The sequence below is a fragment of the Temnothorax longispinosus genome, chromosome 12, assembly GCF_030848805.1.
Source record: "Temnothorax longispinosus isolate EJ_2023e chromosome 12, Tlon_JGU_v1, whole genome shotgun sequence".
NCBI classification, from domain to species: Eukaryota; Metazoa; Arthropoda; class Insecta; order Hymenoptera; family Formicidae; genus Temnothorax; species Temnothorax longispinosus.
The window spans coordinates 4,784,869-4,855,443 of record NC_092369.1 but is presented as its reverse complement, the minus strand read 5'-3'; the positions used below and the strand labels follow the sequence as shown (position 1 = coordinate 4,855,443).

At 46.2% G+C, this 70,575-nt stretch overlaps 8 protein-coding genes, 1 long non-coding RNA gene and 1 pseudogene across 9 annotated transcripts; 4 read left to right on the top strand and 6 right to left on the bottom strand.

Annotated features, from left to right (window-relative positions):
* The first annotated feature begins 596 nt into the window (after positions 1–596).
* Positions 597–5,762, top strand: LOC139822712 (uncharacterized; annotated as a pseudogene).
* A 13,834-nt stretch (positions 5,763–19,596) lies between these two features.
* Positions 19,597–20,112, bottom strand: LOC139822711 (uncharacterized). Its single transcript, XM_071794664.1, has one exon. The coding sequence runs from the start codon at positions 20,110–20,112 to the stop codon at positions 19,597–19,599; it is 516 nt and encodes a 171-aa protein (XP_071650765.1).
* Positions 20,113–24,791: 4,679 nt separating this feature from the next.
* LOC139822710 (uncharacterized) lies at positions 24,792–25,622 on the top strand. The gene has a single exon (XM_071794663.1). It carries the CDS (start codon positions 24,792–24,794, stop codon positions 25,620–25,622), a length of 831 nt encoding a protein of 276 aa, XP_071650764.1.
* Positions 25,623–37,848: 12,226 nt separating this feature from the next.
* Positions 37,849–38,544, top strand: LOC139822891 (uncharacterized). The gene is made up of 3 exons (XR_011734634.1): positions 37,849–38,007; positions 38,290–38,394; positions 38,483–38,544. It is a non-coding gene; the product is annotated as an uncharacterized lncRNA (long non-coding RNA).
* A 2,009-nt stretch (positions 38,545–40,553) lies between these two features.
* LOC139822881 (putative nuclease HARBI1) lies at positions 40,554–42,918 on the bottom strand. The gene is made up of 3 exons (XM_071795049.1): positions 42,234–42,918; positions 41,561–41,828; positions 40,554–41,457 (listed from the first exon to the last, which is right to left on the bottom strand). The coding sequence occupies exons 1-3, from the start codon at positions 42,371–42,373 to the stop codon at positions 40,921–40,923; spliced, it is 945 nt and encodes a 314-aa protein (XP_071651150.1). The 5' UTR covers positions 42,374–42,918; the 3' UTR covers positions 40,554–40,920.
* Positions 42,919–47,559: 4,641 nt separating this feature from the next.
* Positions 47,560–49,191, bottom strand: LOC139822709 (stromelysin-1-like). Its single transcript, XM_071794662.1, has one exon. It carries the CDS (start codon positions 49,189–49,191, stop codon positions 47,560–47,562), a length of 1,632 nt encoding a protein of 543 aa, XP_071650763.1.
* Positions 49,192–51,951: 2,760 nt separating this feature from the next.
* LOC139822708 (uncharacterized) lies at positions 51,952–53,193 on the bottom strand. Its single transcript, XM_071794661.1, has one exon. It carries the CDS (start codon positions 53,191–53,193, stop codon positions 51,952–51,954), a length of 1,242 nt encoding a protein of 413 aa, XP_071650762.1.
* Positions 53,194–57,735: 4,542 nt separating this feature from the next.
* Positions 57,736–59,664, bottom strand: LOC139822707 (uncharacterized). The gene has a single exon (XM_071794659.1). It carries the CDS (start codon positions 59,662–59,664, stop codon positions 57,736–57,738), a length of 1,929 nt encoding a protein of 642 aa, XP_071650760.1.
* Positions 59,665–59,762: 98 nt separating this feature from the next.
* Positions 59,763–61,211, top strand: LOC139822706 (stromelysin-1-like). The gene has a single exon (XM_071794658.1). It carries the CDS (start codon positions 59,763–59,765, stop codon positions 61,209–61,211), a length of 1,449 nt encoding a protein of 482 aa, XP_071650759.1.
* Positions 61,212–64,518: 3,307 nt separating this feature from the next.
* LOC139822705 (uncharacterized) lies at positions 64,519–69,274 on the bottom strand. Its single transcript, XM_071794656.1, has 6 exons — positions 69,137–69,274; positions 68,942–69,052; positions 68,792–68,869; positions 66,470–66,701; positions 66,151–66,358; positions 64,519–65,553 (listed from the first exon to the last, which is right to left on the bottom strand). Exons 1-6 carry the CDS (start codon positions 69,272–69,274, stop codon positions 65,130–65,132), a joined length of 1,191 nt encoding a protein of 396 aa, XP_071650757.1. The 3' UTR covers positions 64,519–65,129.
* Positions 69,275–70,575: the final 1,301 nt, after the last annotated feature.

The window sequence follows — 70,575 nt, the reverse complement described above, 5'->3', positions numbered from 1 at the left end:
GCTTCTCGCCCAAACATGCGAAAAATATGCGCTGAGTAAACTTATACTAAGAAAGCTGAAATTTGGGGAAGTTATAGTCGACTTTAACAGTTTCACAAAAATAATTGTCCGCTGAGCTTTTCGCGGTGGAAAAGTGCTCAGCTGACGACTGAAAGATACGGGGCGCGTAGGCGTGGCATCCTTTACTGCATCAGCTGAGCACTTTTCCACTGAGAAAACCTCAGCGGACAATTATTTTCGTGTAACTGTTACAGATAACTATAAGTTTACCTTGGTTTCAGATAACTTGATTTTTATTAATAAAACGGTGCGTATATGCGCGCGGGCGCGTTGCGCCTATCGCACTCAGCTGCTTATCTCTGACGCTCAATTATACCCTTAAATATGTCTACATGACAATATAAACAGTAAATACGTATATATAATATTATAAATAATAAACATTTCACATGCAAATGCCAGAAGTAAATATTTATGGATACAGAGATGTATTTCCTCGTCTCGGCTACACGCTCATAAACACCGGAGTTTTATGATCGAATACAATTGTAGCCAGTGTGTCCGTTATACTTGAGTAGAGTACATGTACAACAAAAATGTCCAATGTTCTGAGTTTCTGTGTATTTTGCCACAAAAAAAGTGGCAAATTAAAGTGTTTCAATGAAGATACGTTGAGCAAGTGTTTAACTGTATTAAAGATTCGGCAGGAACATCGTTTGCATTCGGCGGACGTTGTATTGCCTGCAAAAGTTGATAATTATCAGAAATACCACAGTAACTGCTACGCCCGCTTCACAGCTTTGCCGCCGAAGCAGAGAGGATACGATCCAAATAAGCAAGCATCCTCATCTTCAGAAAGAGAGTAAGTATTTTCAGTGCCCTTGAAAACGAAGTAACTTTCGAACGTAGCTACTATTCAAACGTGATGATTTTTATATCGTGTATAACTGTAATTATTTTTTAGTCAAAACGACAGTGCTATTCAAAAGGAGGTTGCTGTTCAAGGTGAGGATGTAGATCGAGGCGAGTTTTCTGCCGAAAGCAAGGATGCAGTTCAAGGCATGGTTTCTGACAAAGGCGAGGGCATCGATCAAGGCGAGGATAACGTTCGAAGCGAGTATCATGCTCCAGGCGATGATGTTAGTAAAAGTGAGGATTGTGACGACGTAGGTGCTGCTGGAAGCGCGGATGCCAATGTTGACAAAAACAAGGATTCCGTAAGTGAGAACGTACCTAAAGAACCTGTCTGTATTTTTTGCAACAAAAATCGCAAAAAACACCAAGGTCGGGAACAACCATTACATCGTGTAGAAAATGAAAAATCTTTAATACGCATAGGGCAACTTGCGTTAGATTTAGACGACATAGCACTTATTGATAAATTACACGATTTGCAGTCACAGAATATAAGTTGATGTTTTACCATAATTTTTGTAGAAACACATATGAGAATTCACGTACATCAAAGAAAATTAAAGAAAAAGAAAGGACAGAATGGCATAGAACTCGAAATGTACGTTCTGCAGCATACGAAGAAGTTTGTAAATTTATATCGGAAAAAATAGTCAAATTGAATCAATCGTTTTTTCTCTCGTCTCTGAACACAATATTTGTTGATTATTTAGAAGAACATAAAGAAGATACGGATACATATAGTACAAAGCCGTATCACTTAAAAAATAGAATTTTATTAACGTTTCGAGGAAAAATATCTATTATCACACACAACAACCAAAAACTTGTGAAACCGTACAAGTTATTGTAAAGCGACAATTTAAGGAAATTGAAAAAAACGAAATTTTAATGCGTGCAGCATTAATTTTGCGGCAAGAAATACAGAATATAAAGCGTAATAAACTGCCGGATCAGATAAATTCCGCAGATTTAATTAAAGGAGAATGTGAAATTCCAGATAGTTTGATGTTTTTTTATTTAAATTTAATCGGCGGGCCGAGGTATCGTCGCAAGCTCGGTGGGAATCGATTAGCGAAATCTTTTTCTGAGGACGTCATATACGCAGTGTCTAATGGAAAAATAAAACCATCAAAGCATATTTGTCTTGGTATGACTTTAAAAAGCTTAACCAACAGCAAAAAGATAGTAAATATTATAAATCAATATGGGCATTGCTGCAGTTACACAAGCCTTGAAGGCATTGAGACAGAAGCCACATTTACTTCTAGCATGCGTTCTGACGTTTGTCCTGAAGGTATAAATTGTTTGCCAAACCTAATCACTGGTGTCGCATATAATAATTTTGATCGATACGTCGATACGTCATCCGGGCACGGCACTTTGCACGATACCGTCGGAATTATTTTTCAAAATATTATAGATACTTCTATTGAGAGTGACAATGAGGATGATAGTACCGATACAAATACAGCCGGTCCTTCTGAGAGCGGTAAAAGACGAAGGCGGTCTTTCGAGGTAGTTACTCACGAATTACAACCGTACACAAAAAAACCAAGACTTTATGAACATTTACAGCCAGCAAATGTATCATTAAATTTATTGAATCCGGATTTAGAATTGTTGCGGCAAATAAATTTCGTTTTTATGCTTTCTCACCACCTTCAAATACCTAAGACACCAATGTGGGTTGGCTTTAATAGTTTAATTTACGACGACAGAGCTCCAACGCAAACCCTTAGTTATTTAACAACAATCAACGCTTCGCCAACAGACAAATCAGTTGTTGTAGAAACTATGAAGCAGAGTCAACAGATCGCTAGGGAATGCGGCGAAAAGTACATGCAAGTCACGTATGATCTCGCTATCGCTAAAATTGCACTTCAAATACAGTGCACCGATAAACCGGTTTATGATGATTTATTTATTCACCTTGGGGCTTTTCACATCATGATGGTGTACTTTAAGGCTGTTGGTAATTGACAACTGCGGTCTTACGAATGTAATGGTGAATTCGCAAATGCTGGCGAACGGATCTGTAAACAGTTACATTGCAGGAAAACACTTCAACAGATGCAAAAGATTACATCCAAACGTATCATTGGCTTTGCAAATTTTGCATTTTGAACAATATTTAAACCTGCATAATACTGTATGTAGTGAAGAAATGAAAATGTATTTAGTTGAATATCAAAAAACAAGATCTGATAAACCATGTATACAAGAACGCGATTTACTAGATTTATTCAATAACTATGAAGAATTCAAGCAGCAAACACTGAACGGAGATCATGGCAAAACTCCGCAGTTTTATATGATGTATATTACCTTTATAGAATATTATTTAACACTGAGTGCAAGCATACGAACTGGAAATTTTGAACTATTTACATCTATTTTGCCAAAAATAGCAAACCTATTTTTTGCTTTCAATCAACAAAACTACGCACGTTATCTAGTAAAATATTATGATAATTTGATAAAAGTCGATCAAACTCATCCAGGATTAAGAGAACAATTCGAAAAGGGATCATTCGGTGTGAAGAGAACTAACAAACCAAGTTCAAGACAACCGATTGATTTAACCCTGGAACAGACGATAAACGCTGATGCTGCCAATAAGCTCACAGGTATAAGTCACACAACAAACTCTATTTCTGCAAGACAACGGTGGTGCAAAAGCCACACCTTAAGATCAACAATCATTAGTTTTATAATGAGTGAGACAGGACTGAGAAAAGGTCAAGACATAACGGCCGACCTGCAAAAGAGCAGGATTGAAAAAAGTTCGCAACAGCTTCAAGATTTTCTTTCTCACATTAAACAAAATATTAATCCGTTTTCAGCCGAATTGGATAAAAATTATTTATTCAATATTTCGACAGGACAAACAGCTAAAGAAGAAATTGAGAGTTTTTTATTAAATGTTGAAACAATGGGTAATAAACAGAGACTTAAATTTATTACGGAATGTGTAGAAAATGAAAAAAGGTTTGAAAATTCTATCAAGAAAAACAAAATTCTTAACTTTACTGACAACATTCAAAAAAAGAAAATGTCAGTTTCAGGAAAAGTCGTCGAACTCCGTATGCAACGTGATTTGTTTGGGCAATTTCTATGCATATCTCTCAAAAAAACTTTAGATATAGATAAAGTTTTATTGTATCCTCTAACGCCGGTGCCATTGTCAATGTGCCACATAGATGGTTCTATTTGCAAAACAAATAAAGCAATATTATTGAAAGTTCTCGAGCAGCACATTATTGAAACACATACTCCATAGCGCACTGACGTTAAAGTTTTCGATGGCTTTTTATGCTCCATCTAATGAGGGACATTCCAGCAAAGTACGAAAATATATCGATCAAAATCCTTCAAATGTTTTGCTCGAATGAAGCTAAAGTTGTAATAATCGCCTTTGATCGATACCTTTTTCCATCAATAAAAGATAACGAGCACTCTTTGAGAGGAATGGAAGTCGCACAGTTTCACATCGAGGGACCCGAGCAAATACGCAACACCGATTTTAATAATGATTTGAAAAATATAAATTTCAAACGAGCTCTGGTTGAATTTCTTTTAGTGCACTGGACACTCGATCACGTAGCACCTTTCATTGTTGATAAACTATTTATGTTAACTACGATTAGTGCTACAAATACGTTGTACGCAATGGCGTTGTAGAGAAAACAATCGATCAATCTGTAAGCTGCCCGGTGCACGAAGAAGCCGACACAAAAATCGTTTATCACGTCTGTCACATCGATTACGACGCGCATGTAACAATTAGATGCTCTGACACTGATGTGGCCGTCATAATGCTCGGCAACATAAGCGTTATAAGTAATCGTAAGATTGAAATATCTATGGAAGTCGGTGTCGGCAATAAACAACGCTTTATAAATATCAGCGAATTATATAAAAAATTAGGCCCTCAACTGAGCGGAGCACTGCCGGCTTTCCATGCCTTCACTGGCTGCGATTATAATCCTTCCTTTTTCAAGAAAGGGAAAAGCCGTCCCTACAAATTATTACATAACTCTGCAGTATACATTGATAGTTTCATTAAACTAAGTAACGCATCTGACGGAAACTTGGAGAGCACGTTTACAACAATTGAAGAATATGTTTGCCGACTATACAATTTTAAAAAAATTAACAGTGTAAACGAAGCAAGAGCTGCTATGTTTTTCAAAACGTACAACATCTTGGACAACGATGACATATTTCGTCTGCCAGCAAAAAATATAGACGGGTCAGCTCTACCGCCTTGCAAAATCGAACTACACCAACATTTGCTTCGGACGACGTACATCGCTAATATTTGGGCCCATGCACATCTTGCTGTTCCAACTGAATTGCACCCGACTGATTACGGCTGGAGAGAAGAGGACAACAAATTTTTATTCAAATGGTTCGACGGCGATCAGCTACCCCCTTCTCTTGGCGATATTACCATCGAGGAAGAAAAAGAAAGTACTGCAGGTCAGAATTATACTTCACTATTTCTTTATTCAAGTGTAATTTTTAGATTAGTTTTGTTTTTAATTTAAAAATACAGTTTAGAAATAATTAAAACAATTTTTTATTATAACGTGAACACTTTTTATAAATAATATTCTAATTAATTTCAAAATTTTGCTCTTGCGTTATTATATTATTATATTATATATGTATTAAAATTATAAAACGAAATTAAAAAACTTTTTTATGCGATTATTTTTTATGTAACAATATATTATTTATTATATTTGCTTACAGATGATGAGGATCGGACGCCGATGATCGATATGGATTACAGCGACCACGAAAGCGAGCAAGAGTTTGAGGGCGATGATGAGGAAGACTGAAGAGTAAATGTCATACCTCATACGTATTTAAAAAAAAAAACGTAAATTAAAAATTATTTTTGTCAATAAATGCGTTAAATATAATTACATATTTGAATATAATTAATAGCATAATTTAGCGTGAGAGAGAAGCAGCTGATGCCGTGAGATAGGCGCAACGCGCCCGCGCGCATATACGCACCGTTTTATTAATAAAAATCAAGTTATCTGAAACCAAGAAAGCTAAAACTTTGTAAACTTATAGTTATCTGTAACAGTTACACGAAAATAATTGTCCGCTGAGGTTTTTGCAGTGGAAAAGTGCTCAGCTGATGCAGTAGAGAATGCCACGCGCCCGCGCCCCGTATCTTTCAGTCGTCAGCTGAGCACTTTTCCACCGCGAAAAGCTCAGCGGACAATTATTTTCGTGAAACTGTTAAAGTCGACTATAACTTCCCCAAATTTCAGCTTTCTTAGTATAAGTTTACTTAGCGCATATTTTTCGCATGTTTGGGCAAGAAGCTGACGTACAACCCCCCACCATGAAGTCAGCTGACTATTATTTTCCGTTTATTTAGATCATAATAAACGTACAAACAAAATCTCAGCTTTCTTTATGTCGGTTTATTTTTATTATAATTATACGTGTGTGGGTGGCTGCCGCGGCAACACCCACCGCTACCATGGAAGCTGACGTTCACTTCGTTTATTAGCAGACCGAATTGAACACTAGCCGAAAATCTCAAATTTTTTTAAATGATTCACTTAAAATGGCAGCTGGCTCCCGGACTATTATGTGTGCTGTGAGAAATACTTATATTTACAATGATGAATTTGTTCGTTTATTTTTATATTAGTCTAGATAAGAATGATCTCTCTATTCTTTCTTCTTTAAGTTCTCTTAGAACTGTACTTAAAAAGGAGACAAAAATAAGGTTTTTTCCATTATTTTTTTATGATATGCGTGATATATTTGAAGACAAAGTATATGTTTAATATACATATATATGTAATAAAAATATATATATGTTGGGGCATAGATAAGAGCAAAAGTAAGTTTTGTGTGATTTTATCGTGCAATGTTTTATTTTATAAAAAAGTTTATTAAACACAATGTAGCACCATAATTTAAATAAACTATGTTTTCAATGATATTCCATTATTAATGTTAACTCTAATGTTGTTTCCATTATTTATGTTTCAATAAATGCGTTTTATAAGTACCAATTAGTCTCCAAATTAACAAATTACTTGTATGGACTATGTAGCATGTATTGAAACAAATAGAAGACATGTAATATAAATGTTTTCTTATCTCTAAATATATCCAATATACCTAAAAAATTACCTTAAACCTACATATATTTTATACTTAAATATATATATATATTGTTACGCCCGTGCTGGACACTGTGTAGAGAAGTCGCGGAAAGCTGTGAAGCGCGCTCCTTGACAACGGGAGTTTGTTGATGGATTTATTGATTTTTGGTCTGGCGGATTTTTGGAATCCGCACGCGTTCTGTTTTACGAGCTTGAAATAAACGTATTTCTTAAGTTCTTTTGAGTTCTCTTTCCTTTCGCGAGTTCTGCGAAATACGTGCGCGAGTGTGGAGTGCTCGATAGTGTTACGGCGACGAGCTTACTCGACGAGCGTAACATTTTGGGGGCTCGTCCGGGATACGAGGCGACGAACACAGTATCCCGAACAGGATGACGACCACGCACACCCCGCCGAGGACCCGTTTGCAGGCCGCGGCGTCGGCAACAACGGAGGCGGGCGCGATCCATCCGCAGGATGCGGGGGCGACGGAGGCAGAGGCGGGCGCTTTCGAAGCTGTCTACTTGGAGCTTCAAAAGCTGCGCCAGGAGCGACGGCTGGAGCAGCAGGAGCAACAGCTTTTCCGCAGCAAGTTGGAGGCTCGCCTGAAGGAACGCGACGCTGCGGTGGCACGTCTTCAGGAGCAACTTGCCGTACATCAGCTAAGTCCCTCCAATAATGTTTCTCGCGGCGAAATTCCGAATGAAGAGACGCGTGAGATAGGTGCGGGTGAGGGCGCGTGTGCGGGGCGCGCCGCGTGCGGAAATTCGGTCGAGCCGCTGCGTGTGATGGGCACGGGCGAGGGCTCGTGTGCGGGGCGCACCGCGTGTGGAGGTTCGAGTGAGACGTCGCTCGGTTATAAATTAAAGCCCGACACGTTCGACGGGAGTGTTCCTCTGCGCGAATATTTAGCACAGTTTAATTTAATTGCGCAAGCGAATGGCTGGGAGGAATCTTCGAGAACCGTGGCTTTAGCCTCGAGCTTAAGAGGGAAAGCGCGTGCCGTATTGGATGGGGTAACCGAATTCGGGAGCCTTCGCTATTCTGAATTAGAGGCTAGGTTAGAGTTGCGTTTTGGCGAAGCGCATATGTCTCAAACGTTTTACACCCAGTTCACTAATCGGAGACAAAAACCCGGAGAAGATCTGCCCGTTTTGGAGCGGATTTAGAACGTTTAGCGCGTTTGGCCTATTCGGAATGCTCGGCCGAGGTGCGGGATAAGATTGCGTGCGCCCAGTTCGTTGCGGCGCTTTCTGACGGTTTCGTAAAACGAACTCTTCAGTTAGAGGGATTAACTTCCTTGAGAGCCGCCATAGAGAGGGCCATGGCAATAAAAGTCATCCAAGCGAATAGTTTTTCGCGGAAATTTGAAAGTAGAGATCTCGGAAAAGGCAGAGCTGGGAACGAAATTAAATCGGCGCGGAATGAGAAAGATGAAAAGAGTTCTGTAAATTTTAAGAAGAATTCGGGTTTTAGGACGAGATTCGGGCGTGAGGAAAAGGAGTGCTGGCAGTGCGGTGCCAAAGGGCACTTTCGGTCGGAGTGCCCTTCTCTAACTACGGAAGAGAAGGGAAACTCGGAATAGCCGAGCTCAGCGGGGCATGTTTGGCTCAGGGGTGCAAAGGCCCTGCGAAATTAAGTAGGATAAGTAGCGGGTTAAGTGATTTTTGTTTTCGCGGCCGAGTTAATGGCCGGACTTGCGTCTTTAGAATAGATACGGGCTCCGATGTGTCGGTACTTAGGGAAGATTTGTTAGGTCCTTTGAAATCACCCACTCCTGTAAAGAGATATTTCTTGACCTATCCAACGGGAGAAACGGTTCCTGTAAAACATAGAGTGGTGGTTGGAATCGAAATAGGGAAATTTTCTTTGGATTTTCCGGTAATCATAGCGGCCATAAAAGACGAGTGTATTCTAGGAGCGGACTTTCTTTCAAAAATAGGGGTAGGAAGCGTTTTCTCTTCGGTTTTTGAGGAAACGGTGTCAGAGAGTCAAGAAAACTTTTTCTGTTCCCGAATTTATAGTTTTGATAGGGGGATTCCTTTTTTTTCTTAAAGAATTCTTTGAGAAAAATTCCGAAACTTTCAACGCTTCTCAAAAGGAGCAGTTTGCTGAATTGGTGATCGAGTTTCAAGATGTCTTTTCGGAAGATGTGGTTGCAGGAAATTGCTCCGTCGTTGAGCATGCTATTAGGGTGAAAAATTCTTCTCCGATTAAACAGGCTCCTAGGCGAATTCTACTGCATATGCGAGAAGAGGTGGAAAAGATTTTAAACGAAATGAAACAACGTGGTGTCATCGAAGAATCTCATAGCGCCTGGGTTTCTCCAGCTGTTTTAGTTAAAAAGAAAGATGGAACGATTAGATTCTGTATCGATTTCAGGAAGCTCAATGCCATTACAGAAAAAGATTCTTATCCTATTCCCAGGATAGATGATCTTTTTGATCGTTTATCCGGAAATTCCTGGTTCACCACCTTAAATTTAAAAAGCGGCTATTGGTAGGTGAAGCTTCGTCCTCAGGATAGGGAGAAAACGGCCTTCTCTATAGGAAATGGCTTATGGCAGTTTACTGTAATGCCATTTGGATTATGTAATGCTCCTGCTACTTTTGAGCGATTGATGGAGCAGGTTCTTCGTGAGATATTGAATAAGATCTGTATGGTTTATTTGGATGATGTCATCATCTATAGTAAAACTTTCGAGGGAATGCTGGCAAATTTAAGGGAAGTATTTCTTCGTTTACGGGGTGCAAATTTAAAACTCAATAAAAAAAATGTACTTTCTTCGGGAGAGAAGTAAAATACTTAGGCCATGTCGTTTCAGAAAGAGGAATCTCCACTGATTCGGAGAAAATTAAGACCGTTCAAGAGTGGCCTATTCCTCAAAATAAGAAGCAAGTGCGAAGCTTCTTGGGACTCTGCTCTTATTATAGGAAATTTGTGAAGGGTTTTTCTCTTATCGCTAAGCCATTATTTTCTTTAACTGAAAATCTTAAAAAATTTGTGTGGGATGGGCGTTGTCAGGAAGCTTTTGAGAAGCTTAAACAAAACTTAATTTCTCCTCCTATTTTAGCTTTCCCAATAGAAAAAGGGGAATTTATTCTTGATACTGACGCTTCAAATCACGGCTTGGGCGCGGTACTTTCTCAGATTCAGGATGGTAGGGAGAGGGTCTTAGCTTATTATAGTCGGGTTTTGAGCAAGTCTGAAAAGAACTATTGCGTAACTCGTCGGGAGCTGTTAGCTTTGGTGGAGGCTTTGAAGACCTTCCATCACTATTTATATGGACGTGAATTCTCGGTAAGAACGGATCATATTTCGTTACGCTGGTTAATGTCTTTTAAGAATCTAGAAGGGCAGTTAGCACGTTGGATGGAACGCCTACAACAATTTAATTTCGTAGTCAAGCACCGAGCAGAAAAGGTGCACGCAAACGCTGACGCGTTGTCTAGGCGTCCATGTGCGGAAGGAAACTGTAGATATTGTGATAAAGTGGAGATGGGGGAAGAAAGTATTGTAAGGGGAGATGTTAGAAGAATAATCTTCAAAGAAATTGAATCTGCGGACTGGAAAAGAATGCAATTGGAGGACCCTTCAATTGTAGGAATTTATCGTGGAAAAGAGGAGAATAGGCGACCTCTTCGTCAAGAAATAGCTCAGAGAGATTCGACTGCTAAGGACTATTGGCTCCAATGGGATTCCCTGGTGATTAAAGACGGGATTTTGTGTAGGAAATGGGAGTCTCCAAATTTATGTTCCGTTGTTTTTCAAACTATAGTTCCTCGAGGAATGATTTCGCGAATTTTAGAAGAAGCTCATGATTCTTCCACAGGTGGCCATTTTAGTGTCAATAAGACCTTAGAGAAGATCCGGAAACATTTTTATTGGGCTTTCTGTAAGCAGGATGTCGAACATTGGTGTAGGACTTGTAAAGTTTGCGTTTCAAAGAGAGGGCCATCTGATAAAGAAAAGTCTTCTTTGCAAATTTACAATGTCAGTGCGCCTTTCGAAAGAATTCAAATGGATGTTCTTGGTCCCCTTCCAACTTCTTGTTCGGGAAATAAATATCTGTTGGTGGTTACGGACTGTTTCACGAAATGGGTGGAAGCTTTTCCGCTTGGAAATATTAGGGCTAAAACGATTGCGGAAGTTTTCTTGAGTCAAGTGGTTTCTAGATACGGCATTCCTTCGGAATTACATACTGACCAAGGAAGAAATTTTGAATCTCGATTATTCTTGGAACTAACTCAGTTATTGGGAATTAAAAAAACAAGAACTACTTCATTTCACCCTCAATCCAATGGTCAGGTGGAACGTCAACATCAGACGTTGTTAAATTATCTGGCAAAGTTTGTTGCTGAAAATCAACGAGATTGGGATCGTTGGATTCCATTAGGATTGTTGGCGTATAGGTCTTCTAAACATGAAACTACTGGTTTCACTCCTTCTGAATTGCATTTAGGTCGGGAGTTAAGATTACCCTTGGATCTACTTCGCGGACATCCTCCTGGTTCTGAGACTATTCCTTCGGAAAGAGAATATTTCCGTCACTTGAAAGGAAAAATGGATCTCATTCATAACATTGTATGTCAACGTATGGAAATTAAGTCTCAAAAAGCCAAGGCGTTTTATGATCAGAAGGATAGACAATTATGCTATGAGCCTGGGCAAAAAGTCTGGTTATTTAATCCTCGAAGAAAAATAGGAATAACTCCTAAGTTACAAAGTAATTGGGAAGGTCCTTTTGAAGTCGTTAAAAGAATAAATGATGTAGTTTATTGCATTCGTAGGTCTAAACGGCATAAGAACAAAGTCGTTCATTTAGATAGATTAGCTACTTTTTATGAGAGGTAATTCCTTTCGAATCAATTTTCGTCCGGAGCGCAAAGCACGAAAAATTTCAATTTATTTAATTAGTTTTTAGGTTTTTAAGAAAAAGATATTTTTCTTTTGTTGTTACTTTCAGCTACTTTTCCGGGAAGATGGTGCCGAACAACATCAGGCGAAGATATTAGCTGAAAGAAGACCGCCTTGCCCACGGTTTTTTATCGTGGTTTTTCCGTGGGACTTAGGGCAAATGCCAAGGCGGGGACTGGGGAGTCTTGCGAGACGCAGGGTCCACGAAAGCTTCCCCCTCCAGTCCGAAGACTCAAGAGGACAGCGCTGGTAGCAGAAGAAAAGCCGACGTTGAAAAGGTTCACACGTGGAAAAAAGCGTTTTTGGATTGAGGGAAGAAACGAAGCTCGTTAACTCGCAGCTTAGCTCGAGGTAGAGCAGGAAGCGTTTCAAGTTCCCGGAAATCTAAGAGAAAGAAACTGCTTGCAACTTTCCTCTAGTTGTCGGGACGACAACTTAAGAAGAGGGGGACAATGTTACGCCCGTGCTGGACACTGTGTAGAGAAGTCGCGGAAAGCTGTGAAGCGCGCTCCTTGACAACGGGAGTTTGTTGATGGAATTATTGATTTTCGGTCTGGCGGATTTTTGGAATCCGCACGCGTTCTGTTTTACGAGCTTGGAATAAACGTATTTCTTAAGTTCTTTTGAGTTCTCTTTCCTTTCGCGAGTTCTGCGAAATACGTGCGCGAGTGTAGAGTGCGCGATAGTGTTACGGCGGCGAGCTTACTCGACGAGCGTAACAATATATATATATATAGGGTGGACCATTTTAATCCATCCAGTCGAATATCTCAAAAACCAAGCCCGGGAGAGAAAAATGTTTCAGACAAAAGTTGTTTGGTTCAAAGGGAGACATAAGATGGTGTCATTGGTTTGACCATGGATGGTCGTTTAAAGCTCACGTGAACAACACCTTTAATTTCTTAAATGGAAATCCCTATTTTTCAATGCATATTTTTGTAACTAATCTCGAGAGCTTTTCAAAACATTATAATAATGTATTTTTTCGTTAAGAACTTTTAGAATTATAAGGCTTGAAAGTTCTAGTATTTTGACATAAAATACAAAATATCTTGTAAAACATTAAGTTTTCGGTAATGTTACCTTAATATTTTTATGCACAGAATAATGAGACGAATAAATTCGTATGAAAAAAAGACAGTTGCTTTTAAGAAAAAGTATGCAGATGCGTGTTGCAAATTACATATTTTGTGCAAGTACATGTGGCAAAAGCACCGACATGCAAAGTACATATAGGTATATATACTTTTTTCAAAAATTTTATTTTTGCAGCTTATACACACACACACACACACATACACAACAGGATAAACTTACCTGAAAACTTGCTGTTGCGTAGAACCTAAAGCATATCAATAATTGTAAAACAGGACTTATTGGCAAACCGCGATTATGTATTTTGGCTAGTCCATCCTCTACTAATGGTAAAATACCAAACATAATGGAATTCTTTGAAAATCGAAATCTTTTTTTTAATTCTCTTTCATTATAAAATTCAAATAGATTTTGTTTATCACGAATGTACCGTTTCGGTGCACGTAACTGTATTTCTTCGTCTTCTTTTTTTTCTCCATTAAAAAAATCAATATCTCGAATTTCAAAATTTGCTAAATCCATTATTAGTAAAAATAAAATATAAATGTATGTTTCACTTTTTTTCAAGCACTTGAGTTTTCTCTGATTATAGCTGTAAGAATTTTTCAAGTTAATAGTTAAGATTATATTAGATTGCAATCAAACATGCATTACATGTACGTGCGTGATTATCAACTTACGTGAACAACAGGTAGGAGGTGTCAATCCTGTGGAATATACAAAATCAAGAGCGTGTGCAACAGGCCGTGTTCAGAATGATTTTCACCGAAATCCTCGGTCCTTCGTATTACGATGTGCAAAAGAATGAGGATGTCGAGCGGTAGTCGAGATTCTCGATCCTTCTGCTGAAAAATAGATAAATAGAGTAATATAAGATTAATATGATTATTGCTGTAAGAGTATCACTATAACCTCACGGACATTGTTCAGGATCGATCTCGACGAGATCGCCTGGGATGCCGGGTCGCTCAGACTTGAGCTCGGAGCGGGTGTGACTCGGAGGATTCCCGTGGGTACTCGGGAGCATGAGAAAATAATGCGAGAGTAACGACACAAACTTTAATGATCAATGTAACAGTGCAGTGAGGGGAGAGCGACGATGACCCTCGGCTTCTCAGAGTCTGGAGACGTCTTGACGCTTCGCTGTTGTTGAAAGCGTTAACGGAATCTTGCACCGCTGAGAGGGCTGTTTGTCGTTGGTCGCGCTCTCTCCCACAATCACAAAATTTAGTTTAGATCGAAACGTTCGATTCTCCTTCACAATCACGAGAATTCGGATAAAGAAGTCAGCGAGCGAGCGAGTAACGGAGCGAGCGAGGGATGAGTTTGACTGCTCTCTCGGTCTCGTTACGAGCGACTGCCTTGAGATGCAATCGCGAGGTACGATTGTAACCGAACGATACGTAATCGGGCTACGGGGTACGCGATTTTGTCCTCTAAGTCATCGGTCGCCACTCGGTTTAACCTTAAACTACCGAGAAGGTAGGTATTCGTAATGCAAACGACACAAAAGTTGAACAATTTGTTTAAACAATTTTATTTTTTTATCCCGCCACGGCTGCCTTGTCAGTGTCGCCTGTGCTCAAGATACTGCTAGGTATGACCTTGGTCGGCCAGCCAGGGACACCGGTTGTTACGACAACCGCTTGTTCAGGTATATATGTACGTCTATCTCCTTAACCCTTTAATTTTTAGATTCCCGCCACGGATGCCTCCTCTGTGTTGCTCTGCCCAACGCTTCCGCCATCTATCAATCGCCTGCCTCGTTCGTGGAACCAAGATGGCCGGACAACCGCTTGATCGGGTAAGTCCCCGCATTAAGGTAAGTCAACGCAACTAATTCTCTTTTATTTTCAGGTTTCGTCTACGGATTCCTCAACACCATCGCCGATGTCATGGATCACCGCTGCTCACCGATGTCCAGGATCACCACGTATGGGAGATGTCGCGACACGAGGTAAGTATGAGAACTGTCGCGATAATTATGATTAATGCCGTTTCTTTTCAGGTTTCCGCCACGGATTCCTCATCCATGGCCTCCTCTGATGCAGAATCGATGATGACCTTGAAGCTTGGACACCGCTAACACACAAGATGGACGACAGCCGTTTGTTCAGGTAAGTTGAAGGTAAGTAAATGATATTTTTATATATATTTTTGCAAATAATTATTGCTTTTATTGTTAACTATTGTTTCACAATGGTGGTGGTTCACAATTACTGATGCCGCTCAAGATGGCGGTCGCACGTCTCGCAAAGTGCGATTTCACGATTCCGGTACGCGAAAAAACCGTACGCCTTTCGTATCGGCGTCATGTAACGCTATATGCGGGCGTTCCCGTTTGTTTCGGACACTGTGGTAGGCTTACAATCGTAATCCGTTACGTTTTCGCGATAGTTACCGCGACACGCCGAGATATACGCGCGAGAAGATAGCTACCATTCGAGCGCCCGCGAGAGACTGCCTCGAGGAATATTCCTCTCTTGGGCTCCCTACCTCCGAAGTTTTACCCCCACCATGGGGTCTCGGCCGCTTTCTCCTCGCGGTAACTTTCCATTCTACGCAGATACAATAGCTGTTTACGAGTTTCGGCTCGCCAGGTGTGCGCCAGATGTTCTCGATGAAAATTTCCGCCGCCAGTACACTATTTGCGACATGCTTAATCGGCTCCCGGGTAGTGGTTTTCCACCTCTTCGAAAAATTGACTTTTGAGGGCGCCGACCCGTGCGCACGGCCTCCTACGTCCCTAATGCCGATTCCGGGTCGACTTCCTGGAGACGACGTCCAGGTCGCTTTCTACGTGTCCGCCGATGGCGGCGACCCTGATGCCTATTCTCGCAGTCCCTACTAACCGTATTCCGGCCTAACTTCTCGTAGCCGATGTCTAGGTCTATCGGTTTACACGACTGTCGTGGCAACCCACCGTCCGGATGGTCGGATCTCGACCGCGATTCGTTCCTCGGGTATACTAGGTATCCCCGAGGACGCATCTCTGGCCTTTTTCCGCTACGACTTCCGGTTTGCAAATTCGCGGATTGTCGTGCGAACTGCTCGTCTGGGTGCTCGGATTTCGCTCGCGATCGACTCCTAGGGTCTATCTAACCTCCCCTAGTACGCATCTTCGGCCTCTTTCCGCTACGACGTCCGGTTCAGAAATTCACGGATTGTCGTGTGAACTGCACGTCCGGGTGCTCGGATTTTGCTCGCTCGGATTATCGACTCCTAGGGCCTATCTAACCTTCCCCAGTACGCATCTTCGGCCCTTTTCCGCTCCGACGTCCGGTCCGCGAATTCGCTGATTGTCGTGCGGACTGCACTTTCGGGTGCTCGGATTTCGCTCGCGATCAATTCCAGGGGTCGGTTGTGCCTCCCTCTGGATGCATCTTCAGCCGTTTTGAGCTATGGCTTCCCGTTCGCGTTTTCGTGGGTTGTCCTCCAAACCCTATGTCCGCGTGTTCGGATCGCGCTGTTTTTGCGTAGGCCCCCTCTTGGGGACCCCGTGAGTTGGCATCCTGACTGCTACTCGCGTAGCGCGCGCGGTACGTGCACTCAGTGCCCGCGCTATGAAGATTGTGTGTGACTCGACCATTTAACTTACCGGTGCGTTACCGCAATCCACGCACCTGTTCAAATCAAAATAAAATCCCTTCGCTCCTGGTCGGGCCGGGCATCGTCGTGCCGAAGAGAAGCTAAAATTGTGGATTGAAAAGGAACGTCTTACTAACTATACGAGCCGCTGCTCGGCGACCGCTGTCGCATAATTTAATATTAATGGCGCCGGACGGGTAAAATCGATGACTCTAAGGAATGATAAAGAAATGAATATGCAATGAACTAATAAAAGAAAAAGAAAAAGAAATATGTCTCGACTCCGTCCTCGGAGCGCTCGCGCAACTTAAACTCTATCGGGGATGTCCCCCTCGTCTCCGGAGGTCTCCTCCCCGGTGGATGGGCTCCGGAACTCGTTGCTGGGCTCGTCCCGCTCGTCCTGCGTCGCTCCACACGGCATCATCGTCCACGTCGGCGTCGGTTGGTCGACACGACGCGTGCGGTTGCACGATCGCGTAGTTTCGGGGGTATTTATTTGCTCGCGTTGTTGCTCGCTCGCTCGATGGATGTGCACGCAGCGGGCGCGTGATCTTAGAGACGCTCGAATTTGCGCGTGAACTTCGAACAATAAGTGAGGTACGACCGTATGAAAATACAATGAAATTAAGGAAAACGCTTTTAACGGTTTGGAACTTAGCTTGCTAATGACATTATTCGTATGAACCTTACGTACAATTCTTCAACTTCAAACAGACATTAATATCAAATAAATGATACATTATAATAATAAAGATATCATTTGCATTATACATGATAAAGATATCATTTATATTACAAATGATATTATTTATATCACTGATAAAAATATATTACACTTTCTCTTCACTTTACTAATAATAATCTTGCATTTACTTTTGCTTAAGTCGTCTATGACCACGACTTGACAAAGATTGTCTTATTTAACAAAATATATGTCAAATAAGATAATCTTAAACGACTAAGAATTTTATAACTAATAAGATAATCTTCAGTCCCTACTTACAACGAATGAGATAAGTTTATGAATCATAATAAGATGCTTTGGAAAAAGATCGTCTTTAACAAGCTACGCTGAAATTTTTCTCAAGTATAGACTTGCTTTATGACTGTGAATCAAAGCGCCATCTTAAGACTGTACTTAAGAAGATCTTGAAAATAAGCTTTGACTATGAATACGGGCCTTAGATCCTTTTAATCTATTAAAATTTATATATATTTCAGTTTCCACAATCAAGATCAAATAACCTCAATCATGGCATGAAACAATTAATTACGGTAAATCTGAAGAATAGTGGCCTCACCGATTTCGTTGAACTTGGGCTTAATCGACGCGTTTTTGCGTGAAACGAAAGAATCTGGCAGAAAAAAGTGTCGCTCTATCCCGCGAAGCGAGATATTAACAGTTAAAGTTGACGACTATCAGGTTATGAGACCTGTCATACCGACGAGATGTAGCGATTACGAACATGCCCTGCGGCCATATGCACATGCTCAGTGGCCGCACGCGCATGCAAAAGGTCACGTGACAACTGTTTGGTTGGTAAGTCAGAAGAGTAACATAATTCGAAATGATATTCTTTTGGCGTATAGATTAGTGACGCTTTAAAAGTATTTAAGTGTTTAAAGCGCGTCAACTATCCTATGTAGGTTAGTGACGCGCTTGAAAAGTATGTAAGTGTTTAAAGCGCGTCACTAACCTAAGCAGGGCACACATGTGTGTGCCCTGCTTTAACGAAAATCACAACTTTTATAAAGCAGAGCATACACACGTGTGTGTGCCTTTTTTTTACGTGGTGGAAATTTACTGCCGGGACTAAGTCCCAGCAGCCCCCTAGTTGGAGGGAAGATCCCCCTCCTGGAAAAGACGGGGGAGTGTCGGATTTTTACCGACTAAAAAAACACCACGAGTTCCTTCCTGACGTACTACGAGGGGGTCCCGGGAAACGCAATAATACCATACGGGGCCCCCTTACGCAATGCCTTTAGGCATATCCTTCTAAGGGGGACGAGGAGCCGGATCGGGGAGCGCCCACAGACCCGGTTTGCCCAGATAGCTGGGATCCCGCGTGTCCGCAGGCAACCAGTCACCGGTCCCCCGTCCCCCTAATAATTTGTGGCGGCCTGGGGGGAAACTAACCCCAGTCCTCCACCCCCTTTCTGGGGTTGCTGCCCCCCCTTTTACAGAGGGGGGCCAGCAGCGGGCGCGTGGTTTTCAGCCCAGTACGCCCGCCCCCCAGGCGAGTGAGGGAAGGAGGACCCCCGCTATGCGGCAGACCCCTTCCCCCGTGCCCTCCGAAGAGGGCAGGGGGCCCGAACTACAGAACTAAGTTCCGGGTCCCGACCCCCCTGGCGGGCCGAGGAGAGCGCTCGTGGCAAGAATCCCTTAGGAAACCTACCCAAGCTTCCCCGATCCACCACGCCCGGCTATCGTCCGGCGAGGGAGCGGGCGGCCGGGGAGTCGAGGGCTCCCAGACCGCCGCGCCCCTCGCCCCCTTTTCGGAGGCCGGGATCTTCTCGGAGATCGGGGCCTCCGCGGGGGGCGCGGTCCCCACTTTTGAGGTGCGCGCCCCCCTTCTCCCTGCTTGGTGTGGGCACACCCAACCCCTCCAGCCGGTGCCCAACCGGCAACCTTTTACAGGGTCTCTTGGGGGGCACGTGCCTCCAAACACACATCCCCCAGACACACAGTCCGGGGGGGTACTACGCGTTAAAGTTGGTGAAGGAGGAGCCGCCTCTGCGCGGCCAGCGCCAGTTGCTCGCTTTGGCGTGACGGTTCTGGCACCATTTGTCGCTCCCGCAGCCTCTTCTCCCCAACATTCCTTTTTTCTCGCTATCCTGAGAGGGCAGGGGGGAGGGCGGAGCAACCTCTCCTCTTCTGACCTTCTCGTCCGCCTCCTTCTGCGACATTACAGTGCCGTAGAAAGAGACGAACGCTCTTCATTTGGCCTCTCCCTCCTTTGGCTCCACCGCTGCAGCGATGATAGCCGGGAGGGAGAGGTCCTGCCCCACATTCTCCCGGAGAGTACGGCGTTGTTCGTCCCAAGCTGGGCAGAACTCCAGCGTATGTTGCGCCGTATCCGCCCCCTCCGGACAATGGTGGCACTCCGTGGTACGCTTCTTTCCTATGCGACACAGGTACTCCCCGAAGCAACCATCCCCCGTGAGCACCTGTGCCGCATGATATGTAATCCCGCGTCCCCACCGGTCCGCCCACTCACGAAGGACGGGCTGGATGGCTTCGCGGACCCTCCTCCCTGACTCGAGCTGGGGGTCGTCCAAATATTCCTCCCAGCTCTCGAGGAGGGTCTCTTTGGCCTGTTGCCTCAGCATGGTCCTCTGTCGCAGGGTTAACACAGGAGTTTTCCCCCTTCTGACCATCTCGTCTTTGATGTTCCTGACCCGGCGGTACATGTCCGCCTGAGACAGGGCGACGAGATCTCCCTCTCGTGGCATGCCACCTTGGCGTGGTGAGAGGGCTCCTTGTACCAACGATCCACTGAGACCGTACCTTCGGTCTTACCGAAGGGAGGGCTCGGTGGGGAGGAGGTACAGGGTTTAAGAGCATGCCGTACCCTTCTCTCGACTTTGTCGGGATTGAGGGGTACAATAGGGTCCAGCGCCCCTGTCAGGAAACTCGTTCCCTGGCTCTCAAGCGTCGGTAGGGGAAGGCGACCCCGACTTCAGACGCCCGGTCGGCTGGGACCGATAGGGGGAAAGGTTAATTCCCCACTAGCCCAGAGGAAGGAAAACCTCGATAAAAAACCATGGGGTGGTATGGACTTAGGTCCGGGGGGATAGGGCCCTTTCACCCATTGCACGCCGGTGCTCCGGCAGGGTGGGAGGTGTCCCTAAGGGGTTGGGGCTTGGGGAGGGTTTTTGATCTCCCCGTTCCCGAGGTGAGCAGGGATGCCGTTTCACCGAGGGACGGGAAGACCCCCTCTCATTATCCCCATTGCACGCCGGTGCTCCGGCAGGGGGAGAGGGGGTAACCCTCTTTCAGGCAGTCCCGGTACGTGGTGCCGGGACGCTGGAGGAGAGACCCATGTCGGCGGCTTGCACATCAGGGTCGTGGACCCACGGTGCCGCCGGCGTGGAGGGCTTTTCTGAGTCGCTCGGACGTATTCCGAGGTCGGGGTCGGGAAGCTTGGGTGGGAGACCCGTCGGGCCGCTCGGACGTATTCCGAGGTCGGGGCCGGCGGGTCTAACTTCCGGACGTAAGGGCCGGAAGTGCGAGTGTAGGCTCGCCAGCGAACGACTGCGACACTTGGGGGGCGCCCTAAGCCCTGGCCTCTCGCGGGCGGCTGGCGGGGGTGGGGACTGGAATCGAGATTCTCGGCCGGATCCGCCCCCCGTCTAGCTTAGCGCGCGTGAAATGTACGGTGGGTGTTCCCCCCTACCCTAAGTTCGCTGACGAGCAATATGGGGCGTCGGTGCGGATGGTGCCTCGGCTCTACGCCCGGAACAACAGGGGGTCATGTCTCCCGCGCGTGGCGGCGCCCCCTGCGGTGCCCCTGTTGTCGGAGCAGGGGACCCCGGAAAGCCCATTGGCGTTTGTCCCTTGATGGACTGCGGCAGTGGGGGAGTAAGGGGCAGGGACTCTTCCCAGTTGAAAACTCTTGGGATGTGGGTGTAGCCTTCTCCCCGGGGGAACTCGGGGCTCTTCCGATCTCCACATTAGGGGTCGGGGGAGAAGGCATGCCCTGGAAGGCGAGCCGCGGGGGGTCTAGGGAGACTATATACTCATGGATAATATTATTTTGGCTAACGGAAAAAGGAAGGAAGAAGTTACGGGTGACGGGGTCGGTCCCCAAACCGTCTTTACTGCGGTAAGGGATAAGTCCACCCCCGTAAATGAAGAGAAGGGGAGAAACATTTCGATGAACGTCGGAATCTCTTCTCCAGTACATGGCGACAAAGGGAAGGAAAAGAACACTTCAGGTAAGCCGCCTGGGAAGCTGGGTGGTTCGAGAAGTGTTAGAGAGAGAGCAGCCAAGATCCTCCGAGAGGGAGGAGCTCTGGCTGCAGGAGAGGGAGGGATTTCCACCGTTCCCATCACAGAGAGAGAGGGCCCCAATTCAAGGAAATCATAAAGCAGGCTGTCTCTATTTTGGATAGCAATGTGGCCGACTCAGATGCGGATGCTAACGCCACACTGAATGATGTTGACTCACTCGAACAAGATGAAATAATAGAGATTTCGGATGCCTCTGATACCCCATTGGTCAGGGGTAAGGGCGCCTCAAACACCCGAAGGAAGGAAAAAGGGAGTAGGGGTGATTATGAGAAAAGGAAGGACTTCGTCGCCAGGAGGGAGTGAGAAAGGGAGGAACGCAGGATTCAAGACCTGGAAAATCCTGCTGTTCCGGCCGAACTATCTAGGAATAGGAAGGTCATAGAGAAACGGAAAATGGAGGAATTAAAGATGGCCCCCACAGTGGACCTCCCAAATAGAATTATCGAAGCTGTCCGCGGTGTGGACAAGGTCTGCACAACGGCTAAAAAGCTTAGGGGCCAGGATCAAAAGGTCTTGAACACTTCGGCCGCCACGATATCAGCGGCTGTGGCGCTCTTAGCCGGACGTATGGGACAAAATAGCCAATGGGAGAGAGATATGGAGTTGGAAGAGCTCCGAGCCCAAATGGCTATAATGCGGGAGGAAAATGCCAAGTTGAGGGAACTAGTGGAAAGGTCACTACCCCCCAGACAGGACGTACCTATGGAAGTGACGAACGAGCCAAGGCTCGCACCTCTCCCGGACTCACCCGTTCGCGGAAGTCGAAGGAGAAATAAGACGAATGTGATCCCCGACTCCAATGCATCCGAGGAAGAAAGGGATGCGACAAACGCGGAGAATATGATAGAGACGGAGAACGAGGAGGCCGCGAAGGCGAGGGTTGGAGAGGAAGGAGGCTGAAGCTAACCGCCTTCGTTTACTTGCCAAGGTAGAGGCAATGGGAGCGCCGGAGCTGCGTCAAACAGCTGGGTGGCAAATCTGCGGTTTTGGAAAAGGCTAAAGGTGAAATTTCATGGGCAGTGAAAAGCAGCAGCAAATCGTACTGATTGGCTGCAAAATAGAGAAGTTCTCGAGTTCCTAGAACTTCTCTATTTTGTAGCCAATCAGTACGATCTGCTGTTACTTTTCACTGCCCATGAAATTTCACCTTAAGCCTCCCAAGCGACAACAGTCGCAGCAGCAGCCGCCACTACAAATGCAACCGAGCCCACAACCATCCGACAAGACAATTGGAAGAGAGACTCCTCTCTACCCTCACGTCGAGACTGGAGGGGATGATCTCGCGCATTATGACGGGAATGGGGGTTAATCCGAACCCGACTCCAGAGAAGGTCCCCACCCTGACTAACAACCTCGTGCAATCAGGGAAAGGGAAAGGACAGACTCCTGCTGTAAAAAGTAAGGGGACTACGAAGGCGGGCGGCAAGAAAGGCCCAGCCGCCAACAACATTGGCAGTGGCAATAGATCCACACAAAAGCCAACGTTTGCCGAGGTAACGAAGAACACCAACGCCAACAGGGGTTCTGGTGCAGGCAGCATAGCGACGCCGGCTACTGGAAACAAAAGAACTGCTGGCAAAGGTGCGCAAACACCCCAAACCCAGACCTTGCCCAAGAACGCCACCGAAATCCTGGGCCAACCAGCCTGGACCACAGTGACAAGGAAGGGGGGGAAAGGAAAAAAGGACGGGAGACAGGTTAAGGATAACGGAAAGGGTGGAGGCAAACCCCAGAGTGCGGGGAATTTACCAAAACCCAACGCAAACCGAGCGGCAACCGCTAAGTCCACCAGGGCAACTGAACAAGCCAAGAGCGCGGGTACGGCTGATGACAAAGTAAAGCCCGGCAAGAGGAAACTGCCAAGATGTGCGGCGGTGACTCTGACAAGCATCGAAGGAGGCTACGATGACCTAATCAGAGAGGCCAGGACTAAAATAGACCTGTCTGATCTGGGACTTACCGCCGGTTTGAAGCCCAAGAGGGCGCAAACTGGGGCACTGATCATAGAGGTCCCTGGTAGGGATAACGCCAACAAGGCAGACCTTTTGGCCGATAGGCTGAGCAAACTGTATGAAGGGAGACCCGGAATCAAGGTCACTCGTCCCTTCAAATCAGGAGAGTTCCGAGTTCTTGATCTTGAGGACTCGACGACTCAAGAAGAGGTGGCAGTTGCGGTAGCTCAGATGGGAGGCTGCCCAACGAACCAGGTCCAGGTCGGTCCTCTCCGAAAAGGGAATAATGGGCTGAACACGGCCTGGGTAAAATGCCCACTGGCGGCGTTCAATGCCGCCAAGAGCAATAAATTACAAGTGGGCTGGTTTACAGCCCGCGTGCAGTTCCTGGACTCTCGCCCCCTCCAGTGCTTCCGTTGCCTGGAGGCCAGTGCACGAGCGAAGTAGACAGAAGCTCCCGGTGCTACCGGTGTGGCGATGCAGGACACCAAGCCCGAGGGTGTCGTGCTGTCCCCAAGTGCCCGGTTTGTGCCGATCTCGGTAGGCCGGCCGGACATAGGTCAGGTAGTAATGCGTGCTCCTCAGCAAAGAGCAAAAAGAAACCTCGCTCTGCGCTGGGAGCAACCAGACCTAGGCCTCCCTCCACATTAGGAGAAGAGGCAATGGAGATCGACGCTGTCCCATCCAATGCACCGCAACCCAGGATAAAAAGTATGGAAGTCGCTAACTTCCCTGGGCTGAGTAGGCAACCGATGAAAAGGACTGCATCGGTTTCTAATGCCAACGGCGAGCTGGAGGAGAGACCGCTCGGGCAGAGAAAAAAGAAGGAGACTAGGTCAGCACAAGTGACGTCAATATTGTCGTCACAAATGCTGGCCATAATGCCAGCGCCGACCAGCGACCTGGGAAGAGAAGAAACAATGGGCGAACCAGCGGTGGCGAACCAGATGCCCCAACTGCCGTCACCTACCCCACCTGAACCTCCAGATAACAAGGGAGAAGCGACGGAAATCCCGGAACGGGTAGGAAATCCCATTGAGGATCCAAAGGAGGGAGAGGAGTCGGAGGCCTCCGGGGGAACGGAGCTTTAATGACCCCCCCCCCAGAAAATTCTGCAGGCGAACCTCAACCACTGCCGTGCTTCGCAGGACGTATTCGTGCAGACTATGGCGGAGCACGGCTGCGGCTTGGGGGTGATCGCCGAACCATACAGAGTTCCACAGAATCACCCTTTGTGGGCGGTCAGTGAGTGTGGCAACTCGGCGATCACGTGGAGGCTGACGGACGAGCCCGTTGCCTGCTCCAAAATTGGAGCGGGTAATGGGTTCGTCGTTGTTAGATGGGACCGCGCATATGTCGCTGGAGTATACGTGTCTTCGGCGGTCGATGCGGCCTCATTTGAGAGATCGTTAAATGATCTTAAGATCATCCTAGACAGGGTCCTGCCGGCGCAAGTCATGGTGGCCGGGGATTTCAACGCCAAGTCTGCGTTGTGGGGCTCCCCGGTCACGGATAGGCGTGGCAGGATCCTGGAATGTTGGGCGGCGAGCCTGGGGCTAGTGGTGCTCAATCGCGGGGGTGTCCAGACCTGCGTGAGACACCAGGGGGGCTCAGTCATTGATTTGACTTGGGCTACCCCCGACCTGGCTCGTAGGGTGAGCGAATGGAGGGTGGCCGAGGAGATAGAATCGCTTTCGGATCATCTCTTTATAGAGATGAGTCTCCCGGTCACCCCTCCGGAAGTTCAGGCCCGCCGCAGGGAGGCGAACGCTCGTTTCCCGCGATGGGCGCTCAAGAAGCTAGATGGGGACCTACTAAAAGCCTCCATCAGCACGGCGCTCTGGGTGAACGACCCTAAGGGCCAATCCGAAGACCCGGACGAGGTCGCGGGATGGATCGGGGACATCATGACGCAAGCGTGCGACGCAAGCATGCCCCGGTCCAAACCCTTTGTAAGGAAAACCGTATTGGTGGACGGAGGAAATTGCCATACTTAGGCAAACCTCCGTCCACGCCAGGCGGCGCTGGCTAAGAGCCAGGAGGGACCAGCACCTCTACCCGAGGCTGCTGGAGGAAGCGGGAGTAGAATACCGCTCCGCCAAGCGGGCCTACTCCTGCGCAATAAGGAAGGCCAAGGACCGAGCGTGGCGGGAGCTGATCGGGGACCTTCATAGAGACCCATGGGGGCGCCCTTACCTAATGGTCCTCAATAAGTTGAGGACCGCAGCGGAGGCCATGGACCCCGAGTTCTTAGAAGAGGTGGTGAGCACCCTCTTCCCCGATAATCCCGGGGAGAGGGTGAATGGTGGTCCCGCACCGCCAGAAATAGACTGGGACGAGGAGGAACTCGGGGTCACGATGGAGGAGCTTCGCAAAGCCGCTAAGCGGCTAAAGACTGGAAAGGCTCTGGGTCCCGATGGGGTGCTCGGGAGAACGTGGTCCTTGGCCCCGGGGGAACTGGCCGAGCGCTTGAAGATGCTATACAGCAAGTGTCTCAGGAGTGGCCGGTTCCTCAAAGCCTGGAAGAGGGCGCGAATGGTCCTGCTCCCAAACCGGGGAAACCCGCCGACCAGCCGTCGGCGTATAGGCCAATTTGCTTGCTGGACAAAGTCGGTAAGTTGTTCGAGCGAATAATTGCCGACCGAATCGTCCAACACCTGTCCCGGACTGGTCGAAATCTTTCATCGGACCAGTACGGATTCCGCGAGAGCAGATCGACCGTGGATGCGATCATGCGCATCGAGGCCCTCGTGGGAGCCGCGGCGGAGGCCGGCAGGGTGGTTCTGGGCACATCGTTCGATGTCCAGAACGCTTTCAACTCCCTGCCGTGGCCGGTGATAAGGAAGGCACTGATTCATCACAACGTGCTTCCCTACCTGATAGCCATAATATTTGACTATCTCCGGGACAGGCAGTTGGCCTATACAGATAGAGACGGCATTGTAAGGGTCAGATTGGTCGTGCGGGGGGTTCCACAGGAATCGGTGCTCGGCCCCCTATTGCGGAACCTTGGATATGATTCCGTTCTCCGGACTGCCCTCCTCCCGGGGTGTTGGTTGAACGGCTTTGCCGACGACACCTTCCTGGGAGCTGAGGGCGAAAATTGGGGAGAGGCCATCGCGCTCACCAACGTCGCAGTGAGGCAGGTCGTAGCAGCAATGGAAAGGGTGGGACTCAAGGTGGCCCCCCAGAAGACACAAGTTGTTTTTTTTTATGACAAGAAGAAGAGCGGGGGGCCACCAACGCCGGCCCACATCTCGGTCGACGGTACCCGTGTCTCTGTGGAGGCCCAGATGAAAGTTCTGGGTCTTTGGCTGGACGGCACCTGGAGTTTCGGCGAGCACTTCGCTCGTCTGACTCCCAGGGCGCTTGAAGTGGCAAACAGCCTTGCGAGGCTAATACCTAACCTGGGAGGGGCGAGCGACCACGCTCGCCGGCTATATGCGGCAACCGTGCACGCCGTGGCATTCTACGGCGCCCCCGTCTGGGCGTCGGCTGCGGAACGATCGCGACCGATCCAGGCGCGATTGAAAAGAGTGCAGAGGACCGTACCACTCAGGGTGTCACGAGCGTATTGCACGGTGTCGCACGCCGTGGCGACGGTCCTGGCAGGTCTCCCCCCATTGGTGCTGGCGGCTCGGTCGTGGGCTGAGGTGCACCGGCGCACTAGGGCGCTCCAGGGAGGGGGAGAACATATACTGCCTAGGGCCCGGCTCCAGATAAGGCTCCAGGAGAAGGCTGCCCTCGTCCGGCGTTGGCAAGAGCAACTCGCCGACGCTGAGTTCGGACGGAGGACAGTCGACGCCGTCCGGCCCTGTCTACCCGAGTGGTTGGACAGTCGAAGACACGGACTGTCGTTTCACGCGGTGCAGGTGTTCACCGGACATGGATGTTTCGGTGAGTACCTGTGCCGCATTGGTAAGGAGGCCACGACGAGATGCCATCACTGCGACAAAGAGAGGGACACGGCGCAGCACACGCTGGAGGATTGTCCGGCGTGGGAGGTGCAGCGCCGTGCCCTCAGGGGGGAGGTCGGTAACGATCTTTCCCTCCGGGCCATAGTGGCGGCTATGGTCCGGAACGAGAGGAAGTGGCGGGCATTCCTGGCCTTTTGCGGCCAGGTAATGTCCGCCAAAGAAGAGGCGGAGAGGATCCGCCGCGGGGAGGTAAACCCTCCCGGAGGCGCGGCCGATTCCTCTCAATCGGAATCCGAATAAGCGAGGGGGGGATGGGGAAAATGGTGTGGGGGCTTGGTTCCGTGCCCTGTCCCCATCCCCAGAAATCAGATACTCGTTGGCCGGGGGGAGAGGGGGGTATGGTGGGGGCTCTGTTTTGGGCCCTGTCCTTCCTGCCCCCCCCCTGTAGACACTTGCCGACCACGATCGGCAAGAGAGATCGCTGCCAGAGCGAAAGAGGTGTGCCAGTCCTTCGGACTACTCCACTCGACGGTGGAGGCTCCGGAGGTAGGGAGGCTTGGCGTCGCGGCGGGAAAACGTGGCGTCGAGCATCATCCCATAACAAAGGGAGGAACGGTGGGGGGAGGTGGTGTCCCCCCCACTGCAACAGTAAATGACTTTGCCGAAGTCAGAGCTCACCAGCTCAGAGAGGGAAGCTCATTTCGAGCTGGGCGCTAGGAGGCGTTCCGGATGCAATGTTAACAAGTCCCCGGGCGTCTCCCTTAAGCGCGGCGAAGGACACCCGTGAGGTTTTAGTGAGTAGGCTGCGCGTGGCGAACTTCATCAAATTTGTCACGCGTGGAATCCCACACTCCCCTCGTCCTCTTCCCGGAGGGCGGGGGTCTTTCCCTCCACAACACCCGGAGGGGCCCTGGGCCACAGACCTGACCGACTTTGAGTCGGTCAGGGAACCCAGGGTTAAAGATTTCCTCACGTTAAAAAAAAAAGGGCGACAAGAGATCTATTAAGAGGATCCTTGCGAGGACCGTCGCCGCCACGTGCGAGATGGTCGGATAGGTGCGGGCGGCTCTTTGGGCTATATGGCGCTGGACCGCCACAAGCTCGCGCCTGAGGCGGCCGTCGCCAGCCACCTCCTCCGCCCACACCGGAGCTCTGTACAAAATGACAAAATAACGGAGTAGACCGTCGCGAGGTATAGGCGGCGCACATGCCCGCCCGCTCCCCCAACGTTCGGCAATAGCCTTGCGAGGCTATTTGCCACCATTCCTGCCCTAGGGGCGATGCGGGCAATGTGCTCGTCGAGGCTGACGTCTTCCCTGAGCCACAGTCCCAGATATTTTAGCTGGGACTGTATTGGGACGCGGGCGCCCTCAAGTTCATGCAGAGACCTCTAGAAGGTGCTTCCCGGAGAGCTTGCCTGGCCACGGCAGGCACCATGTTGTGTTCCCTGACGGGTCACCCGGTCTTCCCGTCCGGATTTTACGCGGCCTACCAGGACCACGCCGTGACCGATTGAAAAACCAGCAAGCCTGGGTTTTCTGCGGGGCAACCCTGAGACCCAGCCCCCTCAAGGAGCGCACCACGCTCGCTGCAGCAACGTTGGCTAAACCCAGTGCTGTTTCCCAATCCCTCCCGCCGACCACCAAATACAGGTAATCTGCATATCCCGTTAATTGGCAGCCGGCGGGTAGGGCGATCCCCAGGATTATGTCGTATGCGATGATCCATAGCAGGGGGCCCAACACGGACCCCTGCGGAACACCGAACCCGACCAACTTGACTCTGAGGACCCCATCTCCGTCCACGTACAGGAGGCCCCTGTCCCGGAAATAATCTTCTATGAGCCGGATCATGTAGGGAAGGACTTCGAAATACTCGAGTGTCCTCCTTATCACTGGCCAGGGAAGGGAGTTGAACGCATTCCTGACGTCAAAACTGACGCCAAGCGCAGCCCACCCCTTCTCCGTCATGGCCTCCGTGCGTGAGATGACGCTAAGAATGGCGTCAATAGTAGACCTCCCCGCACGGAAGCCCCACTGGTCGTCGCTTAAATTACGATCATCCCTCCGGGACAGGTGCCGGACGAGGCGCTCCGCTATAATCCTCTCGAGGATTTTACCCGCCTCGTCCAGCAGGCAGATTAGCCTGTACGCAGACGGATCGTCTGCCGGTTTTCCTGCCTTCGGCAGCAGCACCAGGTTTGCCACCTACCAACTCTTGGGGAACTGACCGGTCTTAAAACATTCAGTGAATATTCGTCCCATTCGACCGGTCAGTCCCCCGGCGGCCAAGGTCCAAGCCCTCTCTGGTACTCTGTCAGGGCCAGGCGCTTTGCCCTTCTTGACCCTGCGGAAGGCCCTCGCCAACTCTTCCTCCGAGACCCCCAGCTCTTCGTCCCACTCCACCTCGCGCTGTGGAGGGAACCTTACTTCACTTTCGTCACCGGCGGGGATCAATGTGTCCACCACACTGCTGGCAAACTGGGGGTCCAGAGTTTCCGTAATAGGGGGCGCCCATGGCTTAAGCTTATTCATAACAAGCTTGTAGGGATGCCCCCATGGATCCTCGTCGAGTGTAGCAAGGAGCTCCTTCCAGGAGCACTCCTTGGCCGCTCTAATTGCCCGGGAGAGATCTTGGCGGGCGGAACGCCAGGCCTCCCCCGTCTCTGGCTCTGTGAGGGCCCCACGTCCAGCGCGGGCCCTCAGCCATCGTTTCTTCGCTTGAACCGAGGAGCGCCTAAGAGCGGCAATCTCCTCGGTCCACACGTGTGTGTGCCCTGCTTTAACGAAAATCACAACTTCTATAAAACAGGGCATACACACGTTGTGTGTGTGTGCTCTGCTTTAACAAAAATCACAACTTCTATAAATAAGCAGGGCATACACACGTGTGTGTGTGTGTGTGTGCTCTGCTTTAACAAAAATCACAACTTCTATAAAGCAGGACATACACACGTGTGTGTGTGCCCTGCTTTAACGAAAATCAGAACTTCTATAAAGCAGAACATACACACGTGTGTGTGTGTGCCCTGCTTTAACGAAAATCATTAAACAGTTAAATACTTTTAAAGCGCGTTACTAACCTACATAGGTTAGTTGACGCGCTTTAAACACTTAAATACTTTTAAAGCGTCGCTAATCTATACGCCGAAAAAATATCATTTCGAATTATGTTACACTTCTGACTTACCAACCAAACAGTTGTCACGTGACCTCTTGCATGCGCGTGCGGCCACTGAGCATGCGCATATGGCCACAGGGCATGTTCGTAGTTGCTACATCTCGTCGGTATGACAGGTCTCACCTGATAGTCGTCAACTTTAACTGTTAATATCTCGCTTTGCGGGGCAGAGCGACGCTTTTTTCTGCCAGATTCTTTCGTTTCACGCAAAAACGCGTTGATTAAACCTAAGTTCAACGAAATCGGTGAGGAGGCTACTATTCTTCAAATTTACCTTAATTACTATGTTTACACGAGCGTTACTTCTGTAGTAACTTACGATAATTTCTCTGCGGGGTTGAACAACATATATATATAATAACAAAACGGGGTTTTGTAGTAAACTTATAATTCACTCCGGGTAAATGAGTAAATTACTACAGAAGTAACGCTTTACCTTGCAAACGCGCACTTCCTCGAGCGGCCCAAGCGTGGGCAAACCACGAGCGGAGTTGCCTCGACTCGTGTTGCAGCGCGTGAAGGTGCCTGTAGGAGAGCCGGAGGCCAGCGAGAGTACATCCGAGGAGTCGACATCGGAGGGGAGCCAGTTGTCTGAGGGTTTCCAGAGCCCGAGTACCGATTCAGAGTCCCGGGAGTATTCCCCTATCCGCTTCTAATTGTAAGACGGAGCGGTAGCTTGACGTAGAGAGCGGACAATGCCCCTTGCATTACATTGAGTTTCTCAGAACGATGGGGTTGATAAAGATAGTTTATTTGGCTCTCTTAGGGTGCGTTCGGGGAGACGCTATTAGCGCTACCTAGCGCTACTGGCTGTTCGCGGAGCTCTATGATAGCGCTACCAAACGCTGTCGTGACGTCATTACTGGTAGTATTATACGTCATAAGTGCTCGCTACCGATGCTCTTTCTTCCGAGGTAGTGCATTAATAGCGTTAGCGTTTACAGGCTCTATGAACAGCGCAATAGTGAATGGGTAGTAAATTGCGACGTTTGAAGCAAAATAGTTTGGCGGCGGCAAAGTTCGCCGATAATTTTCTCTTTCAGCGGCGGCGGAATTGGCGGGTGATAATTTATCGGCGACGACGGCGAACGGCAGCGTTAATACATTTTTTTAAATCCTCCTGACTTAAAATAAAGTTCATTTTTAACTTTTCATAAATAATATGAACAAAAATAGCAAACAATAAATACTCAGCACTTGTTTTCAAAATACGATCACTTTATTAGCATTACTAATATCTTTCCTTTCACAAAAGAAAATAAAATTTATCTTAAAATGTTATTCCTGATCATCATACGTAACAAAAATAAAATGTAATTCACTGTATAACCATCAGATATCAGACTTCTTTCTCTCTTACTTATTAAACATTTCTTCACATATTAAGTTGTATAAATAATATGAATAATATAACTTATACTTAATGTAAAACTTATTTTACTGACTTTAAATACATATCTTTTATTAATTTGAAATAATTATCGAGAATAAATAATATTTTATTAGATTTTGATTATTTTAACGAAGAACGTTTTGCTGTGATAAGCAAACCTGCAGAAGAAAATGCGCGTTCAGATGCTGAAGTTGTAATCGGTATGACATAAATGCAGCATACCAATTTGTACAAATTCGGCAGTGACAACTTCATTTTATTCTACCATTGTAGAGGATCTTCGATAATAGATTCTGACATATGTAAATACTTTTTAACTTCGACAAGAATAGGATCTTCAGGAGGAATAATACTTGTATGTTTCGCAGCCAACTCCAATCGTAATTTTTTAACTCCAAGAGAAGCTCACACGACTTATTAAAATAATCTGCTTCTTTATTAGATGCCATATTATGAAAAAGTAAAACTAAACGTGAGAATCTAACTTATTATATATATCATAAAAATAATAATCTTATATTTGGTGATTAATATATATAGAAGCTGTTAATCACAATATTAATTACAATATTATTACAATAGCATTATTTGTATGAGATCAACGATAAAGACAAAGATCTGGTGATGCGAGTAGCGCAGTAACATTGAGATTGACACCGTAAATACGAGCATAACGAAAACTACAATATTAATTACAATAGTGTTGAGACCAGACAAGGCAGGCATTCCCAGAATCTGCCTGTCCGTCCTTATACATGTAGTGCTACGATAGTCTTCCTTAATATTAATGCGTGGGGCCGGGATGGATAAGGAGCGAATAAACTCTCACTTCTTGTAATATGAAAGTAGTATATATATTTGGGTACTTCTGCTTCAGAGAAGCTGTTCGGCTATGTTATGCACTCGCGTACACAACTCGCAAATGATGTTAATCGTAATCGTAAAATTCTCTTACGGATCGCGCAGAGCTCACCGCGTACGTCTTTCTCTCACGGGCTCTGTCACACGACTCCCCACTCCTACCACTATCCAGGGCCTACTCTACTCGCGCCTTCTCCTGCCTACCGTATTTACTACAATAGCTTTAATTAGAATATTAAGCCTAGATTTTGTAAATCTAGATACTGTAGACTAGGTATTGCTTAGATATATATAGTTTATAAAAACTGTAATAAAAGTTATATATAGCTTAATGGACAAAATTCATATACACTAATTTTTTTTATTGTATTAAAAGTATAAATTTATTTTATGTAACATATAATCAAATGGAACCGAATATGGATATATTATTAAAAAATATATTTATTTATATTTCTCTCATTTTATATAAAAACAATGTCACTCAACTGGACAATAAGTTTTACTAAAATAAAAATATTTATTAAGTAATTTAAATCGACCGTGACTGGCAATATATAACGTCTTTTCGATATGAACATTGAAAAACTGTGAGCCAACTTGGTTTGTCGGATTCACACAGCACTTTTTTCCGGATCAATCATCGAGACATTATTAATTTGACCATGGTTTTTGGTCAGTTGATGTAATTTCTAAATTAATAGTTTTTAAATTTTATTGCGAAAAATATTACCCCAGCCGGGGTTTGAACCTGGAACCTCCCGTATACCGTGCGGGCGTCGTGCCAATTCGACCACTGAGGCTGTAGTAATATTCATCGCAATAACAACTATAAGATGGAGCAATAAAAATATTTGTTAAAATATGATCTAATCTAAAACGTCGCTTAATGTTAATAAATAAAATATAAAAATAATCTAACCTGCTCATTTCTAATATTCAAGGGAACCATTTTGTGGATCATATATATTAAAAATTCCTCAGGAGATTGCTGCTTGTCTGCGAGATATTCAGCAACACCTCTAACACTTTAAAGAGTCGGATCCAGAAAGGCTTTGCAAACATGAGTTTCATAAAATAGTTTCTTTAAGTTGTTTTACTACGAATGAATCGTATTCATTTACACATATACTACTCTCAACTTTTGCCCTGAAAATATTAAAGAAGTAATTGATACAGCAGCATCTATTAACTCAGCTTTTCAAATTTGGCGGCGCAGGGGTCTACGAAACGCTACGCTAGTACGCTACTGCTGTTCATGGAGCTCACATTCGCTAGCGCTATCATGGCTCCATGAACGGAGTTAATAGCGTTAGCGTTGGTAGCGTGGTAGCGAGCTCCTCGAACGCACCCTAGGTTTAAGTTGCGTGTATTCTTTTGGTCCATATGGCAGATAATTTTATTAGGTAATGGGTAAATAAGTATAAGCAATAGGTTAAGGTTACCGCGTTAATATAGCGCGGCATACATAGGTTTAGATTATCTTTTGGTCAAGCCGATTCAATTTTCATTTTCACGGTTATCGCATCGGATTTAGTTAATAGTTATTTTCTCGCGTCACACGCGAATCGGCGGAAACAACGTGCGGAACAAGCTAGAACCGCGACAATCTCCAGGAAGCAATCATGCTAAATGAACTAGCGGATCACAAAACATATGCCCGTAAAAGCGGCTTTTACGTATTATTGCGGAACCAGGAGTTCGAGGCACCGAAGTCCTCGCCTGGAATAAACGTTTGAGATACATTGCGCGACACTTAATATATACGCCTATGCGATTGGCGTCATCCTGAGAACTCGGTGCAGAAAGATCGAAGCACCGACGTTATCTTCAGGAACAAGGGCCATAGCCCTGACTAGAATAAGGAACACGCCTACAGGGTCGGCGTCATCCTGGAATCACGGTGCCAGGAGTTCCGGGCACAGGCATAATCTTCGAGAATAAACCCGACTAACGTCTTCAGAGGACTCCCAAGGACACGCCTGTAAGGTCGGCGTCATCCTGGAACCACGGTGCCAGGAGTTCGGGGCACCAGCACCATCCCCTAAAATAAAGTGCATAGACAGCTTCAGAGGGACCCTACAAACATGCCTATAGTTTTGGCGTCATAATAAAGTAATGGTGCCAAAAGTTGGCGGCACCAACATCATCTCCTGGAACAAAATGTATGGAAAGGCTCAGGACCACCTTAGAGACGCATCCATAAGGTCGGCAATGTCGAAAGTCAACGGTGCTAGGAGTTGGCGGCACCAACGTCTTCTCCTGGAACAAGCGTCGTAGACGTGATCAGGGAGACCTAGGGAACACATCCATAAGGTCGGCGTCGAGAAAACTCACTGCGCCAGAAAAGAGAGGCACAGACATCTTCTCCTGGAACAGTCGGCAAAATTAGTGCTAAAGTAATCTAGTGGACACGCTAGAGGGGTCGGCGTCGTCGGCAGACGAGGCAAAGCAAAACCGACCAACTTCGCCAGGAAGCGACATCGGGAACATAACGAGGGGGATCCCAGGGGACGTGCGCAGGAATCCCCGTCAACGCCCGAACAAGTTGGTCAGGTAAAACGTGATCGTACGCGGAAGTACATACGTGCCAAATACAATAGGCGGGAATAACAGGTACGAGAGTGGGAGCGACGCGGCATAGTGGGCAGGTGAAGCGAGCACCATTTCTCGAGGCAGTTTTTCGGATACAGTAGGAGCGTGCGGACGTTCTCCTGACTGTGTATAACAACCGGAAACTCCCGCGTATTTGCGCGTTAAATACTCGTTCAACAATAGCGAGGGGTACAGAGTTACCGTTAACAATAAAATGTTTGTAAAAGCGTAGGGCAGTAGTTCGCCCTTATAGAAATTTAATACTGTAAGTGATTTTTTGGCTAGTGATTAATTATTTAAAAGCACTATTAAAAGCACTATTAACAGTGCTTACAGTATTAAATTTCTATAAGGGCGGATATAACATTAGCGAACGGAAGTGCATATCGAGTATATTACAATCGTGGACATTAGGTCTCACGATTACGAAATATTGTACGGACATCGTTATTAATTGTATATAACAACCGGAAGCTCCCGCGTAATTGTAAACGCGATAATTGTTCGAAATAAGCGAGTGGCACATAGCTGTCACGTGATCAAGGAGTGTTAGCCGTAAAGCGCGGCGCAAACGGATGCGTGATCTGATCAATGTGAACCACCTTTACAATTGTGAAATCTCTTGTAACACCGAAACGACAATCTGAAATAAAAGATTTGTTAAAATTATACAAGAGTATATATTCTTACCTTGGAGTGATACCCGAGCGGCAAATGGCACTCTGACGTGGAAACTTGTGATTTTGAAAAGCATTGTAACATCATAACCAACGACCTGAAATAAAAGGAATCGTTATTTGTGAAAATTTATTCCAAAATTATTTAAACATACTTACCTTCTACTTACTTTGTCCAACGGCGATGATCCATCGTTGTCCAGCGGCCATCCAGTATGCGATGAAGCGAGGATCCGGGGAAGTTCAGCAGCGGCGATGATCCATCCTGGGCAGGAACCTGAAACAGAAAAAAAATATTAAAATATTAAAATAATCGCGGTGAATAGTACTCCGGTATGCGGTAATGCGAGGATCCGGGGAAGCATAGCAGCAGTGATGATCCATCCTGAACATCATACCTGAAATAATGAAATAATGTTGAAGTCTTGTTAAAAACGTTCTCTTGTGATAGTCCCTCTCAAAAGTTCCGCGCGCCGGGTGAAAGAGACTGCTGTACGCAGCGCCTCTCTAGAGAGGGAAACTTTTTACTATGACTGTACGCGCACACATAGCGACGCTCTATCTGTATATACGCCCATACTAGCTTACGTCGGAAAGAGTGAGGATACGGCAACACTGCGCGTGCTGTTATGTATATATATAGTTATAGAGAGTGGGTATAGTGAGCTGAAAGCTTTCTTCGTTACCTTACTTTATGAACTTTCAATGCATCTTATTTTCGAAATTATCTTTACTAATTTCTATAACATATACACATATATATGTATATATATATAACCTCAAAATTAAATAAAATAGTATAAAAATTATATATACATGCATGTGTTAAGGAAAATAAATAAAATGATTTATACATAATTGACCTTCATTTTGTGAATAAAAAATTTATTTATAACTGGAATAGAAAAATAAAAGCTATCTATTACAATATTGGTAATGTGGATTATAATCAGAATATTCAGAATGTAACATTTTATTTTATTTCTATTTATCACAATGTAACACATTTCATTATTTCTATTTATCACAATACATATGTAACATATTTTATTTTATTTCTAAGCGCTTTTATTTTTTGTAATTTTTGGTTTTCTATCACCATTTTAGTTTTCTATCACATTTTATTTTGTTTCTAAACTTATTGTATTAACTTAGTAATAATTTTATTTATAGCTTTTTTATCTTTTGTAATTTTTGGTTTTCCACTTTCACATTTTGCAGTGCAAAAAGTGTACACAGCCTCTTCTCCTCCATTTTTGTACACTTCTTTCAAGTTTTCAAAACTGATATTTTGTTTCGCCATCCTTTTTAATAAATCTCGGGAAACAACATCTTTTAATAAATGTAATTGTTTAAATTTTCCTTAATGGTATTGTAGTGTATCGACTACATATATCGATATAATGACGCGGTTACGCTATACTAAGGCTGCGGTCCACTAAACGCTACAAATACTACGGAGCGTTTGTAGCGCTACGGTTGGTCCACTTAGCGCTACGAAACGCTACAACAGACCTGATGACGTCATGAATTACGTCATTATATTCGCTACCAAGACGCTCCAAATGCCCTTCCTCATGAGGTGGGTTAACTGTAGCGTTGCAGAAATCTGAAATCGGATTGATTCGAATACGGACGGTTGTAGTGTTGTTGTGTAGTATTGAAAATATCAAAATGCGAAAATTGCAATTGCTTGATGAAGAAAGTGGTGATATATATGTATTAAATGTGACAGAAGAAGATTATGTTCGTGCAGACGGTATATATTCCATAAGTATTGCATGCATTTCTGTATATATGTAGGAAAATTAGGTTAGGAAACTATTACTACGTTTACGCGAGTGTTACTTCTGTAGTAACTTATGATAATTCACCCGTTTACGCGGAGTAAATTATCGTAAGTTACTACAAAATCCCGTTTACGCGAAGGAAAATCCCGTTTAAGCGAAGGAATTATCGTAAGTTACTACAGAAGTAACGCTCGCGTAAACGTAGTATATGTGTAATTTGTCGGTACAAAATATCTCTTCCCTTTTCTTAGATTTAACATACCGTACCAAATTGCTGGAAAACGCAAAGAAAAATTTAAGAGAAAGCGATGATACAACAGAAAAAGAAGCTGTCGATGATAGTGAAACTTACAATGGTATGCTGTGTCTCGTATTTATTATTTTAAGTAAAGTTTAAATGAGTTTTTAATATAATATATATGTGTGTAACATTTATTTTTTCAGATGGTTTTAGATGGGTAAACCAAGCAGTCAGGTTATTGTTGGCAGCATACAAGGATCGTGAAGACCTGTTGATCAAAGGAAAAGTATCCGTAAAGAAATTTTGGGAAATAATTTCTCAAATATTAAAGGAAAAGTCCTACAACATTACAGGACCCCAATGTAAAAGCAAATTTCACAGTTTAAAAAAAACATATAAAAACATTAAAGACCACAACGCTAAAAGTGGCAACAACAGGCGCACTTGGCCTTTCTTCGATATGTATGTATCTTCATTATTTATTCACTGTCAGATTAAGAATAGAAATTAAATTATACAGGGTGTCCGAAAAATCGCCTACTCCACTTCGGGAGGTGATTCGGGACCCAAAAACAAGCAAAAAAGTTCCTGCAAACATAGGTCCGGAAATGAGCCGTTTCCGAGTTATAGGCACTTTTATGTTCAAAAATCGTAATTTAGAATCCGCTTGACATCCCTCTTTCTTAATTATTTCTTAAATTAAAAATTTTTATTTTTAAATATCAGCTAATTCATTAAAACTTAAACGATCCATTGATGAATACAGAAAGATTAGATACAACCTAAAAGTAAGGTGTTGTTAAATAATAATTTGAAACTTATTGAAAAGCCGTGATTTACTTACTGATTTTGAATAGGCGTGAAAACAACTGATTTCAAGTAGCCGTGAAAACAACTAATTTTGAATAGCCGTGAAAACAACTGATTTCAAGTAGCCGTGAAAACAACTGATTTTTTTAAAAAATAATGTAATCGTATTTACAAATATTGAAAAATTGAAAAAAAAAAATAAAAAAATTAAAAATATTTAAAAATAAAAATTTTTAATTTAAGAAATAATTAAGAAAGAGGGATGCCAAGCGGATTCTAAATTACAATTTTTGAACATAAAAGTGGCTATAACTCGGAAACGGCTTATTTCCGGACCTATGTTTGTATGAACTTTTTTGCTTGTTTTTGGGTCCCGAATCACCTCCCGAAGTGGAGTAGGCGATTTTTCGGACACCCTGTATAACTAAGAATCCAACTATGTATGTTATTTTACAGATTATGGACGAAATGTTTGGCCATAAACCATGGATGAATCCAATTCTAACTTTGGATTCTGCAAATGACATCCCATCTGGAAGTTCTATTTGCAGCAACAGTGACACCACATCTCCATCTCCAGAGATGTCTCTATCACCATCCTTACTTACTTCTACTAATGAAAGACCTAAAAAACGTAAGTAAAAATTGTTACATGAAGAAAATTTTGCAAATTACTTAATTATTTTATACAATATGGATACATAATGAATGGATTTTTTCATTGTCTTATCTTGGTTTTAGGTAAGAAAGTTGAAGAAACTGCTTTGGAAGATCTGGTTGCAATTGCGAAAGAAAATAAGGAAGAAAGAAAAAATATGTATGAAGAGACTGCGGCAAGACAAGAGCGACTGTTACATATTTTAGAAAGCATTGCCAACAAAATGTAATAAATTTTGTTGGCACAATAAGTGCAATTCTTATACCAATAATTTTTTTTTTAAACCAAAGCAAAGATAGTTTTTATTTTTATATTTTAATTGCAATATTTCACGTTAACATTACATATAACAAACACATATTAATATTAATGTCCGTTTTCACCAACGTTGTTTAACTTAAACCTTAGTTCAATTCACTCTTTGCCTGTTTTTAAGGGAGTCCATTAGAAAGAGACAAAGGGTGAATTGAACTAAGGTTCAAGTTAAACGACGTTGGTAAAAACGAACATAAATATAAGAAATATATAATACTAAACAATACTGAATATAATACTTAATATATAATAAATACTGCAAAGAAATACTAAACTTAAGAAATGAGATATTAATTAATATTAATAGGAAATATATATATATATATTTATATTTTTTTTAAATGTAAAACATGAAATATTGCAACTAAAAATGATATTGTCTTATAATCGAAAAGTATTATTTGTTTTCTTATTTTTGTGATATTAGTCTAAATAGATAAAGTATTAAGAGTTGCTTATAATTTTTTCATTGTATTACAGTGTTACTTGATTCTAAGTATTCTTATTTGTTCGCTTAAAGCAATTTCCATTTCACTCTTTTGTTATTAACATATTTATCAGTATTAGAATATTTTATGTATCAATACATACGATTATCTTGACTATAGAAAATATTATTTAACTCAGATTCGTTTTATATGAGTATTTGAAATTATAGTCAAAAAGCGTTTAATAAAAAGTACAAAAATATTTTGTATGTAATTAATAGAAGAAATAAAAGTCTAAATTGTGATTATATAGCGTAACTTTAATTATTAATTTATAATGTTAAACCATACATATAAATACTCTTGCATTTTGGTCGCAAACATAAAATATCACAATAATATATTATTTAACATATAATATCACTATCCTTCACGCATATCTCATACGAAGTGTTGCACATATGAGATTCCTCTTAGCCTCTGCTTCACCTCTATTATGCTCTGTATTTTGCACTCGCGTTTCAGGAAACACAACTTCAGTATCCAACAATAAGACCATTGCTTCCATTTCATCATTTCTCATCAAACAAATGTTATGTAACACACAGCATGCTAGAATATGATAAGGAATGCGCTCGACACTTTCTATCGCCAAATAATGAAGAAGGCTTCTCCAGCGTCCCTTAAGTAAGCCAATAGCTCTTTCCACAACCATACGAGAAGAGGAAAGACAAAAATTATAATTCTTTTGACGCTGTGTAAGATGGCCATTATCCGTGTATGGTACCATTAATTGTTTTGAAAGGGGATAAGCAGCATCACCTATTAAATGGCTATCATTAGGAAATTTTGATGGGTCTGCAATATAGTCTTGCAAAGTTGATAACCTGAATACACGAGCATCATGTACGGATTCTACGTTTCCAACATTTATATGTGTAAACACACGCATATGATCACAAACAACCTACAACCAAGAGCAATTATACTTAAAACATACAAGAATAAATTTAAAAATACTTATACTTTTTTATTACCAGTAACATAGTACAAACTAAAAAATTGTAAACCTGGGTTTGAATGGAATAATGTCCTTTTCTGTTAATATAAGCCTCTGGATTTTTCTTAAGAGCTGGTATATTAATATGTGTGCCATCTATTGCTCCAATAGTTCCTGGAAAGGCACCAACGTGAGAAAAACCTTGCTTAATTTCTTCAATTTTTTCTTCTGTCGGCCATTGTATAAATATTGAAGCAAGACCACATAATGCTTGAGTAACTCGTCGTACCGCTCTTATAGCTGTAGCTTTTCCTACTCCAAATCTAGTGTGTATTGATCTAAAATATGTTAATTAAATTAACAGAAAAGCATATTATTCCATCCAAGCCCAGGTTCGTAATATTTTACTTTGTACTGTGTTACTGGTAGTAAAAGAAATATAAACATTTTTATATTTATTCCTGTATTTTTAAAAGTATATAATTGGTTTTGTTTATAAGTAGTTTAAGCAATTTTTGGCGATTGTTTGGTATGGTTTGGTACATGTATCAAAGTTGCTATCGGTGGTTGCTATTGGTTCTGGTGCAATTTGGTATCCTTTGGTTGCTTATACCAGAGTCGCCAAAAATCGCCTTTTATGATCATATGTGTCTGCTTACACATGTAAATGTTGGAAACGTAGGATTTGTACATGCTTTTTAAATTTATGATCATTTATTAATATTACAGAGTATGATTCATACCTGTAAGAATCTGGCGTTGCCATACGCCATAAAGCAATTAAAAATTGTTTTTCTGGTGATATCATTTCATTACCATTTGCAGTTCTTTGCAATCGTTCTGCAATCTGTCCTAAGACAAACTCAAATGTCTCTGGCAACATTTTAAAAATAAAGGAATGTTTTTATGAGCGTTTAATACGGAGGATAGGTAATAATAGAAATTGTAATAAAAGAAATATGTAATAAAAGGAAATTATAATAAAAGAAATATATGAGGAATAAATTGTAATAAAAGAAGATAATAGAATTAATTTTACCTAAAATGGCTTTTAAACTCCATTGCACTAAGTGACGGGACAATATTTTCCACGTAACCCTCAATTTTAGGAATACTTTCCCGTTTTGTTTTACCTTTTTCTATTACTGATTTTATACATGCATTATATATTACATCATCTTCATCATCTTCGAATAAAGATGGAATATCAAAAACATCCATACTAGCTATTACAATAGGTATTATCGGTATATTACGTTCCATTCTGATTCACGCTATTGTGCTAATCACATGCTACCACTGCTACAAGTGCTACAGCCTGGTCCACTTGTATAGCGATTGTAGCACTCGAAGCGTTCGTGGACCGCTCCTTTCATAGCACTTGGAGCGTGGCGTTTGGAGCATTTGGTAGCGCTTACTGGACCGCAGCCTAAGTTGGCCCGCCTGTTGTATGCGTGCGGGCCGCTCTCTCTGTGCCGTGGGTTTGCTTTATATACCACGTGTTGATTTACATTCTTCATATATAATAAAGTTAGTTAGAAATCAGAAACGGAGAGCATGAATTTTGGTTACCGACAAAGTCAAATTATATTGTAATTGATCTGATACAGAAGTTTCGTATGGTTTCATGTATTTCAATAAATCATCTTCTTTTTTAAGAAATTTAATTAACTTCTGAAGAACTAAAACATCGAAAGTTGCATTATGAAAGTTTTCCAGAACGTCAGGACCCAAAATGTCTTCAGCTAATGTTGACAATTTAAACAATCCTGGACCTTTCCGTTCTGGAATAGTTATTTGTGTAACAAGTGCGGGAAGTTGAGAATTGGACACGGGTGCGGAGTGGACTCGCCTTCGGCTCGTGCGATCACCCGCACGCGTGTCCAATTCTCAACCCGCACGTGTTACACACCCTATTATTATATTACAAAGTGCATGGAAAGTGGCCCATTATTGCGCGCGCGTCATCTGTGCGACGGATGGCCAATTCCACACACGAGTCGAAACAGTGCGGTAATGTTACATTACCGAACTGTTTTGACTCGTGTATGGAATTGGCTATTTGTCGCACAGATGGCGCGCGCGTAATGGGCCACTTTCCACGCACGTGTAATATAAAAGCTTTTTTGAAAACTGTCAACGTGTCAACAAATCCAACTATATTAGTAAAATCTAAGTAAACATTATTTTTAACCATTGCTCTGAGTAGTCGCGGAACATCGAACTTAGCGTTATGTGCGACGTGTACACTCATTTTCTCTGAACAACTTAAAAATCGATTAAGAGCAATTAAAGCATCTTTTATATGAATTGTGGAAACTATTTCATTATTTAAATGCAAATGTCCTTCTATAATACTTAAACCTGTTATATTCATTACAGCAGGTGAGGTTGCGTCGGGATTACATAAACATTAAATTCGCGATTTTCTGATATTGCAGCTATTTGTAAAATGTCGTCAGTCATACTTAGACCACCAGTTTCAAGATCAAAATAAATTACATTATAAGCAAAAGATACTGATTCGGTAAAAGTTGTTTGTGTAGGTGTTACATTCATACCACAATTCGATACATTCATACTACAATTCGATTTATATGTTACACCTTCTAAACTCTCCATTTTTTTCTTAACTGTTCTCTCTTTATTACTAACTAGCATGCCCCGCGGCTTCGCCAGCGGTCTCACACGCGTGGAAAATCCCTTTTAGATTCCCTTTGTGACACTCCCCGGGAAATCATCGATGTCAAGCAACAAGGTGCCGGTATACTACTTGGATGGGTGACCGGCTGAGAGAGCGGATTGGACAAATGCGCGGCGGCTATACGCACATGGCTTAATATATTTTTTTTGTTCCGGTAACAAAATATTTCATTTTTCACATATCAACAAATAGTTTTTACGTCAGTAACAAAATTTTGTTTTCTAATACAAAACATTTTTCTCAGTGTAAAATGTATTTGAAATATCTCTGAAGTGTTTCTGCAATATTTCGTAGATATATTTCAGAAATATTGCAGTAATATTACCGAAATATTGCCGAAATCTTTCAGCAAAGTTGCATTTGAAATAATTGTGCCGATTGAAACATTGCAGAAATGTTGCAGAAACGGTCGTGAAATATTTCTGAAATATTGATGAAAGGTGTAATATTTCAAATGGAATTTTGCAGAAATGTTTTTGAAATATTACATGCCGAGTGGGATAGTATAGAAACAAATATAAAATGTAAAATTATTAAATTAATTAAAAAAATATTTTAAAGTAACACAATTTGAACTTATTTATTAAATGTGTTAAAATTTATAGAAAAAGAGTGTTGATTTGACTCTTTAACAGAAATGGGAATAAAAATTTACAGAAAAAAAATGTTGATTTTACTCTTTAACACAAATGGAAGTAAAAATTTACAGAAAAGGAGTGTTGATTTTACTCTATAACAGAAGTGGGGTGACTGCGCATATAAATTCAACGTAGTCTCGACGCGTCTCGACGCGTTTCGACGTCGCTCATTGCCGCGCGGCAAGCGTCATATGATTTCGACGTAGTCTCGACGCGTTTCGACGTCGCTCATTGCCGCGCGGCAAGCGTTTCCGCGTTCCAGTAAACGTATGTACAAGAGTCAACAGCGGGCCTTCGTATTCTTCTTATTCAAACCTAATCTTACCTATAATTCTTTTTCTCTTTTTTTCTCTAATTCACTTTCTAATTTCCTTAAATCGCACCTTTTCTCACCCTTTTCTATTTCTTTACCTTTCCTTTTATACGTTTTCTTTTTTCTCGTCTTCCCAAATATTTCTATCTTCTGCCTTTCAATTTTTAACTTATAATTTCTATCCAATTCAAATTTATCATAAGCCTCGTTCAGAAAATTTATCATAAGCCTCGTTCAGAATTTTATCTAAATTATCGTCCAGTACTATAATTAATTATTTTTTAAATTCACCTTAATTATTTATTTAAATTAAAATTTTAAAATTCATACATTTGTATTATAAGCAACTTAAAAATGTATTAAGACAATTCATGTATACCTCTGTTGACGTCACTTCCTTAATTATTTTAACTTTGCCACTCTCTAAATCCACTAATCGACCTCTTTCCTTAATAAGCATTTATAAGCAGTAGGAGGGTAACATATACTCCTGCTTTAGGGATCTTTCTTGCGGTTAGCGGGGTCGGGGGGGGCTTTGCTGCCGCGGGGGGAGCGCCGTAAGCGGTGGGCGAGGGGGTCGAGGGACGGTGTTAAGGGTCACCAGAGGGGGGGCTATGCGGGGGGAAGAGATTACTGGGCGAGAGGGGGAGCGCGACGCGAGGGGAACACATGGGGTAAGGTTGGGTGTGGCAGGGCCGCCAACGGGGGCTCGGCGCGGGGCAGGGCTGCCAACGGGGGCTCGTTGCGGGGACTTGGGCGTTTTCCGAGAGGGCGCTCGGAGCGGCGCTCGTGCCGTTACCGACCGTTTTGGAGAATCGCGGGCCAATATTTTTTTGTTTGTTTTTTTTCTTTGTCGTCGTCGCTCGCGCGCGTTCGAACTCGTTCGAGGTCGCTCCTCTGCGGGGCCGCTGGCGTTTTCCGAGAGGGCGCTCGGAGCGGCGCTCGCGCCGTTACCGACCGTTTTGGAGAATCGCGGGCCAATATTTTTTTGTTTGTTTTTTTTCTTCGTCGTCGTCGCTCGCGCGCGTTCGGGCGCGTCCGAACTCGTTCGAACTCGTTCGAGGTCGCTCCTCTCGACGTGTCGGGGGTGGGGGGAGAACGACGCGTTCGAGGTGGTTCGTTTCGCGGGGGGTCTCGCGCGCCCGTCTTCGTCGTCGTCGTTTTTTTTTTTTTTACTATCGGTCCGAAGGTCGTTTCGATCCGCGTCGCGGACGACGCGATCGCCGCGACCGCGGGGGGTAAGCGCGGTCGCGCGGAGATGGGTATACGGATTTGGGAAAAAGGGGAAACAGAAAGAGAAAGCGCACAGATGAGATACGCATATATTGTTTTTTTTTATTCAAAAATAATACAAGCGCGTTTACATTGTTTCGCTCACGCGAATATATACATTTCGTAGACGCGACATCGTTATAAGGATTGGAAACAGAGCGCGGCTATCTCGCAGTCGACGATGTTGTCAGGATCGAAGAAATCGCTCTTCAGTATCGCAGTCTGAACCGAAGTTTCCATTTTCATCGCGGCGGCGGCTATCTCCCGATAGCGCGAAAACTTTGCGTCGACCTCCTCGGTCGCCGCGCTCAGCGCACGGACGACGCGATCCACGCAAAATTGGAGATCGTACAGCGTGAGCAGGGTTTTGCGCACTATCGCCACGCGAGCCAGGTTGGGTAGCTCCATACGTACGATCGGCCCGTTGTTGATCACTCCGAATCGCAGCGTCATCCCTCCGATCGACATCGGCGAGGGGGGGTGAGTTACGTCGGAGAGAGCGCGTTCCATGCACGACAATACGTCGCGCTTGCGCTCGACCAGTCCTTTCCACATGTCGAGCGTCAAGGAGATTTCCCTGCCTTGTTTGTCTCCCAGGGCGATATCCACGTACGAAGGCGTGGTATGAATACTGTACCACGGCGACTTGATCGTGATACCTATGGCTATGTACTTGTAGCCAGTCGTCGTCAGCAGATAACGCGTCGTCAGGACGCGCACAGAGGGTAATTCGACGGGCTGGTCGGTGGGAGGGCGAAAGTTGAAACAAAACTCCTGATGATGACGACGACGATCGTCCTCGACGGGCGCGTCGGTGGGAGGATGAGAGCTGCGACGCGACTCCTGGCGACGAGGAAGATAATGGCGATCGTCCATCGAACTGATCATCCGCCTTTTATTGCCGTTGTCGTTCGCCTCCGAATCCGTCGTCTCCGTAGGGGAAATACTCCTCGGCGCGGGTCGATCGGCCAACGTCGAGAACATTTCGCGCCGCGGTAACCGTTCGTTTCTGATTTTTTTTCCGACGCGTCGTATTCGGCTGACGACGCGACACTGATGCCTTGGGAGGGACACGTCGGTATAAGTAGGAAAGATCTGACTTATGTCGCGCGTGGCGCGGTGTGGGAAATTTGCGCGGTCCTCTACTTCTTTCGGCGGATGCGGAGATCGGAGAGCCGAACCCCGGTGTCGTCATCGTTCCAATAATCGCTCGCCGCCGACGTTAGCGAGTTATCGTTGAGGCGTACGATTCGATCGAGGAGATCGCGCAACTGCTGCAGCAGTTCGGCCTTAGGGCAGACGATATTCAGCATCCGCAGATCGAATTTACCGGCTGACGAGACGGTCCTCGTAAATTCGTTGAATTTGTAGAACTGCGCCCGAGTGGTGAAGTACAGATTGCCGTCGACGTAGCGGAAGATCGACGTCACGCCGGTCGGTATTCCGGGAAACGTCGCCTCGAGGGGTGTGAATTTGGCGACTCTCTTGTCCTTGTCGCATTCGTCTATCTCGCCCACCGCGTTACCGTTGAACACCACGTAGGAACGTCCTCTGTGGGTGTTCACCGCTCCGTTGATCAACGTGTTTTCGGGAAATCCGAGTTCCTGCAGGGTCTTCGGCCAACCTGGCCGCAGACTAAATTCCGGATATTGAACCAAGTATACCAAATTATCTACGAACACCACGAGATCGCCGGACGGGGATTGATAGGCGGCGATCACGCGCGTGTAATTGTCGTGAAGAAAACTCATGTGACTCGAGAGGGCTAAAGGTCCGTTGTACGTCCTACCGTCCAGATCGATCGACCAAACGTAACGCTTGTACGAGATGTACATTCGATTTTCCAAAATCAATATCCCGTTCACGCGATCGAGGCTGCACAGGTCCGGCGACGGCGGCGGCGGCGGCGGCAGCGGCGCCGGCGTCGGCGTCCGACGCGGCGGGTCGTTCGTAATTGTTTCACCGTACAAACGTTGAATGTCGGCGATGTCGTTTTGGTCGAGCTTCACCGGATACTGCTGGTCCGGCTGTATCGCGAACATCACCGATGTTTTGCGCCCGTTGTGCACCAATCCGAGGGAGTGGCCGATCTCGTGCGTCAGCGTGTAATGCAAGGAAAACTTAACCGCGGGATGTTTGTTGACGTAAATGTGCCACGGCTCGTCCCCGTCGACGTGCACCTCGGAGACGAACCCCGCTTGGTCCGTCGGGAGAGACGCGTGGGCGAGCACGTTGCCGGGGCCGTCGAATTTGTCCGAGCAAAATGCTCCGTTTACCTTGGTGTTCGTGTTATAGTGACGTAGGCGTCGCCAAGATATTATAATGTCGGCATTCGGCGTTTCGGAGTGTTCGAACGTCAATGCCGAATGCTGTGACCACAGGTCGAACGCGGTCCGCGCCGTGTTCAGCTCGGTCCCGTCGGCTAAGTGAAAATGCCACGTCAGGTGCGTCTTCGGCCATTTGGACAGGCTCGCTTTCGTTCCGTGCTTCAGGATATCTAGGAAACCGCATCGCGGTTTTCTCATAAATTGCAGCGTTTCGTTGTTGGGCGTTCCGTCGCCGGGTAAATCGTAGTAATTCTGAAGATCCTCGAAGGCTTTGCGAAGAACGTCGTTTCGTCTCTGAGCCGGAACCGCGTCCACGTCTTTGGACAGATATCCGTATTTCTGCAGGTAATCGAACGTGAGCGCGTAATTTTCGTCCGTAATTGTGGAATTGATGCACCCCGCGGCGATAAAACACGCGGTTAACGTGATTACGCGCGCGAGCCGCATCGTCGAGAGCGAGAGAGAGACGGTGAAACCGCGATGACGGCGCGTTGCGGTTTGAGCGCGATCTCGACGAGCGCTCCGGATGCGAACGTTTACGCGATGACGCTCGTTAGCGACAACGCGGATAAGTGGCGGCGCGGCGGGGGGTCTCGGGCGTGAAAAAAAATGCGTCGAAGATCCCGGCGGATGAGTCGGCCCGATAAGGAAAAAATTGCGTCAACGATTCCGGCGGATGAGTCGGTTTGATAAAAAAAAATGCATTAATTATTTTCCTCGATGCGTATTTTCCCTCGATGCATATTTTCCTCAACGCAATAAAATGCTATTCTTAGTATATTTTTTACCGCAACATCCTCTTTTTTTGTTGCACTTTCTCGGTATATAAAGAGTTCGCGGCTAGACTTGGGTGTAGTTTACCCGAATTTTTTTTTTACGCGAACTATTGCATACCGCCGAGACATATAATGGATAAAGTGCACGAACTTTGCGCGATGTGCGACAAAATGCAGACCCACGTAGCTCACGTAGCTACGGCTACGGACGATTTCCACCGAGCGATCCTGCAGTTGCAGGATCGACTATTCAACATCGTGCAAAGATCGCCGTCTTGTTTCTATTTGACGGTGTGCGTCGACGAGGACGCACATATGCGGGATCGATTGTAAGTGTACTAACGTTAAATTATATATTTTTTTAAATAACGCTGTTTATTTATCGATAATATTTATCAATAATATATTTTTGACGCAGAGGACTCATTGTCTCCCTGTTGCGAAAAGCGCGCAACCACATCCGGTTGTACGCCGCAAGAATCAGAAGCATCGACCGCGATGTCGCGCGCTTCGACCGCGACGATCGCGACGATAAGGACGGCGACGAAAATGACGACGAGGAAGAGAGCGACCGAGGAAATATTGACTTTGATATTATAGATGTTGGCGGTGATGTGGAGGCCCAAGTATGAGCTTCCTTATCTAATAAGTAAAAAGTTGTAACGATAAATGAGTCAAATATATATTAGACCGTCGTGAGACAGGTTAGTTTTACCCTACTGATGACCAGTCATTGCGATAGTAATCCTGCTCAGTACGAGAGGAACCGCAGGTTCGGACATTTGGTTCACGCACTCGGTCGAGCGGCCGGTGGTGCGAAGCTACCATCCGTGGGATTATGCCTGAACGCCTCTAAGGCCGTATCCTCTCTAGTCAAAGGTGGCAATGATATCTCTAGGAGTCTCGTGAGTCGAAAGGCTCAAAACAATGTGACACACTTACTAGGCGGCCGGTCCCCCTCGCGGGGGCCGGTCGTCGCACGAGTCCGGTTTGCCGTACGGCGCCTCTGCCCGTCGTCGAGATCTCACCGCTTACGACGGCACGGCGTCTAACGGTCGAACATGAGTTTCGCGAGTTCGATGTCGAGACTCGGAATCGTCTGTAGACGACTTAGGTACCTGGCGGGGTGTTGTACTCGGTAGAGCAGTTACCACGCTGCGATCTGTCGAAAAATATATAAAATATATATAATTAAAATAAATATTCATTATAAAGCTGTATAACAATACTGAAATAAATATATACTACATAAAGTAGTAAATATAATGTAGTATATAGTATAGTATAGTATAGTAAACATCCGTGACCGGCCATTGTTACGCGCTCGACATTATCGCGCTCCCGCGACCGACCATTTTCGCGCGCTCGGTAGCATATAATGTATACGTATATAAATACGGAGCCGGAGGTGGTATGCGAAAAGAGGAACACTGTTTGTCATAGATTTTACGTCGATTTTTATTCGAAAAAATATAGATAGAAGGATATATATGATACAATGGAGTAAAATAAACGATTAAACACAATATATACAAAATAAAAAAACGAGCAACGCAATAAGATAAAACGATTAATACATTAAAAAATGAAATTATATTAAACCAGTAATATATAACGTTTTTTACACAAATTTATAAAGTAATTAAATTCGCGGAGTCGATGCTGGCGAAACATTTGCGTCGCTCGATCCACCAATCGCGCAACTTCATCACGTTTTCCATGGCGCAGCACCGTTGGTGACGCCGGCAGCGAAACGCGCGATCGGCGCGAAGAGACTCCAACCGATCGACGTCCTCGTACTCCGCGTCGACGGTCACGATCGTCGCGTCGACGTCGCCGAGAATCTCCTGCAGCCATCTCTTCTTCTCGAGACCTTTCACGTAGATTCGCGCGTTGGGCGTCTCCTCCGTCTCACACAACTCGTCCAGGTTGTCGCACACCGCGTTTCGAATGATCGTCTTCGCCTGGCGATAGTCCGTGTCGCCGTCCTCCCAACGAAGGCCGTGATGGTTCGCTATCAACCAACTGGCCCTCGCTTTCTCGGAGCTCGTCAGCAGATTCCAACTCATCGGCGCGCGAAACACGTGATGCGCGAGCACGCGCGTCTCGCTTCGCAGCACGGCTACCTCCTTCGCGACGAATCTGCCGCCCACCGTGAATCCTTGCAGGTCGACGAAGATCGTCGTCGTCGTTGCCGCTGTTGCCATTGCGTCGGCGCGCGTTGGAAAAAAATTAAAGAACAGACGTTCGTTTAAGTTGCTCGTTCCTAACAGAGTCTGAGAAACGATGGAAGGAACCCGCGAATTTATATATTCCTCGTTTCCGGGATAAAACAACCCCACAACCACATTTTTCCGTTTCCCGGATGAGGTATCCTCGCAATCGCATTTTCAGTTTCCCGGATGAGGTATCTCCACAACCTCAATTTCCGTTAGATAATTTTGCGCACCACGTTAGTCAGCGGACTGTACTCGATGACGCGATCGTGAACGATGAGACAAAAAGCTGTGGTTTTCGGCGGAATGTTTTCCTTGTTTTCGAACTCGATGCGCACGTCCACGGTGGCGCTCTTCACCGATTCGTTTTGACGGGAACAATCGATCACCGCGAGCAAAGCTACCCGCGCGAATTCGCGCGGGGAGAGGAGCGCGTCGTCGCGACCGTTCCCGTAGTACGCTCCTCGAAATTTCGCGTACATCTCGTACAGCACGGCGAACTTGTCGCTCTCGAAATCCACGTTCACGTCATCGTAGGGATAGAATTCCGAGTTGAGATACAATTTCACGTTGGCGAGCGCGCAATGATCGAACTTCGAGGCGTCGCCCGCGAATTCGTTTCGCCGTCCGGTCTGCAGCGCGAATATGACGTATCGCGGCTTTTCCAATTGCGGCGCGGCTTTCACGGCCCACGAATGCTTGGTCGTGCTCTGCAGCAGGGGAAATTCGTACAGATCCCAAGAGCGAAAGCCCGCGCTCAGAAATCGTCCGCTCTCCAACGTTCGCAACAGCGATAATTTAGTCACGTCGTTCAGCGCCACGTGAGGCATACGCCATTGCACTTTCAACAACGTAATTTTAGGATCCTTGGCCGGATCTCTCGGCACGGTCTTCTTCGGATCTACGACGCAGTTGTGGTCGCTACGAGAGCGTATCAGGATAAGCTCGTGTCGCGCGTTTATCACCACGCGTCTGTAGTCCTCGCAGAAACCCAAAAGAATATTCAAAGGTACGCAAAAGTTGAATTGATGGGACGCGTTGTTCAGATTCGATTCGCTCGTCGGATAACTCCATCCGGCGTTCTGCAGTTTTCTGGCTCGTTCGACGGTCAGCGACACGTAGTTCTTTATCGTGCTGGTTATGCCGACGTTTCTACACCGGTCGATCTCCACGCCGTCGAGCTCGTATCGAATTTCGTCGAACATAAACGCGACGCAGTTGTTGACTAATTTCGCGTATTGTTCCTCATTCGTCGCGCCGTCGTCGTTGAGTCGTCCCTCGACGTACAGAAAACTGTCGCACGGCAGCGTATACAGATCCTGCTGCTGTATGGGTATTCGTATCTCGTCGTTGTGTCCGAACGTCGTGTTGACGTACGGGTTATACGTGTGAGTCTCGATTCCGACGATGCGCTCGTCGAAGATCGGCTCACCGCCGATACTCAGGATGTCGGCCATGGTTTTTCCTCTCGAGGTAGAAACGACTCGACGGTGACGCGTTTCTCACGGCGAGACCCAGCGATCGTAGGAACCTGACGTTGGCGTTGCTGAGAACGGCTCCCCCTCCTCCGCCTCTTCTCTTTCCTACGCTTCCGATCTCGTCGTAGAACGGGCTAGCTCGCTCGTTCGTACAATTCGCGCTAAATCCGTTCAGAACGAGCATCCCTCCTCTCGCTCTCTCTTTTTTCAGGGATACGCGCACACACACACACTAACCGTGACGACGACGTGCAATCTGATCGTTATCTCCTCGCCGCGAAAGTCGATCAGCCGATCTTTCTGATGCACGACTCGCACCGTGATATCGGTGACGTTTCGCGCGACGATCGGGAGGTAAATGATCTGCGTCGGAGTCGGAGTCTCCGACAGTTTATATCCCGGTGGAACTTTCGGCGCGAATTCGTGTATCGCGTGCACCGAGCGTCCGTTGCTGTACGCTCCCGCGGTGATACTGCACTCGATGCGAATTATGTTCAAGGTCATGACGTCAACGGGTCCGTCGAAAACGTATTATTTGTTCGGTTTTAGGATACGATCGCTCGAGAAACCCAAAAGAGAACCGATGTTGTTCGGTTTTGTAAAATTCACTCGGTAGGCGCACTTTATCTCGCTTCTCATGGTATTCTCGTTGGCGCGAAGATCGAGCACTCTGTCGCCACCGTCGTTGTCCCCGTATACGTCATAACCGTCGCCATCGTCGTCGTCGTCGTCTTCGTCCACGTATACGCGATAAACCTCGTCGTCGGCTTCGTCCTTCTCCGTTCGGTTTTTTTCTTTTACCCGTCCAGCGTCGTCGGTCCGCGGTTTTCCCCCTTTCTCCTTAATTTTGTCTCTCTCGCGGGCGCGACGTTCGCGATGGAGAAGAACGGCGCGCAGATATCTGCTCACGGCTCGTAGCTCGTACGAACCTTCCGGAACGACGATTCTCCGGTCGTCCTCGCCGTAGTAGAAGCGATTGTTCGCGGACGTAACGTTCGGTATCGAATTGTACGTCTCAAAAGTCGCCAAACCCAGCTCGTATTCGCCGTCGCTCAGATCCAAAGCGGGAAAGTGACTCGCCGTGAGAACGCTGCCGGTCCCGGTCAACGTGAGCGTCAGCGACATCGCGGGAGAACGTCGATTGTCCGCCCGCTCCCCCCCAATCGATCTTGCGAAGAAATCGCAGGCACAGCTGTCCGCAGATTCTCTGATCGAATGTCTGGAACGCGCGACGATTGTACGTCACGACCGCGCTCTCGCCGCCACCGTCGCCGAGATACCGCGCGAGATCCCTCGGCGGGCGGAGATTTCCAAACGCGTCGAAGTAGATCGCATCGCCGAGTTCCCTTTTTTCGCGTAAGCGACCCAATGCGTGCCCGGGCCCACCGCGTCGTCAAGATTCACGATGCCGCACTCCGCGCGTCGCACCCTCGTCGGCAGAGCGTCGCGCATAAATACCCCGCGGAAGAACGGCACGCGCAGGCGACGCGCCGTTCGATCGAGCTGCTCGTCAGTCGTGACGCCGTACGGAGGTAGACGCGTTAACCTCGCCTTCTTACGCGAGGTTTTTTTTTTCGCCGACTCTCCTCGCGCCACCTCCGCGCTTCTTATACGGCGCGAGGTACAACCCGCGACCCTCCATCGCGCGATTGTGTCGCTGCAATTCGTCGAGCTGTTTTTGCGCCGCTTTGTTGGCGCTCACCGCTTTGGCCACGCCGGCCGCGCCACCGATTAAGGAACCGAGAGCGCCCAACATCGGTAGAAAGGGCAAGAAGCCGCCGCGTTTCGCCGTCGGAAGTATCCTCCGCTTCTTCCTTCTCGTCTTCGCGCTTCTCCTCAATCCCGTTCCTTTTCTCGTTTTCCTTTTGCGTTCCATACCCATGCCCAGCTTCGTCTTCGTCTTCATAGCCGTCCATACGGCCGCCGCGGCGAGTCTCTCACCGGCCGTGGAATCCCTCGCGGTGACGCGCTCGCGCGCCCTCTCGGCGAGCCGTCGATCGGCGACGTGTCGCTCGGCGAGCTCGCCGCTTCGCGAATACGCGACGTCGTGCTCCCGACACGCCGCGTTCAACGGATTGATGCCTTCTTCGCCGCGCGCTAGTCTCTTCGCTAGACGCGTACCGGGCCCGCAGAACTGATAACCGGGTATGTGCAGTTCGAAGGGAAGAGCGTTTATCGCGCGATTGAGCAGACCGGTGCCGCGCATTCGGTCGCGGTTGCGCGAGGAGGATTCGCTTCTTCTTAGTTCGAACGGGAAGTCGATGATTCACCGTTCACAGGGCGAATGCACTCGTAGCAGTCCTTGATGAGCGGCGGCGGACCGTCTATGTGCGTTCGCTGCCACGGACGATTGTAGTGTCGCATGCACGGGCGATATCTCTGCACCTCGGGATCCGCTTGTATATGTTCCGGCAAACGGTCCCACAACAGGTGCACGTATCTCCCAAATTGACGCAACAGAAGGACCTTCGGAACGTATTGCAACTCTTCCGCCGTTAGATTGAGAATTTCGTAACTGTCCACCAGTATGGGAAACACATTACCGTGAGACATCTCACCGATGCGCGCGAACGATTCGTTGCTTTTAGAAAATAAATTTTTTTCTACGGATACGGCGACACGCTCGCGCTACTTATACCCGCGCGCGAGGCGTTTGCGCACGCGCGACGAAACGAAACGACGTCCGCGCTTCCCTCCCTTTTTTCCGGCGCGGAACTCGGAAAGACTTTGAGCGACGCGATAAAAGAATTTAAAGAGGAGTTCGTTACCGTGAAGAATACCGCGGATAGGCACGAGGTTGAAATCATCGCGATCAAGACCGTTTTGAAGGATCTCAAACAAAATGAGCGTGGAAAAACGTAGACTCGTCGAAGAATTGCACGCGCCGGCGCGAAAAAACTTTCCTCGCCGCCGCGTCGTGGTGCGCGGTTACGACGACCTGTGGCAGGCCGACGTGGTCGAGATGCGCCCCTATTCGCGCGCGAACGCGGGCCACAATTACATTCTGACGGTCATCGATGTGCTGAGCAAGTACGCCTGGGCGATCCCGCTCAAGACCAAGGGCGGAAAGGAGGTCGCGACGGCTCTCCGAAAGATCTTTCGCGAGGACGCGCGACACCCCAGGAATCTGCAAACGGACAAAGGAAAGGAATTCTACAACGCCGACGTGCGCAAAATCCTCGACGAGCGCGAGGTGAATCACTATTCCACGTATTCGGTGATGAAAACGTCGGTGGTGGAGAGATTCAATCGCACGCTGAAAAACGACATGTGGAAGCTCTTCACGCTCCAGGGATCGTACAGATGGATAGACTCGCTGCCGCGCCTCTTGTCGAATTACAATCGTCGCAGACACAGAACGATCCGAATGCGTTCGGCGGACGTGACGCCCACCGTCGCCAAAAAATTGCTGCGCACGGTGTACGGTCGCGCGAAGATAGCCGCGCCAGCGAAATTTCGAGTCGGCGATCCGGTGCGCATGAGCAAATTCAAAACGATCTTCGAAAAAGGCTACACTCCCAATTGGACCACCGAGATCTTTCGCATAGCCAAAGTACAAAGGACCAATCCCGTTACGTATCTGCTGAAAGACGTTCGCGGAGAAGCGATAGCCGGAGGATTTTACGAACACGAGTTGCTGCGCGTCTCCAATCCCGACGTCTATCTCGTGGAAAAAGTCCTGCGCAAGCGCGGCAATCGAGCGTTCGTGAAGTGGCTGGAAATGGACAGTTCGCACAATTCGTGGATAGATAAGGCGTCTGTGTTGTAAAAAGAAAGAAATACTTAGACATTCGTAGACACGCGCAACGCTTACTTTATTGTCAATAAAAGTTTACACATTCGTCGATTTGTTTCTTACGTGTTATTGATTTTTACGATAAAACAATTTTTAAAGCGTACAATATTGTTTCCCCTTTTTTTACAACGGTATTTTGTAATGTCCCCACGGAAGCGTCTCCTCGCCGTTCGACGTCACGTATCGCTTGTCGTCGTGCGGACTGAGGGCTAGTTTTTGCTCCGACACGGTGTTAACCTCGTGCAGCGTCGAGCGTATGCACGACTGGCGCGTTTTCAGCTCGCGCGCGTTCCGCAGGCACGCCACGTAATCCTCGAACGTGATCCTCTTCGCGACTACGTTTCTCTTGACGCCCTTTATTCTCTTGGTGTCGTCGCGTCCGAGTACCTTGTAAGTGTACATCTTCGCTCTGAGGCCCACGAACTCCGTCATGATCGCGCCGTTGTTCTCGTCCTTCATCAAACCGGGCACCTTCTTGTTGACGCGCGGCATACCGTGCGCGTTGTTCTCCGCGTAATCGCTCATGTCGAACCTGTGCACGTCGCGTTTCATACGCTCGTACGCGTCTTCGCACTCCAGCGAATAGATCAGACTGTCCGTATCCGTGTAGGCAATTCGACAACGGTCGCGATAGAGCGGCACCATGTAGTCGTAGTGAAACTCGAAGAGACGCGTCTTGGATATCTCGAGAATAGACATACACACGTAGATCGGCTTGTTGAATTTTACCTCGAGCCTTCGCAGCTCGATCGCCACCACAGATTCTCCGAGAAGACGCTCCTGCTGTGAAAGTTCGGCTTAGCGATCAACGCCTCCGCGCCGTATCTCCCGTCCCATCGCGTCACGAGACGCACGTCCACGTGATCGCGCACGTTCTCCATCGTCTTGCCGAAGACGGCGTTGTTCATCAGTTTGTACAAATTCCGTTCGAACTCGTTGCTCGCGCGCGTCCTAAGCGCGGTGTTCAGCTCGATGTAGACGCGAAGCCACGGCGACTGGGCGAATCGCAGAACGCGACGAACGCGCGTCAGACGCATACCTAGTCGCAGACATTGCTGCAGGTTTCGATAGTGCGTCACGTAGCGCGATTTGTCGTAGAGAGTGGCGAGCAGTTTCTCCTGTCGCTTGCCGGGCGGTTTGTCGCGCGTCGGGCACAACGACAGATCCGTGTGGGCGTCGTGCAGGTCCCGCGGGTACTCGAGATCCACCTCCAAAATGTAACCGACGTCGCTGTCCGTCGGCACGGTCGTCGCGTCGAAATTCTCAGGGTCGTCGAGCCACTGGAAATTCGCGTAGGGCAACGATTCGCTCATAGCCCAGCCGTACAGATTGTTCACGTCGTAATACATGAGATACGTAGTGGGCTGGGACGAGTCGTGCGTCGGTACGTGCCTGTTGTTGGCTCGTGCGTACCTGAGCGAACATTGACTGAGGCCGCCGCTTATTCCGCGTTCCACGAACAGCACCATGTCGATGTCGGTGAGCAGCTCGAAACGCACGCCGGTGTACCTCAGCATGGCGTCCCACGTGTACCCCGGCAACGTGTAGTAATGCGCGGGATCGAGCCCGTAACTCGCCGAACACGCGTCCCAAAAATTTTCAAATATATCCGCCAGAAGAAGCACGTCGGTCTTGAGATACAGATCGCTGTACTCGCCGAGATCTCGCACGCAAAAACGTCGCCAGACCCTCGTCGCGTGCTCGTAGTCGCTCTCGCTCGCGGTCTCGCCGGTCAGGGAGCTGTAAAAGGCCTCGCGCGGCGGAAGCTCCGTATCCCGCAGTTTGTCCGCGCCGTCGACGTACTCGTATAGAAACACTCCCTTGCGAGTGAGCAGATCGAGATCCTCCGCGCTCAAATCCGCGTACTCCGAACGCGTAATTCTCAGCTTGTCCTTGTTCAGATAGGACGCCAGGGTTTCGATACTCGCCGCTAAAAATTTATACGAGTCCACGAATCGAAGCTTCACGTACCGATCCCATTTCCCGTCCGTCTGCGTCTCCTTAACGGTCTTCGAGAAAGATACGTAGCTTTCCTTCGTGAGCGGCAGCAGATCGACCCCGACCTCGAAATCGTTCGCGATTTTCTCGATTACGAAGTGCGCGTCGTAACCCGACAAATTGTGAAAAAACACGGGAATCACGTAAACGTTTCTGTAATTCAGATTGCAACGAGAATGCGCCGGACCTCTGTAACGTCCGGTTAGGTGACAGTGATCCCGCACGCGCTTGTCCTCCGGTTGAAACGGTTTCCCGCACACGTGACAATGAGTCGCGAGCAGAAATTCGCTTTTCTCGTCCTCCGTAAGTTCCACCATCGCTATATTGGTGGAAAATTTATTCTTAACGCGACGCGCGAGAACGCGAAGCTCGTTCACGAACCACGAAACGCAATCCTCGCCGCGACGATATCTGTACGCGGACGCGGTATCGTCGTAGGTGCAGCACAGATAGTAGCCCAGGCTGAACGGTACGTGACGCTGATAAGCGTATCTTTCCGTTCTCGGGCCCCCCTCGACGTTTTCCCTCTCCCGTCGTTCGAGAAGACACTCCAGATCCGCGTACACCACGAAGGGAAATCGCTCCTTTCTGTCGTAATTGTCGAAAGACAGCCACTTGTTGCTCTCGTTCGGGAGAACGACGGCGCAGTCGTTCATTCGGCCGCAGTCGACGCTGTGGGCGGCCAACTTATCGCGCGTATAGAAATAGTGTAGACATCTGCGAAATAACGTGCGAGCGATTACTGTGCGTATGTATGCAGCTCGCGCGCGTAATCGCGTTAACCGCGTGTTTTATCGCCGCGGGGTGCATCAATTCCACAATTACGGACGAAAATTACGCGCTCACGTTCGATTACCTGCAGAAATACGGATATCTGTCCAAAGACGTGGACGCGGTTCCGGCTCAGAGACGAAACGACGTTCTTCGCAAAGCCTTCGAGGATCTTCAGAATTACTACGATTTACCCGGCGACGGAACGCCCAACAACGAAACGCTGCAATTTATGAGAAAACCGCGATGCGGTTTCCTAGATATCCTGAAGCACGGAACGAAAGCGAGCCTGTCCAAATGGCCGAAGACGCACCTGACGTGGCATTTTCACTTAGCCGACGGGACCGAGCTGAACACGGCGCGGGCCGCGTTCGACCTGTGGTCACAGCATTCGGCATTGACGTTCGAACACTCCGAAACGCCGAATGCCGACATTATAATATCTTGGCGACGCCTACGTCACTATAACACGAACACCAAGGTAAACGGAGCATTTTGCTCGGACAAATTCGACGGCCCCGGCAACGTGCTCGCCCACGCGTCTCTCCCGACGGACCAAGCGGGGTTCGTCTCCGAGGTGCACGTCGACGGGGACGAGCCGTGGCACATTTACGTCAACAAACATCCCGCGGTTAAGTTTTCCTTGCATTACACGCTGACGCACGAGATCGGCCACTCCCTCGGATTGGTGCACAACGGGCGCAAAACATCGGTGATGTTCGCGATACAGCCGGACCAGCAGTATCCGGTGAAGCTCGACCAAAACGACATCGCCGACATTCAACGTTTGTACGGTGAAACAATTACGAACGACCCGCCGCGTCGGACGCCGACGCCGGCGCCGCTGCCGCCGCCGCCGCCGCCGTCGCCGGACCTGTGCAGCCTCGATCGCGTGAACGGGATATTGATTTTGAAAAATCGAATGTACATCTCGTACAAGCGTTACGTTTGGTCGATCGATCTGGACGGTAGGACGTACAACGGACCTTTAGCCCTCTCGAGTCACATGAGTTTTCTTCACGACAATTACACGCGCGTGATCGCCGCCTATCAATCCCCGTCCGGCGATCTCGTGGTGTTCGTAGATAATTTGGTATACTTGGTTCAATATCCGGAATTTAGTCTGCGGCCAGGTTGGCCGAAGACCCTGCAGGAACTCGGATTTCCCGAAAACACGTTGATCAACGGAGCGGTGAACACCCACAGAGGACGTTCCTACGTGGTGTTCAACGGTAACGCGGTGGGCGAGATAGACGAATGCGACAAGGACAAGAGAGTCGCCAAATTCACACCCCTCGAGGCGACGTTTCCCGGAATACCGACCGGCGTGACGTCGATCTTCCGCTACGTCGACGGCAATCTGTACTTCACCACTCGGGCGCAGTTCTACAAATTCAAACGAATTTACGAGGACCGTCTCGTCAGCCGGTAAATTCGATCTGCGGATGCTGAATATCGTCTGCCCTAAGGCCGAACTGCTGCAGCAGTTGCGCGATCTCCTCGATCGAATCGTACGCCTCAACGATAACTCGCTAACGTCGGCGGCGAGCGATTATTGGAACGATGACGACACCGGGGTTCGGCTCTCCGATCTCCGCATCCGCCGAAAGAAGTAGAGGACCGCGCAAATTTCCCACACCGCGCCACGCGCGACATAAGTCAGATCTTTCCTACTTATACCGACGTGTCCCTCCCAAGGCATCAGTGTCGCGTCGTCAGCCGAATACGACGCGTCGGAAAAAAAATCAGAAACGAACGGTTACCGCGGCGCGAAATGTTCTCGACGTTGGCCGATCGACCCGCGCCGAGGAGTATTTCCCCTACGGAGACGACGGATTCGGAGGCGAACGACAACGGCAATAAAAGGCGGAGGATCAGTTCGATGGACGATCGCCATTATCTTCCTCGTCGCCAGGAGTCGCGTCGCAGCTCTCATCCTCCCACCGACGCGCCCGTCGAGGACGATCGTCGTCGTCATCATCAGGAGTTTCGTTTCAACTTTCGCCCTCCCACCGACCAGCCCGTCGAATTACCCTCTGTGCGCGTCCTGACGACGCGTTATCTGCTGACGACGACTGGCTACAAGTACATAGCCATAGGTATCACGATCAAGTCGCCGTGGTACAGTATTCATACCACGCCTTCGTACGTGGATATCGCCCTGGGAGACAAACAAGGCAGGGAAATCTCCTTGACGCTCGACATGTGGAAAGGACTGGTCGAGCGCAAGCGCGACGTATTGTCGTGCATGGAACGCGCTCTCTCCGACGTAACTCACCCCCCCTCGCCGATGTCGATCGGAGGGATGACGCTGCGATTCGGAGTGATCAACAACGGGCCGATCGTACGTATGGAGCTACCCAACCTGGCTCGCGTGGCGATGGTGCGCAAAACCCTGCTCACGCTGTACGATCTCCAATTTTGCGTGGATTGCGTCGTCCGTGCGCTGAGCGCGGCGACCGAGGAGGTCGACGCAAAGTTTTCGCGCTATCGGGAGATAGCCGCCGCCGCGATGAAAATGGAAACTTCGGTTCAGACTGCGATACTGAAGAGCGATTTCTTCGATCCTGACAACATCGTCGACTGCGAGATAGCCGCGCTCTGTTTCCAATCTTTATAACGATGTCGCGTCTACGAAATGTATATATTCGCGTGAGCGAAACAATGTAAACGCGTTTGTATTATTTTTGAATAAAAAAAAACAATATATGCGTATCTCATCTGTGCGCTTTCTCTTTCTGTTTCCCCTTTTTCCCAAATCCGTATACCCATCTCCGCGCGACCGCGCTTACCCCCCGCGGTCGCGGCGATCGCGTCGTCCGCGACGCGGATCGAAACGACCTTCGGACCGAGAGTAAAAAAAAAAACGACGACGAAGACAGGCGCGCGAGACCCCCCGCGAAACGAACCACCTCGAACGCGTCGTTCTCCCCCCACCCCCGAAACGTCGAGAGGAGCGACCTCGAACGAGTTCGGACGCGCCCGAACGCGCGCGAGCGACGACGACGAAGAAAAAAAACAAACAAAAAAATATTGGCCCGCGATTCTCGAAAACGGTCGGTAACGGCGCGAGCGCCGCTCCGAGCGCCCTCTCGGAAAACGCCAGCGGCCCCGCAGAGGAGCAACCTCGAACGAGTTCGGACGCGCCCGAACGCGCGCGAGCGACGACGACAAAGAAAAAAAAACAAACAAAAAAATATTGGCCCGCGATTCTCCAAAACGGTCGGTAACGGCGCGAGCGCCGCTCCGAGCGCCCTCTCGGAAAACGCCCAAGTCCCCGCAACGAGCCCCCGTTGGCAGCCCTGTTCCGCGCCGAGCCCCCGTTGGCGGGCCTGCCACACCCAACCTTACCCCATGTGTTCCCCTCGCGTCGCGCTCCCCCTCCCGCACAGTAATCTCTTCCCCCCGCATAGCCCCCCTCCGGTGACCCTTAACACCGTCCCTCGACCCCCTCGCCCACCGCTTACGGCGCTCCCCCCGCGGCAGCGAAGCTCCCCCCGACCCCGTTAACCGCAAGAAAGATCCCTGAGGCAGGAGTATATGTTACCCTCCTACTATAAGCTAACCACAGTTTACTTAAATATAAACATAAAAATGGCAAATAAGTTTAACCATTTATGTGTGAAACAAAGAGCAAAGATTGAATTGAAGTCTGGCGAAGAGCACTGAATGTCAAAATATGCCCATACCAACACACTTCCGCTTACATTCACATATATCCCTCCCTCTTCCCTCTCTTTCTCTTACTCTCACTTTTATACACATACGTACACGCTTACGCTCTATTAATAAATATGTAGGATTTATATAAATCTAATGTATTACATTTATTGTAGTTAAAAAAATTTAAAAAAAACCGGTTTCCAAAAAATTGACATTTTTTATATAAGTATATTATTACGGTATATTATTACTTATTTTTTGAATATTAATTGTTCATATATAATTAGTTTCCTTCTCCCTCTCAATTATTTCCTAAAAAATTGGAAAAATTTCGTAACCGATTTCCAAAAAAATACCGGTTCCCAAAAAGATCGGTAACGAAAAACTATACAGTTTATAGCACTCCCCAGGAAATTCTAGCCCTATTTTATATACAATTTTTTAAAATTCGATCAATTATTTCCCAAAAAATTCGAAAAACTTCTGATACCAGTTTCCAAAAAGATTGATAACAAAAAATTATACACTTTATGGCACTCCCCGGGAAACTCTACCCCTGTTTTATATACAATTCTTTAAAATTCGGTCAATTATTTCTCAAAAAATTAAAAAAATAAAAAAACCTACAGAAAATCGGTAACAAAAAACTATACACATAATTACATTCTCCGGGAAATTCTATACAATTCTTTAAAATTTGATCAATTATTTCCCGAAAAATTCGAAAAACTTCTGATACTAGTTTCCCAAAAGATCGATGACGAAAAATTATACCCTTTATGGCATTCCCCGGGTAAATCTACCCGTTTTATATACAATTCTTTAAAATTTGGTCAATTATTTCTCGAAAAATTAGAGAAATTAAAAAAACCGGTTTCCAGAAAATCGGTAACAAAAAACTATACACAGTGACACTCCTCGGGAAATTCTACCCCTATTTCATATACTTTTGGTAAAAATTCGGTCCATTGGTTTCCGAGATCATCGAACACAAACAATCAAACCGACAAACTCTGTCTCTTTATAATAATAGTATAGATTCAAGTCTCCGTAATTTTTTTTCTTTAGTAGATTCTCTTATTGCTCTTGCCCTTCTTTTCTTATCATATGTAATAGCATATTTAGCTGTGTGAGTGCCCGGTGACAATTGCAATTTTTTTTATATCTAAAATTGAAGCTTCGCCGTCATTTTTTGTGCATACTGCACTCGCAACACGGAAATCTGCTGCAGCGCTTTTACTGTGACATACGTTTTTATGCGCTTTGTGGGCTATAATATTATTTACGCTCTCATTTGCCTGACTAGACGCTGCGACAGAAAACTTTCGAGCGTTATTAGCGTATTTAGAAAACAATGCATATAAGGCTGCATATAATTTTTTATCTTTTAGCTGTATTGTTTGTGCTCCGGAATTATTTCCCCGCCTGCACCAGTTACCGCAATTTTCGTGTTGATTATAAATGTGATCGGGAATACTCTGGATGGCACTTGCAAGCTCTGCAGTTTTGCCTTTGTTCTGCGAGATTGCATAAGCAAAACATTTTTTTAAATGTGGAATTGCACCTTTTTTATTTAATTCTTTATAACTTTTCACTAACTCGTACAATTCTTTTCCGAAATTTTTTACTAAATGATTTTTATCTGCTAATTTGTATATAACTTCGGAATTTTCTTTTCGCACAGCTGCTATTGTGCTACTATCCTCGTCGCCAATAACAACTCGAACTTCAAGCCTACATCTTTTAGTACTTGGCTGTGATTAATCAGTTGCGCTCCAGCATCCGCCTCCATAGCTTTTGCGCTTCCGTGATAATTTTTGCGGCAGTTATGATCTGCTTTATCATGTCCCCGGTCACATAATGCACACTTCCTATTGCGAGTAGCATAATCCAGAATCTTTCCTCTCAAAAATCCGATGATTATTTCATAACCATTAAGGCTATCGTAGCTTCTTCCATTGCCTCTCTTGGTCCATCCCATGTCGTATGAAATTATAATATTTATTATATCTAATAATGCTGCATCCAACTCACAATTTAGATTATTATTGATGGTGGAGGATTCAAAGATTTGTAAATTAGGATAGATGTCATCAACTATTTCTGGCGGCCTATAAAAAAGTAAATAAATAGCAAATTATAAAAACATACAAAATGAAGTAGATCACAATGAAGATTTTATTTATGATTTCGTGTACTTAAAAAGTAGATATAAAAAAATAGTGTAAATTTCAGGATCACACGATAGATGATTTCTTCAAAGTAAAATAAGATTAAAGTCAGTAAAATACATTGTTATACGTACAGTACATTTTTGGTACAAATCAGAGTAATCGAAGAAATCATCTTATAAGAATTTTCTATGCGTATACACATTTTTGACATAAGTCAGTAAAATAGATTGTTATATATACAGTACATTTTTGGTACATATCAGAGTAATCAAAGAAATCATCTATCATACAGTACTATTGATACTTCTAACTTTTTCATTAGAATAATAATCTTATTATTTAATATTTTAAAAAATATAGTAGAATACATTTAAACATCTTTCATTAGCTTAAGGTAACATTCGGCCAAAAAAATTTTTTCCTTTTTTTATGTTACTTTAATCATAAAAAGCTGTAGATTATTTACAATTATGTTCTTGTATGCATGTTGTATAACTACAATTATGTAATTACTGTAAAAAAAGTATCAATTACAATTCTTCACATAATCTCTTGACATTCTGGATGACAAGACGTCTCTCCTCTTCTGCAGCTCGTCTACAACTTTCTTTTGCAGCCTTTTCAATTGCTGGTCCTACTTCTCGTTCGTACCGTTTGTACAAGTCATTTGATATTGTTGGGATATTCATAACAGCCAGTAACTTATTCAATCCAGTACAGCCCATACCAGAATGTACAGCACCTGTCAAAGCATTTGAAGTTATTTTCAGTATATATAATTCAATATTTAAATAATGTATTGAACTTTATAACAGATGAATTATTATGTATCTAAAAGTAACAACGGACATACCAAATACAGCTGCTGAATTGATGTCAGAGTAAATACGTTGTTGAGCTTGACACTCATGCTCTTTATTGGTACGAACTTCATTAATTCTTTTGCATTTATCACAACAGATAATTAAAGTAGAATCAAGTCCTGTATATTTGTCTTTTAAGACTTTATCTAAGTATAGGTATTCATTGCACTTCGAACATCTCAAATTGTTTGCAAGTACTTTGAGGTCTACGATGCGTTTCCCCTGACAGACATTTTCATCGCTCTTACATAAAATATTCTGAATACGTTTTTTTTTACTGCAGACATGGCTGTAAGTTTTTTTTTTACTCTCTTCTGCTTTTTTTCTGGCAAACCTGCCGTTTGAAATGCAAAATTGAATGGAGATTTTTTACACAACACAGAATGATAGAGGTTAGGCTCGGAGCTTGGCGGCTATACATTTGTTGCTTTTACTGCGCGCGCAACTCTGAGGAGCTCTGAGGCGCAGTGCTGCCATATCCTCGCTCTCTCCGACGTATGCTAGTATGGGCGTATATACAGATAGAGCGTCGCTATGTGTGCGCGTACAGTCATAGTAAAAAGTTTCCCTCTCCAGAGAGGCGCTGCGTACAGCAGTCTCTTTCGCCCGGCGCGCGGAACTTTTAAGAGGGACTATCACAAGAGAACGTCCTTAATAGTCGAGATGTTAGCATATACTTACCTTCTCGGTAGTTAGAGGTCAAACCGAGTGGCGACCGTTTGATAGGAAAGCATATAGCGTGATTCGAGCTCACTGGCAGCATCGTCCGGCTACAACCTAACCTTGCAGCCGCACGCTTCGAAGACGCGGCCGAGAGCAGAGGACGGCTCGCGGGAAACGCGCAAGCGGGCGGAGGTAACGACCGAGCGAGCGGAGGTGGACCGAGCTAACAACCGGCGGGTGTAAGGGCCTGGGCAGCGATATGGATTCTGAAATGCCCAGGTTATATTGTAATCGATCTAAGGAAAAAAGACGAATCGCGATAAATAAAGGACGTATCCGTATCAAGATGAAAAGTATCCGCGCTTCCATTTTCTCCGCCCGGGATATTTCCCGTTCACGTTTTATGTAATTGATAAAATACTTGCGTCTAGACAAGTCGAGCTCATAAAACAACCGTTTTCTTATAGCGTTAAACATACCCATTTAGATTGATTACGCTCAAGGGGCGATAATACGAGTTTCTAGGACACGCAGATTTACTGATATGATTCAATTTCATTTGAGTTTTGCGTCAATATTATGGTTATGAGTCTCTCGCGAGCGCACACAAATCGGCATCAACATCAGGTAACGGGGCCAGGAGTTGGCGGCACCGACGTCTTCGCCTGAAATAAACGGTCGAAACGTAACACGCGTCACTCGATGCACACGCCTATGTGGTCGGCGTCAACCACGATCAACGGTGGCAGGAGTTTGGCGACACCGACATCTTCGACAGGAACAGACGATGAAACAGCTACCAGAGCCACCTGGGACACACGCCTATATGGTCGGCGTCAACGTCAGGTAACGGCGCCAGGTGTTGGCGGCACCGACGTCTTCTTCAAAAACAGGAGGCTGGAACATCACCAAGGCCACCCGGGATACACGCCCATAAGGTCGGCGTCAACCGCAATTGACGGTGCCAGGAGTTGACGGCACCGACGTCTTCTCCTGGAATAATCAGCGGGATCGTGACCGGAGTCACCCGAGAGACACGCCTATGAGGTCGGCGTCAACCGTAGTCGACGGTGTCGGGAGTTGGCAGGACCAACGTCTTCTCCTGGAACAGGTGTCGAAATCAGAGTGAGTGGAACCTGGAAAACCACGCAAGGAGGTCGGCGTCGTTGGCGAGCGCATAGAAAAGAAACCAAACGTCTTCTTCGGGGAATTCGAGTGAAGACTAACCCGGGAGCATCCCCGAGGGAGTGCGCAGGAATCGGCCTCGACGGCCATACGAATCGACAAACATTACAGACCTGGGGCCAGGAGTCGGCGCCAGGAGAAAAGCGGAAACACATCGCGGAACACCGAGAAGCTTCCACGGGTCGAATGTTCCAGAATAAATCCACGGGGCGAGCACGTAATCGGGAAGTTGTAAACACTCAGGAATGCGAACAAAAACGAGCAAACACGGTGGCCTATCACAATAGACAGCAGAGTGGGGAGAAGCACGGCGAATCGGGGAGCCAGAAAGAGCAACGTTTCTCAAGGCAGTCTCTCGAGTACAGTGATAGCGTGCGGACGTATCTATCAACCGCACAATAAAATCGGGAATTCCCGCGTATGACGAAAAACTCGCTATACGAGAGCGAGTGGTACCGTGTTACCATCAGAATTAGATTGTTTGCCGTTAGGCGTAGGGCACTCGCATGCGAACTATTCAACTTGTGTAAATCCTCGACAAACTGAAATAAAAAAATCGTAAATTAAAGTGAACTTGTCTCAGAATTAATTAAACATACCTACCTTCTGCGTACCTCGTCCATCGGTATCGATCCATCGTTGTCCAGCGTAGATCCGGTATTCGCCAAGGAGGTGATCCAGGGGAGTTGATTCAACAGCATCGATGATCCATCCGGGGCAGGAACCTGAAACAAAGAAGAGTTATTAGAGTATCGTTAAAATTAGAGACGAAGAGTTCGCGAGACCTTCTCAGTAGATACAGGTCAAACCGAGTGGCGACCAATTGATAGGGTGATATCCAGCGTGAATCGCGTTCTCAAGTAATAGTGTCCGGTTACAACCTTGCAGCCGCACGCTTCCCAGACTGCACCCGCGGCCAACAAGCGGGCACCGGAGCTCCCGCGCATTATCCTGCGGCGAATGGAGGCGCCGAAGAAGGTTCCGGAGGTCACGACCGCGGCGCGACCGGCGGGCGGATGACGCCGCCACGGGACGTCGAACAGTAGTCAGAAGAGTTCTAGAGTCCGAGCAGCGACTCGGAGTCGACGGACGCCTCCTCCGTGCGTCATTGATGGGAGCGGACGCGTGAAGGACGAGCGGGAGTTGCTATAAAATTCCATTTAGTTTCTCTATTAGGGCACGGCGCACAGTGGTTCAATTTACAAAACTAGCTGGACAAAATTATTTAAGAGAGGAAAGTAAGCCCTGGCGTGAAATTGGCCACTCTCGCCTCTCTCTAGGCATGGAAATCGAACTTTCCGTAAAGATATTGTAAAAAATATCGTGTGCACTTCGGGGCGAAAGCTTTTTCAGACTCGTGTGATTGGCCGCCCTCGCCTTCGGCTCAGGCGGCAAACTTCACACTCGTCTGAAAAACGCTACTTTCGCCCTTTGGTGCACAATATACTATTATTACGAGCACTTGCGTTGAATTGATATTTTGGTTAACCTTAACTTCGAAATAATTATTTTTATGATGAATACTCTTGAGAAAGGTACATATTTCACATTTTTCTCCTTTGTTTCATTTTGATTAGTTATTAAATTTAGTAAAAAAAATACAGGCAGTTTGTTAATTTTTCTTTACATATTTTCGAGAATATTGTAAGTTTGTGAGAACAGCAAAACTTTTGTATGCATTTGTATATCATGAGTTTGGTTTTATTTGATAAAATTACTCATGTAGATCTGATTGATAATAGTTTAATGTGCGTATTTTTGCGAATTTAAGAAATATATCCTTTTTTCTTTGAAAGTAGACAATTCCATGTTAATAGGAGAGAGCTATTTGACTGGCTGAAGAGTTGAGATTTCAGTTTGAATGATAATATGAATTGTGAAAGGGCATTAATAGATTTTCAATGCACTCATATGTGATATCAGTTAGTCGCTGACTAACTGATATCACATATGAGTGCATTGAACGCCTTAATTCCTTCAACATGGGTTCAGAACAATCATTTAAATTAAACTTAGCTTTTAAATAGTCTATTAATTCCCTGTAACAATTCATATTATCACTCAAACTGAAATCACAACTCTTTAGCCAGTCAAATAGCTCTCTCCTATTAACGTGGAATTGTCTACCTTCAAAGAAAAAAGGATATATTTCTTAAATTCGTAAAAATACGCACATTAAACTACTATCAATCAGATCTACATGAATAATTTTATCAAATAAAACCAAACTCATGGTATACAAATGCAT

Bases quoted from the DNA above. Each gene is read 5' to 3' on its own strand.
- LOC139822711 (XM_071794664.1), bottom strand. From the start codon at position 20,112: ATGCCACGAGAGGGAGATCTCGTCGCCCTGTCTCAGGCGGACATGTAC.
- LOC139822710 (XM_071794663.1), top strand. From the start codon at position 24,792: ATGGCGGAGCACGGCTGCGGCTTGGGGGTGATCGCCGAACCATACAGA.
- LOC139822881 (XM_071795049.1), bottom strand. From the start codon at position 42,373: ATGTTGCCAGAGACATTTGAGTTTGTCTTAGGACAGATTGCAGAACGA. The intron at 41,829-42,233 runs GTATGAATCATA...AACATATTTTAG, and splicing joins GCAACGCCAGATTCTTACAG to ATCAATACACACTAGATTTG. The intron at 41,458-41,560 runs GTTTACAATTTT...TCTTGGTTGTAG, and splicing joins ATTATTCCATTCAAACCCAG to GTTGTTTGTGATCATATGCG.
- LOC139822709 (XM_071794662.1), bottom strand. From the start codon at position 49,191: ATGCGGCTCGCGCGCGTAATCACGTTAACCGCGTGTTTTATCGCCGCG.
- LOC139822708 (XM_071794661.1), bottom strand. From the start codon at position 53,193: ATGGCCGACATCCTGAGTATCGGCGGTGAGCCGATCTTCGACGAGCGC.
- LOC139822707 (XM_071794659.1), bottom strand. From the start codon at position 59,664: ATGAACGACTGCGCCGTCGTTCTCCCGAACGAGAGCAACAAGTGGCTG.
- LOC139822706 (XM_071794658.1), top strand. From the start codon at position 59,763: ATGCAGCTCGCGCGCGTAATCGCGTTAACCGCGTGTTTTATCGCCGCG.
- LOC139822705 (XM_071794656.1), bottom strand. From the start codon at position 69,274: ATGCGCGGGAGCTCCGGTGCCCGCTTGTTGGCCGCGGGTGCAGTCTGG. The intron at 69,053-69,136 runs GTTTGACCTGTA...TCTTTGTTTCAG, and splicing joins TATCAATTGGTCGCCACTCG to GTTCCTGCCCCGGATGGATC. The intron at 68,870-68,941 runs GTACGCAGAAGG...TTTTTATTTCAG, and splicing joins GATCGATACCGATGGACGAG to TTTGTCGAGGATTTACACAA.